Raw genomic sequence first — 72,089 nt, forward strand, 5'->3', positions numbered from 1 at the left:
TATAAAGTAGAACAGGAGAATAAAGAGGAACTGGCTTGGAATGAATGCTTGCACTGAATTGTTCTTCCTCCAACACCGTCCTTCTGTTGAATTTATTTTGAAATCTGAGCTGAATGTTTCTTCCGTCTTGCCTCTGGCCAAGTTCTCAGTTCAGAGACACCTGTATGGTCATTTTAAAACCAAGGGTGGCAACATGAGTAAGATGGCTCACACATTTCCTCCTAGATAACTCCATGCAAGACCATTACTCAAGATCATCAAGCCACCTTATAAAACTAAGAAAGCCTCTATCTTCTGCATCACTTACTTCCTGGCCCTGTTCTCATAATTGACCACAGTGCAGACAGATCCCAGAGACCTGCTCCTTGTGCTCTGCCTCTCACATTCTCTAATGAATCTTTGCCATTCCTGAAAATAACATCCACTCCCAATTCATTGTTCTGGAACTAACAGGATTTCTATATGTTCAGATCCACACTAATCATAAGATGCTACTTCCATAAGGAATGCTTTGGTTTATGTAAATTTTAAAGATACCAATTGAATACACACTTACAATAAAAGTGTTTATACAAAAAACAAAATAAATATAATAAATGATACACATTGCCTAATATGCCTAATGTGTTTTTGTTATATTTTACAATTATAAATATTATACACACATGCCCCAGTAGTATAAATATTTATATGTACTGTTTTCCCCTCTTCCTATGCAGCTCAGATCTTTATACTCCACTGAGAGGAGTGAGAACCCCTTAAAAATATGTTCATGGGAAAAGAAAATGTGTAGGTATGCATTCTTGACTCTGCATACCCATATTTTTCAATCGTTGTATTTTCATTCATTTAATTCTAGGTATTTGTGTGGGGTATGGGTGCATGCATATAAAGTCAATGATTCCTTGTACTCTTTAAAAAAAAGCATGGTAGACAAAGGGTAAGAGACAGCTGGGCATGGTGCCTTGAGCCACCAGGTGTGGGCACCATGTAAGCAGGTCTGTGAGAAGTCCCTTACTCAAAGTAATCAGCAAGGAACAGGGTCAGGAGAGAAAGTAAACAAGGACAAAAAAAACCAAACAAACGTGATGAGTGGTTGGGCAGGGAAGATGTGAGGGCAATTGTATATGAAGAAGAGGAGTTGAAATCTGATCTAGATAAGATGGGAGAACAGGAGGAGCACTGTGTTCTTAGGTACATTTCTACACCTCAGATGGAATGGAATGCTCATGTTCAGAAAGCTGCTGTCAGGACCCTGCAGAGAAGATTACTTAGAGGGAATAAGAATATCTGATAACTTACCTGAATTTGAAAACAGAACTACACTCCCCCCACACTCCCCACAAAAGAAAATCACTGACACCTACTCATTGAGGATAGTGGGTTGCCTACCTGGACACAGGCTCCTGTTTAATGATTCACTGATGTCTACTCCCTGGCACAGCACTTACACACATCAGGCTCTCAACCTGTGTGCCTGTTGAAATGAATAAAAAATTATCCTTAGAGATGATAGGTTATTCTGATCATACTGACAAAACTGACATTATGTTTAAAATCCAGTCCTCTGCGTCATGCCTTATGAATAAAGAAGAATGTCTTAAGGACACTTTCTTTTACGTCCTTGAACACTGGTTTGGTCATAGAGAAAGGAATATTCCAGTCATCCTCTCAGGAGTGTTCTAGCAGCCATCTTTGGACACAGTCTGCACTAAACTTACAGTTCATGTTTGATTTCTATAAAAGGGATATACAGGTGTGTGCTCTCAGATCACTTCTGAGTAATTCATGAACACACTTTGAAGACAGTTACTGCAGTAATTATTTTGTTTCCAATGTTTAGACATGGTCATCTCGGCAGTTAATATTGGGGAATAGCTATATTTAGGGGTGTGGATACCTGGACCTTAAGGATTAAGATCTAAGGCATTGATCTAAACAGAGCTAAAGATTTTTATATTGATGACCAGATAATTGCAATAGGCTTCTGTGTATGTATGCATGGTTTTTCCAGACAGGGTTTCTTTGTGTAGCCTTGGCTACCCTGGAACTTGCTCAGTAGACCAGGCTGGCCTCAAACTTGGAGATCCACCTACCTCTGCCTCCCAAATGCTGTGATTAAAGGCATGCACCACCACCTTGCTGAGTACCGGCTTCATTTAACAAAAAGTCACTGAAAGAATTGTATTATTGATTACATTTTAATTTTAAAAACTTCCAATGTCTTCAAGGCAGATGTAATGTCAGTGTGCCCCGTGAGCATTCCAAAAGACACGGAAAACAAAGAGATGTTTAAAGCCTTGCTGTAAAAGTTTTATTGTATAGAAGTGCTACATATACAGAATGCTAGATTAATTTTGCCAAAGTTATAGATATGTAAACACAACAGGGACACACAGTTAGCAAAAAAAATCTACAAAACACAAGACCAGGCAGATAACTGAACATTGACATCTCTGCTTAGTCTGAAAAACTCCATGGGACTCTTGAGAACTTGAACCTCAATGAGCTGTCTGCATTCAGCATGTATTAGGTCCTCCAGAAATGTCCGTCTCTTTCCTCCATTCCACATCTTAGCTTTTGAGAAACCTCAACACCAGAAAAAATGCAGCCTCTTATTTATGGTCACAACCTTCAAAAACAACCCGTTGTAGAATTCAAACATGTTTACAATTTTTCCTCTTGCATTTTAAGCTCATTTTTGCTTTTCTAATTTGTTATGAAAATCCTACAAAGGGCTTCCTCAGTACGAGAAAACCAGAGTCTCCCCTAGTTAACCTAACCCATACCAACTCTGCTCCATAATGTCTTCTGGACTCAGTTTATAAAAGGATCTTATACTTGTGTTTGTGTTGGTGAAAAAAAGTTACCCTTATAGTACAGCCATTCCCTGTAGACAGTTTCTGGGTCGTGAGAAGTCTTCAGCTTCCCCTCTTTGTTCAAGTCCCCTGCCAGGTACACCACAAGATCATCTCCCTGTGCAACAGCCACAGTTGAAGTCCAAAAATCTGCTACCTACACAAGAGTCCCTTCTTCCATCAAAATATCAAAAAGAAACTTTAAAGAATTATCTACTACTGTTTCATCTTACACATGATGAAACCAAGAGAACATTATTAACCCTCATGAAATATTTACATGTTTACTGCTCATATATAAAACATCATTCTTACTAATTAAATGAAACAGAGATATTTTGGATTTATTTCCCACAGACTATACTCATGAAAGACAGAATGGTAAATGCTGTATTTTATATGCACAGCCTTGGATCACCAAGTCTTAGATGTTCCTCCTTTTCCTCTAATTGATCCCTCATGTCTAAATCTACAGAGACAAAGCTTTGGCCATTTCTCCTGACTTGGCTGCTCTGGGGTAGCTCAGTTCTGAACTTAGAGAAATAAATGCATAATGATCGCCACTCCTGAAATCACAGGATATCTGAAGATAGACTAAGGAGGGTGACTGCATTATTTCAGAATGTGACTTAAGAGATGTAAAAGATACTGGGATATATTATATTATTATAGTCCCCAATTTAAGTGTTAGGCCCAAAGGGGTACAAATTGATATACTAAAACATTGATCTAGACAGAAACTGTACTTTAGTCAGAGGTTGAAGCAGAGGTCTTGTAAAGTGGATCTTCAGACTCAGGGTCATCCAGGCTGACAGATCCACCACTGATTAGAAAAACAAGTTGATTGAATTTCAAAAGAAATTAAAGATTGTGACCTAATATTTGTTTTTTACAATCTGAGAAATGTTTCAGGAACTAGAAAGAAGGATGTATGCTACTTGCATGTGAAGTGTCTACATAGAAGCAGAAATGAGGAGACATAATCTTACTGTGCTACTCAATCCACAGGAAGTAGATTAATAAACATTTGTGGTACTTAAGATATGTAAGTGTGCCCTGAATCTCATTGTACAAATAGGTGAGAGCTTATTATTGAATGGCATTGTACTCAACAAATACTAGTGATGGGTGTGATGTGGAGCAAACTTTTACAAATAGTTCAGCTCCTTTAATACTACTTGTGGAAAAGTTATAAATGCATATGAATGTTTATTATTATACTTTATGGATAACATCTATGTTATCCATTGCATTGCCTAGAAAGCCGCATAGACCAATCATTCCCTCAGGGTCTTACAATACTTGCATAGTCCATATGTAACACTGAACTATGACTGGAAAAAAGGCCAAAACATGATGACAGACCTCACCTAAGAATAATAGGAATACAAGAAGGAGGAGAATCCCAGCTCAAATCCTATGAAATATAGTCAACAAAATCATAGAAAAAAATATTTCCTAACAGAAAAGGACATAGCTATAAAGGTACAAGAAGCTTACAGAACACCAAATAGATTGGATGAGAAAAAAAGTTCCCATGACAGATAATAAACAAAACACTAAACATATAGAATAAAGAAAGAATTTTTAAAGTAACAAGGGAAAAAGTCCAAGTAACATGTAAAGACACACCTATTAGAGTTACATCGAATTCTCAATGGAGACTGTAAAACCCAGAAGGGCCTGGACAGATGTCTATCAGACTCTAAGAAACCATGGATGCCAATTCAGACTACTATAACCAGAAAAATTTCAATTACCATAAATGCAGAACATGAGACACTTAAAGACAATGTCAAATTTAAAGAATATCTATCAACAAATCCAGCTAACAAACACGGGTTAACAGAATAGATACAAAGCAAGATCCATCCTCTGCTGTATACAAGAAACACCTCAACACCAAAACCTAGCTCTGGGTTTGTTTTTATTTAATAAGACCTTCTAACAATTTGTGCTACAAAAGATAGACATTAACTTACAGTAAAGGGTTGAAAAGAAGATTTTCCAAGCAAATGAATGTAGGAAGCATGCTGGTGTACCTATTCTAATATTTAACACAGTAGATTTACAATCAAAATTAATCAAAAGAGAGGTCAGCACATCTTTAAAGTATACAGTCTGATTTAATTCCTCAGTTTTTTCTGTTCTCCAATGTTTCTCCTCAGCTGTCATTCCTTTTTCATTAGCATTTACAAAATCCAAAGCATTCCCCAGTAAAGCACTATGCAATCTATTTCTGGGGGTCTTTATTACCCCACTTCTGTTTGTTTACTATATCCTTTAGACTTCACTTTGATCTTTCTATGACTGCTTGCCCCGTAGGATTGTGTGTTATACCTGTAATATGTTTTATATTGTAATAAGCAAAAAACTGTTTCATTTACCAGAGATATATGCTGGGGCATTGTCGGTCTTAATTTGTCCAGGTATACACATGATGGCCATAACTTCTAGCAAATGTGTGATTACAGAATCAGCCTTTTCAGAACTCAAAGCAGTTGCCCATTAAAATACTGAATAGGTGTCAATGATGTGGTATATAAATTTTAAATTTCCATATTCTACAAAATAAAACACATCCATCTGCCAAATTTCATTCCTTTGAGTACCTTTTGGGTTACTTCCTGCAGGTAGTGGAGTTTGGTTGTATAAAGAACAACTAGAACATTTCCTTATAATTTCGTAGACTTATTGCCCAGTGATGGAAAAATCATTTTTCAAACCCTTGCTATTGATATGATTGTTTTTATGAAATTCTGAGGCTTCCAGAACATTTTCTATCAAGAGTTGATCAATTTCAACATTATCTTGTGCTAGAGGGCCTGCAGACCCATATGGGATCAGATGTTTGTTATATATGAGGGATGATTCCTATTCCTGATTATTTTTTTTTAATTTATTTTAATTTATTTTGCAATAAAAGTCAGTTCTACATATCAGTCACAGATTCCCTTGTTCTCCCCCCTCCCGTCCCCCTCACCTTCCCCCCAACGCCCCCCCCCCATTCCCATCTCCTCCAGGGTAAAGCCTTCCCCACAGACTGAGGTCAACCTGGTAGACTCAGTCCAGGTAGGTCTAGTACCCTCCTCCCAGGCCAAGCCAAACAATCCTGCATAGGCCCCAGGTTTCAAACAGCCAACTCATGCAATGAGCACAAGATCTGGTCCCACTGCCTGGATGCCTCCCAAACAGATCAAGCCAATCAACTGTCTCACCCATTCGGAGGGCCTGATCCAGTGTGGACCCCTCAGCCATTGGTTCATAGTTCATGTGTTTCCATTCATTTGGCTATTTGTCCCTGTGCTTTATCCAACCTTGGTCTCAACAATTCTCGCTCATATAAACCCTCCTCATTCTCGTTGATTGGACTCCCAGAGATCCACCCAGGGCCTAGTCATGGATCTCTGCATCCAGATCCCTCAGTAGTTGGATGAGGTTTCTAGCACAACAATTAGGGTGTTTGGCCATCCCATCACCAGAGTAGGTCAGTTCGGGCTGTCTCTCGACCATTGCCAGCAGTCTGTTGTGTGGGTATCTTTGTGGATTTCTGTGGGCCTCTCTAGCACTTTGCTTCTTCCTGTTCTCATGTGGTCTTCATTTACCATGGTCTCCTATTCCTTGTTCTCCCTCTCTGTTGTTGATCCAGCTGGGATCTCCCGCTCCCCCAAGCTCTCGTTCCCTCGACCCTCGCCTTTCATTACCCCCACTCATGTCCAGGCTGTTCATGTAGATCTCATTCCATTTCTCTGTCATTGGGCGATCCCTGTGTCTTTCTTGGGGTCCTGTTTTCCGGGTAGCCTCCCTGGTGATGTGAGTAGCAGACAATTCATCCTTGTTTCATGTCTAGTATCCTGCTATGAGTGAGTACATACCATGTTTGTCTTTCTGAGTCTGGGTTACCTCACTCAGGATGATTTTTTCTAGATCCATCCATTTGTCTGCAAACCTCATGATGCCATTGTTTTTTTCTGCTGAGTAGTATTCCATTGTGTATATGTACCACATTTTGTTTATCCATTCTTCAGTTGAAGGGCATCTGGGTTGTTTCCATGTTCTGGCTATTACAAACAATGCTGATATGAACATAGCTGAACAAGTGCTCTTATGGTGTGGTTGAGCATTTCTTGGGTATATGCCCAAGAGTGGTATAGCTGGATCTTGGGGGAGATTGATTCCCAATTTTCTAAGAAAGCGACATATTGATTTCCAAAGTGGTTGTACAAGCTTGCATTCCCACCAGCGGTGGAGGAGAGTTCCCCTAGCTCCACATCCTCTCCAGCATAAGGTGTCTTCAGTGTTTTTGATCTTAGCCATTCTGACAGGCGTAAGGTGGTATCTCAGAGTCGTTTTGATTTGCATTTCCCTGATGATTAGGGATGATGAGCAATTCCTTAAATGTCTTTCGGCCATTTGAGTTTCCTCTGTTGAGAATTCTCTGTTTAGTTCTATAGCCCATTTCTTAATTGGACTGTTGGGCATTTTGATGTCTAATTTCTTGAGTTCCTTATATATTCTGGATATCAGTCCTCTGTCAGATGTGGGGTTGGTGAATATCTTTTCCCATTCTGTAGGCTGTCGCTTTGCCTTGTTGACCGTATCCTTTGCTCTACAAAAGCTTCTCAGTTTCAAGAGGTCCCATTGATTGATTGTTTCTCTCAGAGTCTGTGCTACTGGTGTTCTATTTAGGAAGTAGTCTCCAATGCCAATGCGTTCAAGACTACTTCCTACTTTCTCTTCTAGCAGGTTCAGAGTAGCTGGATTTATGTTGAGGTCCTTGATCCACTTGGACTTAAGTTTTGTGCACGGTGATAGATATGGATCTATTTGCAGCCTTCTACATGTTGATATCCAGTTTTGCCAGCACCATTTGTTGAAGATGCTTTCTTTTTTCCATTGTGCACTTTTGGCTTCTTTGTCAAAAATTATATGTTCATAGGTGTGCGGATTAATGTCAGGGTCTTCAATTCGATTCCATTGGTCCACATGTCGGTTTCTATGCCAGTACCAAGCTGTTTTTATTACTGTAGCTCTATAGTAGAGCTTGAAGTCAGGGATCGTGATGCCTCCAGAAGTTGTGTTATTGTACAGGATTCCTTTGGCTATCCTGGGTTTTTTGTTTTTCCATATGAATTTGAGTATTATTCTTTCCAGGTCTGTGAAGAATTGTGTTGGTATTTTGATGGGGATTGCATTGAATCTGTAGATTGCTTTTGGTAAGATTGCCATTTTTACTATGTTAGTCCTGCCTATCCATGAGCATGGGAGATCTTTCCATTTTCTGACATCTTCTTCAATTTCTTTTTTCAGGGACTTAAAGTTCTTGTCATATAGGTCCTTCACTTGCTTGGTTAGTGTTACCCCAAGGTATTTTATGTCATTTGTGGCTATAGTAAAGGGTGATGTATCTCTGATTTCCTTCTCTGCTTCTTTGTCCATTGTATATAGGAGGGCTACTGATTTTTTTGAGTTGATCTTGTATCCTGCTATGTTGCTGAAGGTGTTTATAAGCTGTATCAGTTCCTTGGTGGAATCTTTGGGGTCGCTCAAGTATACTATCAGGTCATCTGCAAATAGGGAAAGCTTGACTTCTTCCTTTCCAATTTGTATCCCCTTAATCTCCTTATGTTGTCTTATTGCTCTGGCTAGAACTTCAAGTACTATATTGAATAAGTATGGGGAGAGTGGACAGCCTTGCCTCGTTCCTGATTTTAGTGGAATTGCTTTGAGTTTCTCTCCATTTAATTTGATGTTGGCTGTTGGCTTGCTGTAAATTGCCTTTATTATGTTTAGGTATGTTCCCTGTATTCCTGATCGCTCCAATACCTTTATCATGAAGGGGTGTTGGATTTTGTCAAATGCCTTTTCTGCATCCAGTGAGATGATCATATGGTTTTTTTCTTTGAGTTTGTTTATATGGTGTATTACATTGATGGACTTTCGTATGTTGAACCACCCTTGCATCCCTGGAATGAATCCTACTTGATCATGGTGGATAATTGTTTTGATGTGTTTTTGGAGTCTGTTTGCCAGTATTTTATTGAGTATTTTTGCATCAATGTTCATGAGGGAGATCGGTCTGTAGTTCTCTTTCTTTGTTGTATCCTTGTTTGGTTTAGGAATTAGGGTAATTGTAGCCTCGTAGAAGGAGTTTGGTAATGTTCCTTCTGTTTCTATTGTGTGGAACAATTTAGAGAGTATTGGTATTAACTCTTCTTTGAAGATCTGGTAGAATTCTGCGCTGAAACCATCTGGTCCTGGGCTTTTTTTGGTTGGGAGACTTTTAATGACTGTTTCTATTTCGTTAGGGGTTATTGGACTATTTAAATAGTTTATCTGGTCTTGATTTAACTTAGGTATGTGGTACCTATCCAGAAAGTTATCCATTTCTTTTAGGTTTTCCAGTTTTGTCGAATAGAGGTTTTTGAAGTATGACCTGATGATTCTCTGGATTTCCTCAATGTCTGTTGTTATGTCCCCCTTTTCATTTCTGATTTTGTTGATTTGGATGCTCTCTCTCTGTCTTTTGGTTAGTTTGGATAAGGGCTTGTCTATCTTGTTGATTTTCTCAAAGAACCAACTCTTTGTTTCATTAATTTTTTGTATTGTTCTCTTTGTTTCTATTTTATTGATTTCAGCTCTCACTTTGATAATTTCCTGGCGTCTATTTTTCCTGGGAGACTGTGCTTCTTCTTGTTCTAGAGCTTTCAGGTATGCTGTTAAGTCTCTAGCGTGAGATTTCTCCAACTTATTTATGTGGGCATTTAGTGCTATGAATTTCCCTCTTAGTACTGCTTTCATAGTGTCCCATAAATTTGGATAAGTGGTGTCTTCATTTTCATTGATCTCTAGGAAGTCTTTAATTTCTTTCTTTATTTCTTCCTTAACCCATTGGTGATTCAGTTGGGTATTATTCAGTTTCCATGAGATTGCAGGTTTTCTGTAGTTTTTGTTGTTGTTGAAATCCAACTTTAGACCATGGTGGTCTGATAGAACACAGGAGGTTATTCCAATTGTTTTGTATCTGTTTAGATTTGTTTTGTGGCCAAGTATGTGGTCAATTTTAGAGAAGGTTCCATGGGGTGCTGAGAAGAAGGTATATTCTTTTTTGTTAGGATGGAATGTTCTGTAGATATCGATTAAGTCCATTTGAGTCATGACATCAGTTAAGTCCTTTATTTCTCTGTTAAGTTTCAATTTGGGAGATCTGTCCAGTGGTGAAAGTGGGGTGTTGAGGTCTCCCACTATTAATGTGTGGGGTTTTATATGTGATTTAAGCTTTAGTAATGTTTCTTTTACATATGTGGGTGCCCTTGTGTTTGGGGCATAAATATTCAGAATTGAGACTTCATCTTGGTGGATCTTTCCTGTGATGAGTATGTAATGCCCTTCTTGATCTCTTTTGATTGATTTTAGTTTGAAGTCTATTTTGCTGGATATCAGGATGGCTACACCCGCTTGTTTCTTAAGACCGTATGATTGGAAAGTCTTTTCCCAGCCTTTTATTTTTAGGTAGTGTCTATCTTTGAATTTGAGATGTGTTTCTTGTATGCAGCAGAAAGATGGGTCCTGCTTTCGTATCCATTCTGTAAGCCTATGTCTTTTTATAGGTGAATTAAGTCCATTGATATTGAGGGAAATTAATGACCAGTGATTGTTCATTCCTGTTATTTTTTGGTGGTGATGTGTGGGTACTTCTATACGTTGGGGTTTACTGCTGTGGCTTTATCTGTTGCCTGTGTTTTCGAGGGTGTATCTGACTTCCTTAGGTTGGAATTTTCCTTCTAGTGCTTTCTGTAGGGCTGGGTTTGTGGATAAGTATTGTTTAAATCTGGCTTTGTCATGGAATGTCTTGTTCACTCCATCTATGGTGATTGAAAGTTTTGCTGGGTATATTAGTCTAGGCTGACATCCATGGTCTCTTAGTGTCTGCATTACATCTGTCCAGGTTCTTCTGGCTTTCAAAGTCTCCATTGAGAAATCGGGTGTTATTCTGATGGATTTGCCTTTATATGTCACTTGGCCTTTTTCCTTTGCTGCTCTTAATATTCTTTCTTTATTCTGTACGTTTAGTTGTTTAACTATTATGTGGCGAGGGGACTTTTTTTGGGGGTCTAGTCTGTTTGGTGTTCTATAAGCTTCTTGTATCTTCATAGGCATTTCCTTCTTTAAGTTGGGAAAGTTTTCTTCTATGATCTTGTTGAATATATTTTCTGTGCCCTTGAGTTGGTATTCTTCTCCTTCTTCGACCCCTATTATTCTTTTTTTTTTTTTTTTTTTTTTGGTTTTTCGAGACAGGGTTTCTCTGTGTAGCTTTGCGCCTTTCCTGGAACTCACTTGGTAGCCCAGGCTGGCCTCGAACTCACAGAGATCCGCCTGGCTCTGCCTCCCGAGTGCTGGGATTAAAGGCGTGCGCCACCACCGCCCGGCTACCCCTATTATTCTTAGGTTTGGTCTTTTCATGGTGTCCCAAATTTCTTGGACATTTTGGTTCATGACTTTGTTGGCTTTAGTGTTTTCTTTGACTGATGAATGTATTTCTTCTACTGTATCTTCAACGCTAGAGATCCTCTCTTCCATCTCTTGCATTCTGTTGATTATACTTGCATCTGAAGTTCCCAATCGTTTTCTCAGATTTTCTATTTCCAGCATTCCCTCTGTTTGTGTCTTCTTCATTTTTTCTATTTCCCTTTTCAGGTCTTGGACTGTTTCCTTCATTTGTTTCATTGATTTTTCTTGATTTTCTCTCAGTATTTTATTGTTTTCTTCCAGGACTTTATTGATTTCTTCTAATTTGTTTGCCCTTTCCTCTAGTTGTTTACAGCGTTCTTCACATTTTTTTGTCTTTTCCTCTACACAAGCCTCTAGCTTCTTCATGATGTCATTCATAAGGCTGTTTTCTTCTGCTTCTTCCAATTTCTGATGTTCAGGTCTAGGTGCTGGAGGAGGGCTAGGGCCTGGTGATGCTGTATTGCTATTCATTTTGTTGTATATGTTTCTGCCTTGACGTCTGCCCATCTCCTTGTGCTTCGTTACTGGCCTTATCCGCACACTTGGTTCAGCCAGACCAGTATTCCAAAAGGGAAGTCCGGAGCAAGATGGGAGCTGGGGGCCGGCCTCTAAGTCTCAGGAAGAGGCTTGGGGCTCAGGTGGATGGGAGTGGGGGCAGGGCGTGGAGACTGCAGGGCCTGCCAGGGGTCTTGGAGAAGGGGATCCTTCCCGGTGGGGCTAGCAGGGAACCTGCCCGGTGGCTAGAACCTGGGGCCAAGTTGGGCAGGTCTTCCCTGGAGTGGCTGGTGCCCAGGGATGGGGTCCGGGGCAAGGAAGGGCACTCACCAGTTTTCCAAAAGGGAAGTCCTGAGCAGGATGGGAGCTGGGGGCCGGCCTCTAAGTCTCAGGAAGAGGCTTGGGGCTCAGGCGGATGGGCGTGGGGGCAGGGCGTGGAGACTGCAGGGCCTGCCAGGGGTCTTGGAGAAGGGGATCCTTCCCGGTGGGGCTAGCAGGGAACCTGCCCGGTGGCCAGAACCTGGGGCCAAGTTGGGTAGGTCTTCCCTGGAGTGGCTGGTGCCCAGGGATGGGGTCTGGGGCAAGGAAGGGTACTCACCAGTTTTTCAAAAGGGAAGTCCGGAGCAAGATGGGAGCTGGGGGCTGGCCTCTAAGTCTCAGGAAGAGGCTTGGGGCTCAGGCGGATGGGCGTGGGGGCAGGGCGTGGAGACTGCAGGGCCTGCCAGGGGTCTTGGAGAAGGGGATCCTTCCCGGTGGGGCTAGCAGGGAACCTGCCCGGTGGCCAGAACCTGGGGCCGAGTTGGGCAGGTCTTCCCTGGAGTGGCTGGTGCCCAGGGATGGGGTCCGGGGCAAGGAAGGGCACTCACCAGTTTTCCAAAAGGGAAGTCCGGAGCAACCCTGATTATTTTTTAACTGAATAATGAGGTTAATTCTGACTCATCAGGAATAAATTCAGCAGTTTTAATGTGTAAAACAGCTCTGCATACTGAGAGTCAGTAACTATGTTAAGAATTTTGGAGATCAGCCCTCTGTCAGATGTGGGGAGGGGGAAGATCTTTTCCCATTCTGTGGGCTGCTGTTTTGTCTTATTGACCGTGTCCTTAACCTTACAGAAGCTTTGAGATTTGCTGGTGTGAGATTATCTATTGCCTGTGTTTTCATGGGTGCATCTTACTTCCTTGGGTTGGAGTTATCCTCTAGTACTTTCTGTAGGGTTGGATTTGTGGATAGGTATTGTTTAAATCTGGTTTTGTCATGGAATATCTTGTTTTATCTGTCTATGGTGACTGAAAGTTTTGCTGAGTATAGTAGTCTGAGCTGGCATCTGTTGTCTCTTAGTGTCTGCAGAGTATCTGTCCAGGACCTTCTGGCTTTCAGGATCTCCACTGAGAAGTTGAGTTTAATTCTGATAGGTCTGTCTTTATATGTTGCTTGGTCTTTTTCCTTTGCAGCTCTAAATAATCTTTCTTTATTCTGTGTGTTTAGTGTTTTGATTATTACGTGGAAAGGGACATATTGGCAGCAGTGGAGGGGGGTGTTCCATCTATTTGATGTTCTGTAAGCTTCTTGTATCTTCATAGCCATGTCCTTCTTTAGGTTCGGAATGTTTTCTTCTACAATTTTGTTGAATATATTTTCTGTGCCTTTGAACAGGAATTCTTCTTCTTCTATCCCTATTATTCTTAGGTCTGATCTTTTCATGGATACCCAAAATTCCTGAATGTTTTGTGTTTTCTCTATCATATCTTCAGTGCCTGAGATTCTCTCTTCCATCTCTTTTTTCTGTTGGTTATGCTTGCATCTATAATTCCTGTTCATTTACCCATATTTTCCATTTCCAGAATTCCCTCAGTTTGTCTTCTTTATTGCCTCTATATCAAATTTCAAGTTTTGAACTGTTTCCTTCACCTATTTGATTTTTTTTTCTTGACTTCCTTGGCTTTACTTGAGGGATTTATTGATCTCTTCCAATTTTTTGTTTGTCTTTTCCTCCATTTCTTTGAGAGATTTTTTTCATTTCCTCTTTAAGGGCCTCTATCATCTTCATAAAGTTATTTTTGTTTGTTTGTTTTTCGAGATATGGTTTCTCTGTGTAGTTTTGGTGCCTGTTGTGGATTTTGCTCTATAGAGTAGGCTGGCCTCAAACTCACAGAGATCTGCCTGGCTCTGTCTCCTGAGTGCTGGGATTAAAGATGCGCACCACCACTGCCCAGCCATAAAGTTATTTTTAAGGTTGTTACTTCTGTTTCATCTCCATTGGGATGTTCAGGTTTTGTGTTGTGGAATCACTAGTTTCTGGTGGTACCATATTGCCCTTTCTGTTGTTGAATGTATTCTTATACTGCCATTTACCCCTCTTGGTTTTGGGATAATTATCGGAACAGGTGTTGATTCTTGTGATGTCTTTGTTGGATGGGTCTTTCATTCCCTTACTGTATGTTTCCTTTATTGTCTTTTGGCCTAATTGGCCAATGGTTATAATCATTGTCTGGTTGTCAGTTGGGGTAGGGTTGTCTCAGCTGAGGTTTGTGAGGGTTTGGGTGCCTAGATCTAGTGTCCAATTCTTCTGGCTGGTGTGGGCTTTACTTGTGCCTGTGGGCTCTATTCTTCCAACTGCTATGGGTGCCTAGGCCTGGGGTCTAGTGACTGGGGTAGTTCAGCTGGGAGACCAGTCACTCATCTCTTCCTTCAAATGGTACAGAAGTGTACCCCTTTAGCCTCTAGAGACTCCTGGTTTTGTGAGGGATGATTGGCCAGGGAGACAATGATGGGTTTTGTGAGTTTGGGTGGCAGACTGGATCTTGTAGGTTATAGAACTCTTACCTGCTGGCCTGCTGATGGGCCTGAGATGCGAGGGGGAGGGAATTGGGATGTGCCTTGGGGCTTACGGCCTAGGACTTAGGGCAGTTTATCTGGGAGACCAGTCATACACCTCCTCCTACAATTGATGCAGATGTGCTTGTATCTCTAGTGGCTGCTGACTTTGCAGGGGATAGCTGCCCAAGGGGAGGATGATGGGTTCAGAGGGCTTGGGTGGCAAAGTGGGACTTATCGGTTACAGGGTCCAATGGGTGGCAGCAGTGGTGGTGTGGCCTGCCTACAGGACTCTTAACTGCTAGCTGGATATTTCATCTTGTTTTAATGATTAAAGTACAGATACAACATATTGTCCCTGATACAATGAAAAAGATAATTTTTCTGAATAATTTAAGAGGACTTTGTTGTAGCACAACTTTGAAATCTGGTAGAATTTCAAGGTAAATCTATTTGAACCTATTTTGGGCTTTTTGTTGTAGTTGTTTTGTTGGTTTTGGTTTTGTTTGTTTGCTTTTGAGGATTTTTTCATAGGAGGCATCTGATTACTATTTCAATCTCTTTTTTAGCTATGTATGCATCTGTTTTGGCTGTTGAATCCTTCTGGGTTTATGTATGATAGATAAGTTGGATCTCAAAATTCATGCACTTCATTTAGATTTTCCAACTAATAGAGTTTAGTCCAAGGCTCTGTCAATCATCTTTGTTGTCTTAAAGACTCAATGATTCTTTGTACTGTTTTCTAGTTCATTCATTTCTGATCTGATTTTTATTATTTCTTGCCATTACTGAGTTTGAGCTTAATTTGTTTTTTCTCTGGCGTGAGTTGCTTCATTACTCATTTATTTTCAATCTTTCTGAATTAAAAATGAAAGCGCTTAGAGTATAAATTTCCCTTATAAGACTGTTTTTAATGTGGTCCAGAGGTTTTCTTGTGTTGTGGTTTCCTTTTCACTTAGGTGTAGAATTATGTACTTTACTTCTGACCCTTTCATCACTCAGTAATGGGTCGTTTAATCTTGAGTCTGTGTGATTATTAGAGATTAGTTTGCTGTCAAATTTAAGTTTTATCACATCTTGATCAGATGTAACACATGGAGTTTATTCACTTTTTATGAATTTGTTAGGATTTATTTTGTTTGTTTTCAAGGATGTGGTCTATTTTAGTGAAGCTTCCATGCATATATTCTTTGATGTTTGGGCAGAATATTCTGTGGATATCTCATAGCTGATGAGTCTGTTTTATGTATAATGTCATTTAATTCTTATGTTTCTCTGTTTTTCATCCAGAGGATCTGTCCATTAAAGAAAGTGGAGTATTGAAATAGCATAATATTATTGAGCTGGTGTTAATCTGTGTCTTTAATTCCAGTAGTATGTCTTTTTATAAAATTGTGTACACCAAAATTGGGTTTATATATGGTTCAGGATTGTAATGTCCTCTTAATCGTTCCATTTACTAGAATAGAGTGATTTTCTTTGTCTCTTATGTCCAGTTTCAGTTTGGCACCTATTTTATCAGATGTTTGGATATGAATGCCTACTTGTTTCCTTGTTCCATTTGTCAGGAATACTACTATGCATTTTTCGACTCTAAGGCACTGCCTGCCTTTAAAGTTAAGATGAGTTGCTTGTACAAAACAGAAAGATGGCTTTTGTTTCCTGATCCATGTGTCTAGCCTGTATTTGTTCATTGAATTCAGAGTTAGGGCCAATAATATTAAGAATTAGTATTGAAAACTATATTGATTACGATCATTATGTTGCTGTATTTCTTCTTAGTTATGCACTTCATTTCAGTTATTATACCTTCATTTATGTTCTTCCTAAAGTATCTCAGTTATGCTTATCGCTGTCTCTATTCTATAACATTGCTTCCAGTATTCTCCATGGGTTTAGTTTGGTGAATATGAATTTTTTTAGCCTGTTTTATTATGCAAAGTTTTTCTTTCTTTCATAACAATGGCAGATAGTTTTGATGCTGCAGTAGTCCACGATGGCATCTGTGGTCTCTTAGTATGTAGAATACATTGTGGACCCTTCTAGTGTTTAAGTCATCATTAACAAAGATGTTATTCTGATGGGTTTTCTTTATATGTGACTTGTTTTTTTTTTCTTTTACAGCTTTTAATATTCTTTCTTTGTTTTTTATACTTAGGGTTTTAATTTTAGCATGCCATGGGGAGTTTCTTTATGACCTTGTCTATTTGGTGTTTTGTGTATATCTTGTATCTGTATAGATATGTGTTTCCTTCAGTTGGAAAAGTTTTCTTCTACAATATATGGTCTATATAATTGACCTGGGATTCCTTTCCCTCAGCTAATACTGTATTTAAAAAATTTGTTCTTTTCATAGTGTTCCACAATTCCTGAATGTTCCTTTCCTGTATTTTTTTAATTTTTCATATTCTGTGTTTCTATGGTCTAATGATGATCCTTTATCTATAAGACTTGATCTACTTAATGTGTTCGACTTGCATGGATTTTCCCCCCATGATATTTTGAATTAGTTTGTTAAATATTTCAATTCCAACTGCAATTCAGCTTAAGATTTCTATATCAACCTTGAATTATGTGTTGTCATCATCATTTAATTAAGCCATAGGATTTGGTTTTCTTAGGCAACACTTGAGCATTTATTACTATTCTAAGGTCATTGATATGGTTGTTTCTGTCTTCTTTAAAAACCTTGAAACTTTTGATGCTTTTTATGATTAGTATTTAAGAACTGTACTGGGTTCAGCTAGACAATTCTCACTGGAGAGCATTAATATAGGTTTCATGGGTTTATGGGGAGGCTTACTGTCTGACATTACATATTGTTTGTCTTTTGGTGATGAGTCCCAGAAATATGTACACTTTTTTATTGTGTGTCTGATATGGACTCATTATAGTTGACTGGAGCAAGGATATGGATCCTGGACAAGAGTAGATGTTGTGGAAGTATGGATGGTGATCTTCAAGCTGGGGCACGTGACTGGATATTGGGACCAGGCTCAGTCAGAGGACTAAGTTGGATACATTGGTTTAGAGTTAAAAGGGCAAAGTCACTGAGCATAGAAGCAAAGGTAGAGACGGACCAAGAGAATTTTGAATTAGACTCTAGGTCTGGAACATTCAAATCTCTGCAGAATCATTGAAATTCTGACCAATCATCCTCTTCAGGATGATCTTCTTTGTGGAAATTTTTATTCACAATAGTCATTTCTATATTTGTATTTTGTTTGTTTAGACTTTATTTTTTGTTTTTTATTTTTTGTGTGAGAGAGAACATGAAGGTGAGTAGGGTGGTGAAGAGGATCTGGGAGAAGTTAGGGAGGAAAAATATGATCAATATATACAGTATGAATTTTTTTAATTACAAAAGAGAGGAAAAATGTTTATACATATAAACACATATAAATGCCTACTTTTCAGAATATTCTTTCTAAATATTTTGTGCTGATTCCAGCCTATACATAAAAATTATAGTCAAATTCACATATATGTATATTTTACACACACACACACACACACACACACACACACACACACATATATATATATATATATATATATATATATATATATAGAGAGAGAGAGAGAGAGAGAGAGAGAGAGAGAGAGAGAGACATAGACATAGACATAGATATAGATACACTTTAGGGCTTCCATTTAACTTTTAAGTTCTCCTAGAAATAGTATGCATTGATCATTATGCTAGTAAGTTTTCTGTTGAGTATCGCTCAACCTGTCAAACAATTCTGAAGAAGGGAGTGTGGAATTTAGAAATGATAGCTATGGAATATAGATGTAGATGAAGAAAAAGACAGAGACATAGGATAGCTTGGGGGTTGTCTGAGGGGGGCCCTCTGGATCAATACCACAGATTCCTGAGTTTATTACTCACAGCCTTTATATGCCCGAAGCAAGGTGGCAAAAAGACCTCCTCCTTTCAAGGACACCACCATGGTTCAAGGTACAAAGTATAGTCAAGTGTAAACAACTCCTTAGTACTCAAGACATCTGGTGACCATGCCTTAAGGCAAAGGGTCCTGTAATTAGGCATAGAGGTATAAGAGACCTGGTAACCATGCCTTTGGCCAAAGTATTCTACTATGCAGCCTTGCAGGAGAAAACAAGCTGAACTCTCTGACCTTGAGTCAAGATGAAAACAAGTCACAAGGTGGGGTTTCTGTGGGGCCCACAGATTTACATGCTTTCTATTGAAATAACACTCTTTAGTACAAGGACAGGAAGGAAGTTACAAGGAGAAAAGTGTAAAATTCTGCATTGAGATCATAAAATTTGATTAAAAGCATAATTGCTATAGTTTGGTCTTATTTACCACGTCTTTTACCTTATAGAAGCATCTCAGTTTCAGGAGGTTCCATTTATTAATTGTTGCTCTCAGTGTCTGTGTTACTGGTGTTATATTTAGGAAGTGGTCTCCTGTGCCAATGCATTCTAAACTACTTCCTACTTTCTCTTCTATCAGGTTCAGTGTAGCTGGATTGATGTTGAGGTCTTTGATCCACTTGGACTTAAGTTTTGTACATTTGTGACAGATATGGATCTATTTGCAGTCTTTTACATGTTGATATCCAGTTATGCCAGCACCATTTGTTGAAGATGCTTTCTTTTTTTCATTGTACAGTTTTGGCTTTTTTGTTGAAAATCAGGTGTTCATAAGTGTGTGGATTAATGCCAGGGTCTTCAGTTGGTTCCATTGGTCCACTTGTTGGTTTTTATGCCAATACCAAGCTGTTTTTATTACTATAGATTGAAGTCAGGAATGGTGATGCCTCCAGAAGGTACATTATTATAAAGGATTTTTTTTTTAGCTATCCTGGGTTTTTTCTGTTTTCCATTTGATGTAGAGTATTGCTCTTTCAAGGTCTGTGAAGAATTGTGTTGAGATTTTGATGGGGATTGCATTGAATCTGTAGATTGCTTTTGATAATATTGCCATTTTACTATGTTGGTTCTACCTATCCATGAGCATGGAAAATCTTTCCATTTCCTGATATCTTCTTCAATCTCTTTCTTCAAGGACTTAAAGTTCTTCTCAAACAGGTCTTTCACCTATTTAGTTAGAGTTACCCTAAGGTATTTTATATTATTTGTGGCTACTGTAAAGGGTGATATTTCCCTGATTTATTTATTTCTCAGTCCATTTATCATTTGTATAAAGAAGGGCTACCAATTTGTTTAGTTAATTTTATATCCCACAACATTACTGAAGGTGTTTATCAGTTGTAAGAGGTCACTGGTAGAAGTTTTGGGGGTCACTTAAGTATACAATCATATCTTCTGCAAGTCATAAAACTTTGACTTCTTCCTTTCCAATTTATATTACCCTGATCTCCTTTTGTTGTCTTATCGCCCTAGCTAGAACTTTGAGTACTACACTAAATAGATATGGGGAGAGCAGACAGCCTTGTCTTGTTCCTGATTTTAATGGAATCGCTTTGAGTTTCTCTCCACTTAATTTGATGTTGTCTGTTGGTTTACTGTATATTGCCTTTATTATGTTTAGGTATGGTCATTATATTCGTGATCTCTCCAAGACCTTTATCATGAAGGAGTGCTGGATTTTGTCAAAGGCTTTTTCAGCATTTTAATGAGATGATCATGTGGTTTTTTTCTTTCAGTTTGTTTATATGATGGATTACATTGCCAGATTTTTGTATTCTGAACCATCCTTGCATCTCTGGGATAAAGCCTACTTGGTCATGGTGGATGATTTTTTATGTGTTCTTGGATTCAGTCTGCCACTATTTTATTGAGCATTTTGCATCAATGTTCATGAGGGAGATGGGTCTGTAATTCTCTTTCCTTGTTGCATCTTTGTGTGGTTTAGGTAACAGGGTAGCTGTAGCCTCATGAAAAGAGTTTGACAATGTTCCTTCTGTTTCTATTATCTGAAACAATTTGAGGAGCATTGGTATTAGCTCTTTTTTGAAATTCTTATAGAATTCTGTGCTGAAAGTATCTGATCCTGGGCTTTTTTTGGGGGGGGGGGAGATTTTTAACAACTGATTCTATTTCCATAGGTATTATAGATCTACTTAAATTGTTTATCTGGTCTTGATTTAATTTTGGTATATGGTACCTATCCAGAAAATTGTCCATTTCTCTTAAATTTTCCAATTTTGTGGAGTACAGGTGTTTGAAGTATGACCTCATAATTCTCTGAATTTCCTCCTTGTCTGTTGTTAGTCTCCCTTTTCATTTCTGATTTTGTTAATTTGGATATTCTTTCTCTGCCTTTTGGTTAGTTTGGGTAAGTGTACATCTATCTGGTTAATTTTCTCAAAAAACCCTTTGTTTCATTGATTCTTTGTATTATTCTCTTTGTTTCTATTTTATTGATTTCGGCTCTCAATTTGATTATTTCCTGGTGTCTATTCCTCCTGGGTGAATTTGCTTCTTTTTCTTTCTTCTAGAGCTTTTAAGTATGCTGTTAAGTCACTAGTGTGAGATTTCTCCAACTTCTTTATGTTGATATTTAGAGCTATGAACTTTCCTCTTAGTACTGCTTTTGTAAGGTCCCATAAGTTTGGGTATGTTTTACATTCATTTTCATTGAATTATAGGAATTTTAATTTCTTTCTATTTCTTCCTGATCGAGTGGTGACTCAGTGGAGCATTATTCAGTTTCTATGTAATTATAGGCTTTCTGTAATTTGTGTTGTTGTTGAATTCTAACTTTAAGATATGGTGATCTCATAAAATATAGGAGGTTGTTCCAAATTTTTTTATCCACTGAGATTTGCTTTGTGACCAAGTATGTCATCAATTTTAGAGAAGGTTCCATACAGTGCTAAGAAGAAAGTATATTCTTTTGTGTTTGGATGGACTGTTCTATTAAGTCCATTTGAGTCATAATGTCTGTTAGTTCCCTTGTTTCTCTGTTATGTTTCTGTCTGGCAAACCTGTCCATTGGTGAGAGTGGAGTGTTTAAGTCTCCCACTACTAGTGTGTGGAGTTCAATGTGCAATTTAAGCTTTAGTAATGTTTCTTTTACATATGTGGGTATCCTTGTATTTGAGATGTAAATGTTCAGAATTGAGACTTCATCTGGATGGATTTTTCCTGTGAGGAAAAATATGTAATGTCCTTCTTGATTTCTTTTGATTAATTTTAGTTTGAAGTCTATTTTGTTAAATATTAGGATAACTATATCAGCTTGCTTCTTGAGTCCATTTGATTGGAAAGTCTTTTCCCAATCATTTCAACTGGGGTAGTGTCTGTCTTTGAAGTTGAGATGTGTTTCTTCTATGCAGCAGAAGGATGGATCCTGTTTTCATATCCTGTTAGCCTGTGTCTTTTTATAGGCAAATTAAGTCCATTGATATTAGGGATGTTAATGACCAGTGATTGTTAATTCTTTTTTTTTGATGGTAGTGTGTATGTGTTTCCCATCTTTGGGATTTGTTGGTGTGGTATTATCTATTGCCTTATTTTCATGGGTGCATCTAACTTACTTAGGTTGGAGTTTTCCTTCTAGTGCTTTCTGTAGGGCTGGATTTGTGGATAGATATTTTTTGTCCTGGAATATCTTGTTTATAATATCTATGGTGATTGAGAGGTTTGCTGGGTATAATAGTCTGGGCTGACATCCATGGTCTCTTAGTATCTGCATAACGTCTGTCCAAGACCTTCTGGCTTTCACATTTTCCATTGAAAAGTCAGGTGTTATTCTAATGGGTCTGCCTTTATATGTTACTTGGCCTTTCTCCTTTGCAGCTCTTAATGTTCTTTCTTTATTCTGTATGTTTAGTGGTTTGATTGTTATGTGGTGGGGGGACTTTTGGGGGGGGGGTCCAGTCTATTTGGTGTTCTGTAAGCTTCTTGTACCTTCACAGGTACTTCCTTCTTTAGGATGGGAAAGTTTTCTTTATGATATTGTTAAATATATTTTCTGTGCCTTTGCACTGGTATTCATCTCCTTCTTCTACCCCTAATATTCTTATATTTGGCCTTTTCATTATGTCTCAGATTTCCTGGATGTTTTGTGTTATGACTCTGTTGACTTTAATGTTTTCTTTGACCAATGAATCTATTTCCTCTATCATATCCTTCATGCCAGAGATTCTCTCTTTCATCTCTTGCATTCTGTTGGTTATGCTTTCATCTGTAGTTCCTGTTTGTTTACTCAGGCTTATCATTTCCAGCATTCCCTCGGTTTGTGTCTTCTTTATTGCCTATATTTTAATTTTCAAGTCTTGAACTGTTTCCTTCACCTGTTTGATTGCTTTTTCTTAGTTTTCTTGACTTTCTTGAAGGGATTTATTGATTTCTTCCAATTTTTTGTTTGTCTTTTCCTCAATTTCTTTAAGGAATTAATTTCCTCTTTAAAGATTTCTATCATCTTCATAAAGTCATTTTAAGGTCGTTTTTTTCTGCTACTCCTACATTGGGCTGTTCAGGTCTCACTGTAATAGAACTACTAGGTTCTGGTGGTGCTGTATTGCTCTTTATGATGATGAATATATTCATGCACTGGCATCTACCTATCTCTTTCTCCAATCAGTGTAAATGGTGTCTGTGTCTCAGGGAGTAGCTCTTGGTCCAATTGGCACTGGCAGTGTTTGTGTGTCAGGGAGCTGCTGGGGTCTTTTGGTTCAATTGGAGCTGGTGGAGTCTATGTTCAGGGAGTAGCTGAGGTCTCAGAGGATGGGTGGGTTTGAGGGATGGAGTGGGGGCTTGTAGATTACAGGGTCTGATGGGGGTAGGGGTGAGAGTGGTCAGATCTACCTGCAGTAGTCTTGCCTGTTGGCCTGCACCTGGTGCTGTAATAGGGCCTAAGGCCTAGTGCCTGGGGTGATTGCCTATGAGAACAGTGACTCATCTCTTGGTCCAGTTGGAGCTGGTGGAGTCTATGTCTCAAGAAGCAGCTGCAGTTTCAGGGAATGGGTGGGTTTGGGAGATGGAGTGGGACTTGTAGATTACAGGTCCAATGGGGCAGGGGTCAGGCCTCCTGCAGGAGTCTTGCCTGTTGGCCTGAAACTGGAGCTGCAGTGGTTAGGGATAGGGGGCACAGATTGTGCCCCTAAACCTAGGGCTTAGAGGCTGGGGTGACTGGCTAGGAGAACAGTGACTCACCTCTTGGTCCAATCAGAGGTGGTGGAGTCTGTGTCTTAGGAAGCAGCTGTGGTCTTGGGAAATGGGTGGGTTTAGGGGATAGAGTGGGGCTTGTAGATTACAGAGTCCAATGTGGGGGTGGGGGTCAGGCCTGCCTTCAGGAGTCTTGCCTGCTAGCCTGCACCTGGGGCTATAATGGGTGGGGCTATGAGAGCACAGGTTGTGCCCCTGGGCCTAAGGCTTAGAGGCTGGGGTGGCTAGCTACCAGAACAGTAACTCACACACAGAATGGGAAAAAAATACCACATCTGACAGAGTGCTGATCTCCAAAATATATAAAGAACTCAAGAAACTAGACAGCAAAATGCCAAACAATCCAATTTAAAAAAGTGAGCTACAGATCTAAACAGAAAATTCTCAACAGAAGAATCTCAAATGGCTGAAAGACATTTAAGGAATTGCTCAATATCTCTAGTCATCAGGGAAATGCAATTTAAAATGACTCTGAAATATAATCTTACACCAGTCAGAATTGCTAAGATCAAAAACATTGATGACAATTTATGTTGGAGAGGATGTGAAGTAAGGGAACACTCCTCCACTGTTGGTGGGAGTACAAACTCATACAACCACTTTGTAAATCAATATGGCAGTTTCTCTGAACATCAGGACTAAATCTACCTCAAGACCCAGCAATATCACTCTTGGGAATATACCCAAGAAATGCTCAATCATACCACAAGGACACTTGATCAACTATGTTCATAGCAGCATTATTCATAACAGCCAGAAATTGGAAACAACCTAGATGCCCTTCAACCAAATAATGGATAAAGAAAATGTGATACATTTATACAATGGAGTACTACTCAGCAGTGAAAAACAATGACATCATGAAATTTGCAGGCAAATAAGTGAAACTAGAAAATATCATCCTGAGTGAGGTAATCCAGACTCAGAAGGACAAACATGGTACATACTCATAAGTAGATACTAGATATAAAGCAAAGGATAACCAGACTACAACCCACAGCTCCAGAGAAGCTAGCTAACAAGAGGACCCTAAGAGGGATGCATGGATTGCTCTGGAAAGGGGAAATAGATGAGATCTCCATGAGTAAACTGGGAATGGGGAGCAATGGAGGGTAGGGGATGGGGGATTGGAACATAAGGGAACAGGATGACCAAGCTGGAACAGGGATGAGTGGGAATGCAATGGAAGAGATACCATGATAGAGGGAGACATCATGGGGATAGGGAGAAACTGGGTACTAGGGAAATTCCCTTAAATCCACAAGGATGACCCTAGTTTAGACTACTAAGCAATAGTGGAGAGGGTACCTGAACTGACCTACCCTGGTAATCAGATTGGTGAATACCCAACTGTCATCATAGAGCCTTCATCCAGTAACTGATGAAAGCAGATACAGAGATCCACAACCAAGCACCAGACTGAGCTCTGGGAGTCCAATCGAAGAGAGCGAACAGGGATTATATGAGCAAGGGGGTCAAGATCATCATGGGGAAATCTACAGAGACAACTGAATCAAGCTTGTAGGAACTCATGAACTTTAGATCGACAGCTGTGGAACCTGCATGGGACCAGACTAGGATACACTTATGTATCTTGGTCTGTTGGAAGGGCCCTGGCAGTGTGATCAGGATCTATCCCTGGTGCATGAGCTGGCTTTATGGAGCCAATTATCTATGGTTGACTGCCTTGCTCATCCTTGATGCAGGGGGAAAGGGCTTGGTTCTGCATCAAATGAATGTACCAGGCTTTGGTGTCCCCCGATGGGAGGCCTTACCCTTTTGGAGGAGGGGCTGGAGGGTGGGATGAGAGGGTGATCTGTGGATGGTATGTAAAATACTATAAATAAAAAGTTATTAGGATGGATTAACTAGAAAAAAAGGCATAATTGCTTCTTTTATGACTATATCATCAAGTTTTTAAAGTTCAATTATTAGAAGAAATTTTATACTGTATTTGATGCTCTAAGTATATTTTCCAGAATATTCTTTCTAAATATTTTGTGCTATGTTTCCAGTCTATGCACAATATATCATAGCAAAATTCACAAAACAGAACTTGTGCTAAATTTTAAGTTATTTCTTTTATTTTTTAAATTGTAATATAGTTATATCATTTCCCATTCCCTTTCCTCCTTCAAAATTCTCTTACATACCCCTCCTCACTCTCTTTCAAATGCCTGACACTTTTTTCATTAATTGCTCTTACATGCTATAATGTTTTGTTCCTTTGTTTTGATTTTCTTCAAGCAAATTTTTGCTAAAGAAAATGTACTGCTTTTCCATGGTATTGCAGATAAACCAACTAATTTATAATCACATTCCCAGTGATTGTATTGACAATAGTTTCAATGTAACATATACACTTCCATAAACATTCTGGGTACTGAGAATCTTCATATAGAAAAGATGTTCAGTTATAAAATTTTGACAATAACCTACTTAAAAAGAAAGAGTAACAAATTTTTCATTAATTAAAATCAATAACATAAATAATTTACCATCATTGCAAAACATACTGAACTGCAATCACAGAGTATGAGAGTTGAAAGTTCTACCAAGTGACAAAGGTAATCAAAATAAACCAGTAAGCAGTATGAAATCAACAGAATCATGAAGCTCAAAATCCCACAATAAGGTCTTTACAAAAAAGTATATGATACAGAGGGGAATGTGTAGCACCTCCCTTGGGAGGTGTTGGGAACTACACTTAAATCTGGGTATAAAGACAAGTATTTACAATGCAGTTAGAAATGATACTGCTTTATTAAAGTAGCTTCTGTGGGATGTTTTGTTGCTGTGGGATGTTCTGTATGGCAAATGTGTTGCTAATTAGTCAATAAATAAAACACTGATTGGCCATTGGCTAGGCAGGAAGTGTAGGCGGGACAAGGAGGAGAATAAAGCTGGGAAGTGGAAGGCTGAGAGGGAGACACTGCCAGCGGCCACGATGACAAACAGCATGTGAAGATGCCGGTAAGCCACGAGCCATGTGGCAAGGTATAGATTAATGGAAATGGATTAATTTAAGCTGTAAGAACAGTTAGCAAGAAGCTTGCCACGGCCATACAGTTTGTAACCAATACAAATCTCTGTGTTTACTTGGTCGGGTTTGAGCTGCTGTGGGACTGGCAGGTGAGAGAGATTTGTCCTGACTGTGGGCCAGGCAGGAAAACTCTAGCTACATTTTGTATGCTGTGATTTGTTGCTCTGATTGGTTGATAAATAAAAAGCTGATTGGCCAGTAGCCAGGCAGGAAGCATAGGTGGGATAAACAGAAAAGAGAATTCTGGGAAGGCTGAGTCAGCAGACACCAGCCCGCCATCCAGGGAGCAGCTTGTAATGGCACACAGGTAAAGCCACAGAACACGTGACAACATATAGATTAACAGAAATGGGTTGAGTTTAAGTGTAAGAGCTAATCAGTGTTAGGCCTGAGCTAATGGCCAAGCAGTTTAATTAATAAAAGCCTCTGTGTGTTTACTTGGGTCCGAGTGGCTGCAGTCTGGGTGGGACACAGAAAAATTCAGCTACAAGTAGCTGAGGTAGGTTCTGCCCTAAGATCCATAACTTCACTATCACTAGCTTCAGGAATTTGGGTAGGTTTCCAGAACCAGGCATGATTTCCCTCCTGTTGAGCTTGTCTTAAGTCCAATTAGACAGTTCTTGGTTTCCACAAAGATGATTGCCACTACTGCACATTTAGGGATTTCTTGCCATACTGGTCTTTGTTGTGGTCCATAGGCTTCATAGCAAAGGAGGACTACTGGCTGCTTTCCATTCTTAAGTGCTCACACAACAACTTCTGATACCTTAGAAGCTAGTCCTCAGAGAGGAGGCTTTCAGGTCAGGTACAACTCAAATCCTGGGAGCCCAGGGTCTTAAGTGCATGGTGTACTCAGCAATAATAACATATCTTCTAGCCGGGCAGTGGTGGTGCACGCCTTTAATCCCAGCACTCGGGAGGCAGAGGCAGGCGGATCTCTGTGAGTTCAAGGCCAGCCTGGACTACCAAGTGAGTTCCAGGAAAGGCACAAAGCTACACAGAGAAACCCTGTCTTGAAAAACCAAAAATAATAAATAAATAAATAAATAAATAAATAAATAAATAAATAAATAAATAAATAACATATCTTCTATACCTGAAAGGCCACAAACAGTAATAGCAATAGCCTCTATTATGTAGGAAATCTCTTGCATTCCTCTGATCAAGAACTCAAAAGAGGACTTCTCATGTCTGATACTGTGATTTATATTAAATAGTCTGTGACTCTTTGAAGGAGCACTTCCCGTCCAAGCAACTGAACTTCATCTAAACTTTGTGTTTATATGGAATTACATATAATTTTATGTATTATCTGTAGTTTTCGATAAATGGGAAATAATATGATTCCTTATAATTTTTTTCAAATATCTTTAAAGTTATTTTTCCCTCTTCCCTCCTTCTCTTTCTATATTGACTTCCTCTTCTCCCCAATTAAAGACCACCATAAGTTTTGCTTGTACTTTTGATGAATGGAAAAAAAATGATTCCTTATAACTTTTTCAAATAATGTTATTTTTTTCCTCTTCCCTCTTTCTCTTCTATATTGACTTCATCATCTCCTCAGTTAAAGACTCTCTCAAATTTTCCCTATTTTCCTCTTCACTGAACTGGTATCCAACCCTCTGTAGCACTTCCCACATGGGACCTTTTTACTTTCTGTTCCTTGATTATATGTTTACTTCAGGTTATATATTCACATATGAAGATACAGAGCTAGATATCATGAATGACAGAAAACATGAGATGTTTATTCTAGGTCTGGGTTGCCTCATTCAATATAGTCTTTTCTATTTCATTCATTTACTTACAAATTTCATGATTTCAATTTTCTTTATACCCATATACTATTCTACATACATATGTAACAAATTCTTATTGTCCATTCATCAGTAAAAGGATATTTAAGTTGTTTCAATTTCCTATCTATTGTGACTAGAGTGACAATGAACATGGATGAGCAAGTAACTGTGGAATAGGATATCAAGTTCTTTGGGAAGATGCCAAGGAGTTGTTTAAGTGGGTCAAATGATAGAACATATTTTAGCCCTTTGGGAATTCTCCATACTGATTTCCAAAATGGCTACATCAGTTTGGATTTCCACCAGTAGTAGATGAGGTCTCTGCTTTCCACATTCTCCCCAAAATACTCTGGGTTGTTTTGTTTGTTTGTTTGTTTTTGACAGTTGCTATATTGAATGGATTAAGATGAAATCTCAGATTTTGGAGGGGGTATTGTTTGTTTTGAAGGTTTTGTTGACTTGTTTTACTTGCATTACGTTGACTGGTTGAATGATGAAAACTTTTTATTACATATTTCTTCTTATATTTCTTAAAATATTTTATAACCATTTTGAAATTTTTCTGTTCATATCCACAGCCAATTTTTGGATGGGTCATTTGTTTCTCAAACTCTTTCTTTTCTTTTTCCTTTCCTTTCCTTTTTGTTCTTTATATATTCTGGATGTTAATCCTCTGTTAAATGTATAATATGAAACGATCCTCTCACACTCTGTGGGCTTCCATTTCATTTGGTTATTTCCTTGGCTATGCAGAAGGTTTTGGGTTTTATAAGGTCCCACTTGTCAGTTGTTGGTCAGAATTTTTGGGGAAATGGAGTGCTATTCAGGAATTCCTTTCCTATGCACATACATATTGTAAGGTACTGCCTATATATTTTTCTACCAATTTCAATGTTTTGAGTTTCACAATGAGGTCTTTGATCCACTTAGAGTTAATTTATGTTCAAAGTGATGGATAAGTGTCTAATTTCATCCTTCTGCATGTAGACATCAACTTTTCCCAGCACCATTTGTGGAAATTTCTGTCTTTTCTACAGTGCATATTTTTGGAATCTTCATCACATATCAGATGGCTGTGCTGTTCATGATTTCAATGAGAGGATTTAAGGATTTTTAATTGATTTAGGGTGATTTTGGCTGTGGGATTGCTATGCATAGCCTTTTCTGTATCAAGGTGTGTTTGGTCTAGTCTTACTCTATGACATTCATCATGAATACATGATAAATTTTGACAAAGGCTCTTTTTGCATGTATTGAAATGATCACATGATTTTTCTTCTTTTATGTCCAATTATGTGATTTATTACATTCATTGATTTGGGAATGCTGATGCATTATCACATATTCCAAAATAAAGACAGAGCCTTGGCACAAGTAACTAAAAGATAAAAGATATCACCCAAGTGAGAATTATTAATGGAATGGGAAGCATCACAAAACACACCACTGCAATTCCATACATTGTAAGGGAATATTTTAATAACCTATATGCTGTTCAGTTGAAAAATGTAAAAGAAATGGATACATTTCAAGATGCATGGAATGTACCAAAAAGCAAACTAAGAATCAAAAGAACATGGGCATATATCAAAAGATTATCCAAAATGAACAAAACAAATTTAACATAGATTTTAAAAGGTAGATAAATCTCAAAATCTCTTGAGTGTCATTTCATTTCAGTGTTTTATGGAACAAGAAAATTACTAAGCAAATTATGTTCCTCTAGTATGGTCTTTAAAAAGACATTAGGATAAGATGGCCAGCATATGTGCTCTATATGATAAATGTTTCAGCTGAAGATAATTGTACTTATTTATGGGGTACAATGTGATATTTCATACATTTAAATGTTGTATAATGATGGATTCAGAATAATTAGCCAATTTATACTTGAAACTTTTTACTTCTTTAGCAAGAATACATTCAATATTATCTCTTTGGGATATAAGAGGCATTATATTTAACTATACTTCCCCAACTGAAGCACAACATGCCAGAACCTCTTCTGGCTAACACAGAAGGTGGTTCAGTAGATGGTGTAGGGGGAACGTCTCTCAAACTCTTCAAATTTATTCTATGCCAATTTGACCCAGTAACTAGATTGACAGATCCCAAAATTCTCTATTTTTATGTTTTTGGCTGAACGTACTCTTCCAAAGGTATGGTATTAATTTACACTTCAACAAACTGTGTATAATAGTTCTCCATACTTCTACTCACAACACCATTTGATAACCATTGTTTTTTGATAACAATCATTCTACCTGTAGTGAGGTAGTACTTTGTTGTGGTATATTTGGATGTTCTTCAAACATTTCAAGAATCTGAGATTGCTCTATGTAAGGATTGGTGATATGAAATGGCAAAGTCCAAACTGTAATGTATCATAAATATTCAATATATATAGGCCTTTAATAATGAAAATAATGAAGGCAAAATATTTGAACAAAACAATTAATTCATGTTAATTTTATAGAAACAACATGTCAATATCAGCATAAGCAGTATCATATTACAGTAAAAACATAAAGTATATCTCATGTTGTGTTGGTATAGCAATTTATTGTCTAATATATGTAATTAAAATCCTTAACTGTAAGGTTATGAATTAAACATGGGAATTGTCTAATATCTTTAATTAAAATAATTAACTGTTAGATTATGAATTAAACATGTGAATAATTATACTAGCATGCAACATTAAACATACTATTTAATCTTAATTAGTAATGAATCACCAGAAAGGTATGACATGTGTGTGGCACATATTATGTTTCCAATACACAGTACTGCTTCTATAAAATTCTCCATGGAAATTAAGATATGAGTAGAGAGGAATTGATCAATGTTTAGTAGAATAGAATGCCCCAAAAACTCTTGTCATGGCACCCAGGACCTCCTTATTCCTCAGGCTGTAGATGATGGGGTTGAGCATAGGGGTGAGGATACCATAAATGACAGCCAGAGTCTTATCTTCTGTCGGGGAACGGAGACTCCTAGGTCGAAGATCAGTATACACAAAAGGTGCATAGTAAAACGTCACCACAGTTAAGTGAGTTGAACATGTGGTAAAGGCCTTTTTCTTTCCCTCTTTTGAGCGCATATGGAAGACAGCAAAAAGGACCCGTCCATAGGAAGCTGTGATGCCAAGGAAAGGAATTAGGAGAAACAGGATTGTGCTCACAAATACCATGTACTCATAAACCCAAGTGTCCATACAGGCCAGAGGTAACATGGCAGGGACATCACAGAAGAAATGGTTAATGGATCTAGAATGGCAGTAAGGAATATGAAGAGCATAGACTGTATGTGCTAAAGAGTTGATTGAGCCCAATATCCAGGATCCTAAGATCATCTTCAGACACATCATTTTGCTCATGCGAGTGGGATAATGAAGAGGGTGGCAGATGGCCACAAAACGGTCATAGGCCATGGAGGCCAGGAGCAAGCCCTCAGAACCTGCCATGGTCAGAAAGAAAAAGGATTGCACTCCACAGCCCAGTAAGGTAATGCTTTTCTGGCCAGAGAGGAAGTTGAATGCCATCTTGGGAACAGTGGAAGAAATATACATCATGTCCATGAGAGAGAGCTGACTGAGGAGAAAGTACATGGGGGTATGGAGCCTGGGATCCACACGAATGAGGTGGATCATTGTTGAGTTGCCAAGCAAGGCCACAGAGAATATGCAGATGATAAGCAGCAAAAGCAGAAGGCCTGTTTGGTTTTGTGGAAACAACCCTAACAAAAAGAAATCACTTGAACTCTGATTCCATTTCTCCATGAAGACGTATTGCTTTATCCTTCTTGAAAAGGAAACTCAGAAGCAACATACACCTACCATAGGAAATAGAATGAGAGAATAAAGAGAAACTGGCTTGTCATGAATGCTTGCACTGAATAGTTCTTCCTCAGCACCGTTCTGCTGACCTGATTTTGAAATCCGAGCTGAATGTTTCTTCAACCTTGCCTCTGGCCAAGTTCTCAGTTCAGAAATACCTGTATGGTCATTTTAAAACCAAGCGTGGCAACATGAGTAAGATAGCTCACACATTTCCTCCTAGATAACTCCATGCAAGACTATTACTCAAGATCATCAAGCCACCTTATAAAACTAAGAATGCCTCTATATTCTGCATCACTTACTCTCTGGCCCTGTTCCCATAATTGACCACAGTGCAGGCAGATCCCAGAGACCTGCTCTTTGTGCTCTGCCTATCAAACTCTCTAAGGAATCTTTACCTTTCCTGAAAATAACATCCACTCCCAACTCACTGTTCTGGAACTAATGGATTTTGTGTGTGTTCAGGTCCACACTAATCATCAGATGCTGTTTGTGTGTCCTCACATCCATAAAGGATGCTTTGGTTTGTGCAAATTTTACAGCTATCAACTGAATACACACTCACAATAAAATATTTTATACAATAAAACATAACAAATGTTACACTTTCCCTAACATATATTTTTGTTATATTTTACAATTGTAAATGTTATACAAATATATTCAAATAGTATAAATGTTGGCGGTATGCATTGCTTTCTCCTTTTCCTCTAAAGTTCTGGTTTTTGAACTTCATTGGAAAAATCAAAAAGCTCTTAAAAATCTGCTCATTTGGGAAGAAAGGTAGAGGTTGCATTATTTACTCTGCTCATTAATATTTTAAAATTGTTATATTTTCATTCATTTATTTTTATGTCTTGTGTGGAAGATAGACTACCAGGGAGAGAGTCAATTTCCTTCCTCTTTCTGGAGTAGCAAACTCAGATTACCAAGTTGGAGGCAAGTGTCTTTACTTGCTGAGCCGTCTCAGCAACCCAAATAACAAAGGAATGTGTTGCTCTTATTTATTAATTTTTATGTCACATATATTTTACTTACACACTTTAGACTCATTCGACTAGGGAAAATAAAACAAAATAATTAGCCATATTCAGAACAGATAAACTAAAACAAGAATAAAATTAATAATTGTTGCTGCATATGTGTATGTGCATATTTGCATATTCCTAAATATGTAGCTACAACATCTTAGTCTGTATAATGTTACAGATATGCATGTTTTCAAGAATGATCATTTGGCATTGCATAACATTGAATTTGCAAGAGAGCAAGAAGAGTACATGGTAGAGCCTGGATAGAGGAAATGAAAAAAATGGATCTGATAGGACTATATTATGCCAAAAATTAAAAATACTATCTAAAAAGCAAAATGAATGAATATTCTGCCAGGATAATGTTTCCTACTTTCCTATGGCCAGTCTTAATCACAAGTTTGCCTCAGTAATGGTGTCTCCTACTGCTCAGTTCTATTTCACCTGATTTTCTCCATTCACTCTCAAGCATGCAAAACTCACAGTGATGATTTATTTTCTCTCCAACACACATTGTCTTTCTTCTTACCTGTCCTCAGTATAGGAGTTCGTGCTTTACATGTGTGTGCCTTTGTATCTGAGAGAGATACCAAAGACATTGACCAAGTCTAATGTTGGATTACTGATAATTTTCAAAACTAAGAACAGCAAATGATCCCTTGTGAAAATTATCCACATGGAGCAACAAATTATTTAGCGTTTCATATGTCTGTGGTGAGCACAAAAACAATGTAAAACAGAGCTTGTCACATAGAATGGGAATACAACTTTATAGTTATCAGATCAAGAGATACTGACAATGAGGAAAACATAGACAAGAACATGGCAGCTGCACAGGACCACTTGGCAGAATATGAGACCAGAAGAATCCTGTGCTTCCTTATTACCTTTCAAATATAAATGCTTATAAACTGACTGAAAAACATGAAATATAAGTAAAAACACAATCACCAACTTTATTGTATACCTTCAAAAATACCTTCCCTGTTTCTAGACACTTGAGTGCTCTGTTATTAACTTAAGCAAGATCATGCACGTTGTAGCAAAAATTAAGAAGGGGACTACAAGAATAGGCCAATCAACTCAAGCATATGACTCGATGCCCACTAAGTCCTCCCACAAGAAAAACATGGTACACAAAGTAAAAGAGACAGCTTGATTGGAACCTGCCCCAAGCCACTAGTTGTAGGCTCCAAGTAAGCATGTCTTTGTGACATCCACTTCTCTAAGTGATGACAAGGAACACAGCTGGAAGGGAAAGTCAATGAGAACAAAAACAATGAGACTATTGATTGTGAAGGGCAGGTGCCAGGGCAATTGTATAGGGGAAAAGGACTTGGGATCTGATCTGGATGAGATGCTAGAACAGAGAGAGTGATGTGCTCTTAGATTCCGAGACATCATACCAGATGCTCTTGTTCAGAAGGGAGTTGTTGTGAGTACCGTACAGAGAAGACTAGCTAGAGAAAATACGTTATCTGGTGACTTATTTGGATTTAAAAACAGAGCCACACAGGCTGGAGAAGTGGCTTAGCAGTTAAGAGCACTGGTTGTTCTTCCTAGAGGACCTGGATTCAATTCCCAATACCCACATGGCAGCTCACAGCTGTCTGTAACTCCAGTTGTAGAGTGTCTGACACCTTCACACCAATACAAATAAAATAAAGTTAAATAAATACGTTAAATAAAACAGAGCCACACATCACACAAAACCACTGATGCCTGGGTACATTAGAACAGTAGGATGCCTACCTGGACCACAGGCCCCTATCTGATGATTCACTGATGTCTACTCCCTGGCACAGCACTTACAGCAGGCTCTCAATCTGTGTGCCTGTTGAAATTAATGAAACATCATCCTTAGAGATGATAAATTACAATTGTTCATATTGACAACATTATTTTTAAAAATCAGTCTTCTGCATCATGACTTGTGAATAAAGAGGAACCTCTTAGTGGCACTTTTTTTTACATCCTTTATCACATATTTAGCTAGTGAGGAAGGAACATTCTGCCATCCCATGAGGAGGGTGCTTTGGCCACAGTCTGCACTAAACTCACATTTCACGTTTGATTTCTTAAAAGGAATGCACAAGTATGTGCTCTCAGATCACTCCCCAATGGTTCATAAACACACTTTGAGGACAGTTACAGCAGTAATTATTTTGTTTCCAATGTTTTGAAACTATCACTTTAGCAGGAAAAATTATAGAACAGCTACTTTCAGGAGGCCAGACACCTGTAACTTAAGGTTTAAGACCCAAGATATTGAGTCAGAGCTAAAACTCTGCACATTGGTGACAAGATAATTTCAATATTGGGTGTGGCCTTTATGCAGAGTCACAGATGGATTTTATTATTTATTTCATTGTAACTTTAAATATCCTCCAGTGGCTGCAAGGCAAATATAATGTTAGTGTGCCCCTTGATCATTCCAAAAGATACAAAACTCAAAGGGCTACTTAAAGCTGTCATGAAGACATCTATTATACAGGAATGCTACAAATTCAGGATGCTCGATTAATTTTGACAAAGTTACAGGTATGTAAACACAACAGAGACACGTAGCAAGAAATCTACAGAGCACAAGACCAGGCAGGTAATTGAACATCAGTGTCTCTGCTTAGTCTTAAAAACTGCATGGGAGTCTGGAGAACAAGAAACTCATTGAGCTGTCTACATTCCACTCTATCCAGTCCTCCAGAAGTGCTCATTTCTTTCATCCAATTCCACATCTTAGCTTTTGAGAAACCTCAACACCAGAAAAATGCACAACCTTTAAAAACAGCACATTGTAAAATTCAAGTACGTTTACAGTGATTCTTTTGTATTTTAAACTAATATGAAAATTATACCTCTAGAATCTCCCCAAGTTATTTAAACCCAAACCCCACTATGCTCAATAATGTCTTCTGGACTCAGCTTATACAAGGATCTTATACTTGTGTTTGTATTGACGGAAAAAGATACCTTTACAGTACAGCCATTCCCTGTAGACAGTCCGCGGGTCTTGAGAAGTCTTCAGCTTCCCTTCTTTGTTCAAGTCCCCTGCCAGGTACAGGGGATGCCACAAAACCATCACCCTGTGCAGCAGCCCCAGTTGAAGGCTGAAAATCTGCTTCTTACCTAAGAGCCCCTTCTGCCACTTAAGTACTAGGAAAGAAATTTTCAGGCATTACCTACTATCATCTTATTCACGATGAAACTAAGAGAACATCATTAAGCCCTTCTGAACTATTTACACGCTCCTTGGCCAGGTAAAACATCATTTCTTGCTAATTATTTTTAAATAAAACGCAAGAGACATTTTAGATTTGTTTCTCACAGACTATATTGGTGAAAGACAGAATGACTAGTGCTGTATTTTATATGCACAGCTGTCTTAAATGTTCCTCCTTTTCCTCTAATTGATCCCTCATGTCTAAATCTACAGAGACAAAGCCTTGGCCATTTCTCCTGACTTAGCTGCTCTGGGTAGCTCAGTTTTGAACTTAGAGAAATAAATGCATGATGATCGCCACTCCTGCAATCACAAGATGCCTGAAGATAGACTAAGGAGTAAGACTGCATTATTTCAGAAGGTCACTTGAGAGATATAAAGGATACTGGGCTATATTATATTATTATAGTCCCTATTTTAAATGTTGGGCCCAAAGGTGTACAAATTGATATACTGAAACATAGATTGAGACAGAAATTCTACTTTAATAGTGGGTTGTTGCAGAGGTCTTGTTATAAAGTGGATCTTCAGACTCAGGATCATCCAGGTTGACAGATCCACCACTGATTAGAAAAACAATACCAAACTTCAGAACGAATGAAAAATTGTGACCTAATCTTTAAATTTTCTAGCCAGGAAGAGGTGGCACATGCCTTTACTCCCAGCACTCAGGAGGCAGACCCAGGTGGATCTCTGTGAGTTTGAGGCCAGCCTGGGCTACCGAGTGAGTTCCAGAAAAGGCACCAAAACTACACAGAGAAACCCTGTCTCGAAAAACCAATATAAAATACAACAAAAAAATAAAGTACCTGAGTGAGAGCTTCAGTGAAATTCTGGTAGGATTTTTCTGTGCATCTGTCTGGTCCTGGGGGGGGGTTGTTGGGAGGAGGATGGGGGGGGTGTGGAGGGCGGGAGAAGGGAGGACAGGGGAATCTGTGGCTGATAAGTAAAATTAAATTAAATTAAAAAATAAAAACTTAAATATTAGGCCACAATCTTTAATTTCTTTTGAAATTCAATCAACTTCTCTTTCTAATCAGTGGTGGATCTGTCAGCCTGGATAACCCTGAGTCTGAAGATCCACTTTACAAGACCTCTGTATTAACCTGTGACTAAAGGAGAGTTTCTGTCTAGATCAATGTTTTAGTATATCAATTTGTACCCCTTTGGGCCTAACACTTAAATTGGGGACTATAATAATATAATATATCCCAGTATCTTTTACATCTCTTAAGTCACATTCTGAAATAATGCAGTCATCCTCCTTAGTCTATCCAGCCCACCCCCCATTCCCATCTCCTCCAGGGCAAAGACTCCCTGGGATTGAGTTCAACCTGGTAGATTCAGTTCAGGCAGGTCCAGTCCCCTCCTCCCAGGCTGAGCTAAGTGTCCCTGCATAAGCCCCAGGTTCCAAACAGCCAGCTCATGCACTGAGGACAGGTCCCGGTCCCACTGCCTGGATGCCTCCCAAACAGTTCAAGCTAATCAACTGTCTCACTTATTCAGAGGGCCTGATCCAGTTGGGGGCTCCTCAGCTATTGGCTCATAGTTCATGTGTTTCCATTCATTTGGCTATTTGTCTGTGTGTTTTTTCCAATCTTGGTCTCAACAATTCTGCTCATACAAACCCTCCCTTTCTCGCGAGTTGGACTCCTGGAGCTCCACCTGGGGCCTGGCCGTGGATCTCTGCATCTGGATGAGAAAAAAAAGTTCCCATGACAGATAATAAACAAAACACTAAACATATAGAGTAAAGAAAGAATTTTTAAAGTGACAAGGGAAAAAGTCCAAGTAGCATGTAAAGACAGACCTATTAGAGTTACATCGAATTCTCAATGGAGACTGTAAAAACCAGAAGGGCCTGGACAGATGTCTAACAGACTCTGAGAAACCATGGATGACAACTCAGACTACTATAACCAGAAAAAATTTCAGTTACCATAAATGGAAAACATAAGATACTTTACGACAAAGTCAAATTTAAAGAATATCTATCAAAAAATCCAGCTAATGAACACGTTAACAAAATAGATATAGAACATGATCCATCCTCTGCTGTATACAAGAAACACCTCAACACCAAAACCTAGCTCCGGGTTTGTTTTTATTTAATAAGACCTTCTAACAATTTGTGCTATGAAAGATAGATATTACCTTACAATAAAGGGTTGAAAAAAAGATTTTCCAAGCAAATGAATGTAGGAAGCATGCTGGTGTACCTATTCTAATATTTAACACAGTAGATTTACAATCAAAATTAATCAAAAGAGAGGTCAGCACATCTTTAAAGTATACAGTCTGATTTAATTCCTCAGTTTTTTCTGTTCTCCAATGTTTCTCCTCAGCTGTCATTCCTTTTTCATTAGCATTTACAAAATCCAAAGCATTCCCCAGTAAAGCACTATGCAATCTATTTCTGGGGGTCTTTATTACCCCACTTCTGTTTGTTTACTATATCCTTTAGACTTCACTTTGATCTGTCTATGACTGCTTGCCCCGTAGGATTGTGTGCAATACCTGTAATATGCTTTATATTGTAATAAGCAAAAAACTGTTTCATTTACCAGAGACATATGCTGGGGCACTGTTGGTCTTAATTTGTCCAGGTATACACATGATGGTCATAACTTCTAGCAAATGTGTGATTACAGAATCAGCCTTTTCAGAACTCAAAGCAGTTGCCCATTAAAATACTGAATAGGTGTCAATGATGTGGTGTATAAATTTTAATTTTCCAAATTCTACAAAATAAAACACATCATCTGCCAAATGTCATTCCTTTGAGTACCTTTTGGGTTACTTCCTGCAGGTAGTAGAGTTTGGTTGTATAAAGAACATGTAGAACATTTCCTTATAATTTCCTTGGCTTATTGCCCAGTGATGGAAAAATCATTTTTCAAACCCTTGCTATTGATATGATTGTTTTTATGAAATTCTGAAGCCTCCAGAACATTTCCTACCAATAGTTGATCAATTCCAACATTATCTTGTGCTAGAGGGCCTGCAGACCCATATGGGATCAGATGTTTGTTATATATGAGGGATGATTCCTATTCCTGATTATTTTTTTAACTGAATAATGAGGTTAATTCTGACTCATCAGGAATAAATTCAGCAGTTTTAATGTGTAAAACAGCTCTGCATACTGAGAGTCAGTAACTATGTTAAGAATTTTGGAGATCAGCCCTCTGTCAGATGTGGGGAGGGGGAAGATCTTTTCCCATTCTGTGGGCTGCTGTTTTGTCTTATTGACCGTGTCCTTAACCTTACAGAAGCTTTGAGATTTGCTGGTGTGAGATTATCTATTGCCTGTGTTTTCATGGGTGCATCTTACTTCCTTGGGTTGGAGTTATCCTCTAGTACTTTCTGTAGGGTTGGATTTGTGGATAGGTATTGTTTAAATCTGGTTTTGTCATGGAATATCTTGTTTTATCTGTCTATGGTGACTGAAAGTTTTGCTGAGTATAGTAGTCTGAGCTGGCATCTGTTGTCTCTTAGTGTCTGCAGAGTATCTGTCCAGGACCTTCTGGCTTTCAGGATCTCCACTGAGAAGTTGAGTTTAATTCTGATAGGTCTGTCTTTATATGTTGCTTGGTCTTTTTCCTTTGCAGCTCTAAATAATCTTTCTTTATTCTGTGTGTTTAGTGTTTTGATTATTACGTGGAAAGGGACATATTGGCAGCAGTGGAGGGGGGTGTTCCATCTATTTGATGTTCTGTAAGCTTCTTGTATCTTCATAGCCATGTCCTTCTTTAGGTTCGGAATGTTTTCTTCTACAATTTTGTTGAATATATTTTCTGTGCCTTTGAACAGGAATTCTTCTTCTTCTATCCCTATTATTCTTAGGTCTGATCTTTTCATGGATACCCAAAATTCCTGAATGTTTTGTGTTTTCTCTATCATATCTTCAGTGCCTGAGATTCTCTCTTCCATCTCTTTTTTCTGTTGGTTATGCTTGCATCTATAATTCCTGTTCATTTACCCATATTTTCCATTTCCAGAATTCCCTCAGTTTGTCTTCTTTATTGCCTCTATATCAAATTTCAAGTTTTGAACTGTTTCCTTCACCTATTTGATTTTTTTTTCTTGACTTCCTTGGCTTTACTTGAGGGATTTATTGATCTCTTCCAATTTTTTGTTTGTCTTTTCCTCCATTTCTTTGAGAGATTTTTTTCATTTCCTCTTTAAGGGCCTCTATCATCTTCATAAAGTTATTTTTGTTTGTTTGTTTTTCGAGATATGGTTTCTCTGTGTAGTTTTGGTGCCTGTTGTGGATTTTGCTCTATAGAGTAGGCTGGCCTCAAACTCACAGAGATCTGCCTGGCTCTGTCTCCTGAGTGCTGGGATTAAAGATGCGCACCACCACTGCCCAGCCATAAAGTTATTTTTAAGGTTGTTACTTCTGTTTCATCTCCATTGGGATGTTCAGGTTTTGCTGTTGTGGAATCACTAGTTTCTGGTGGTACCATATTGCCCTTTCTGTTGTTGAATGTATTCTTATACTGCCATTTACCCCTCTTGGTTTTGGGATAATTATCGGAACAGGTGTTGATTCTTGTGATGTCTTTGTTGGATGGGTCTTTCATTCCCTTACTGTATGTTTCCTTTATTGTCTTTTGGCCTAATTGGCCAATGGTTATAATCATTGTCTGGTTGTCAGTTGGGGTAGGGTTGTCTCAGCTGAGGTTTGTGAGGGTTTGGGTGCCTAGATCTAGTGTCCAATTCTTCTGGCTGGTGTGGGCTTTACTTGTGCCTGTGGGCTCTATTCTTCCAACTGCTATGGGTGCCTAGGCCTGGGGTCTAGTGACTGGGGTAGTTCAGCTGGGAGACCAGTCACTCATCTCTTCCTTCAAATGGTACAGAAGTGTACCCCTTTAGCCTCTAGAGACTCCTGGTTTTGTGAGGGATGATTGGCCAGGGAGACAATGATGGGTTTTGTGAGTTTGGGTGGCAGACTGGATCTTGTAGGTTATAGAACTCTTACCTGCTGGCCTGCTGATGGGCCTGAGATGCGAGGGGGAGGGAATTGGGATGTGCCTTGGGGCTTACGGCCTAGGACTTAGGGCAGTTTATCTGGGAGACCAGTCATACACCTCCTCCTACAATTGATGCAGATGTGCTTGTATCTCTAGTGGCTGCTGACTTTGCAGGGGATAGCTGCCCAAGGGGAGGATGATGGGTTCAGAGGGCTTGGGTGGCAAAGTGGGACTTATCGGTTACAGGGTCCAATGGGTGGCAGCAGTGGTGGTGTGGCCTGCCTACAGGACTCTTAACTGCTAGCTGGATATTTCATCTTGTTTTAATGATTAAAGTACAGATACAACATATTGTCCCTGATACAATGAAAAAGATAATTTTTCTGAATAATTTAAGAGGACTTTGTTGTAGCACAACTTTGAAATCTGGTAGAATTTCAAGGTAAATCTATTTGAACCTATTTTGGGCTTTTTGTTGTAGTTGTTTTGTTGGTTTTGGTTTTGTTTGTTTGCTTTTGAGGATTTTTTCATAGGAGGCATCTGATTACTATTTCAATCTCTTTTTTAGCTATGTATGCATCTGTTTTGGCTGTTGAATCCTTCTGGGTTTATGTATGATAGATAAGTTGGATCTCAAAATTCATGCACTTCATTTAGATTTTCCAACTAATAGAGTTTAGTCCAAGGCTCTGTCAATCATCTTTGTTGTCTTAAAGACTCAATGATTCTTTGTACTGTTTTCTAGTTCATTCATTTCTGATCTGATTTTTATTATTTCTTGCCATTACTGAGTTTGAGCTTAATTTGTTTTTTCTCTGGCGTGAGTTGCTTCATTACTCATTTATTTTCAATCTTTCTGAATTAAAAATGAAAGCGCTTAGAGTATAAATTTCCCTTATAAGACTGTTTTTAATGTGGTCCAGAGGTTTTCTTGTGTTGTGGTTTCCTTTTCACTTAGGTGTAGAATTATGTACTTTACTTCTGACCCTTTCATCACTCAGTAATGGGTCGTTTAATCTTGAGTCTGTGTGATTATTAGAGATTAGTTTGCTGTCAAATTTAAGTTTTATCACATCTTGATCAGATGTAACACATGGAGTTTATTCACTTTTTATGAATTTGTTAGGATTTATTTTGTTTGTTTTCAAGGATGTGGTCTATTTTAGTGAAGCTTCCATGCATATATTCTTTGATGTTTGGGCAGAATATTCTGTGGATATCTCATAGCTGATGAGTCTGTTTTATGTATAATGTCATTTAATTCTTATGTTTCTCTGTTTTTCATCCAGAGGATCTGTCCATTAAAGAAAGTGGAGTATTGAAATAGCATAATATTATTGAGCTGGTGTTAATCTGTGTCTTTAATTCCAGTAGTATGTCTTTTTATAAAATTGTGTACACCAAAATTGGGTTTATATATGGTTCAGGATTGTAATGTCCTCTTAATCGTTCCATTTACTAGAATAGAGTGATTTTCTTTGTCTCTTATGTCCAGTTTCAGTTTGGCACCTATTTTATCAGATGTTTGGATATGAATGCCTACTTGTTTCCTTGTTCCATTTGTCAGGAATACTACTATGCATTTTTCGACTCTAAGGCACTGCCTGCCTTTAAAGTTAAGATGAGTTGCTTGTACAAAACAGAAAGATGGCTTTTGTTTCCTGATCCATGTGTCTAGCCTGTGTCTGTTCATTGAATTCAGAGTTAGGGCCAATAATATTAAGAATTAGTATTGAAAACTATATTGATTACGATCATTATGTTGCTGTATTTCTTCTTAGTTATGCACTTCATTTCAGTTATTATACCTTCATTTATGTTCTTCCTAAAGTATCTCAGTTATGCTTATCGCTGTCTCTATTCTATAACATTGCTTCCAGTATTCTCCATGGGTTTAGTTTGGTGAATATGAATTCTTTTAGCCTGTTTTATTATGCAAAGTTTTTCTTTCTTTCATAACAATGGCAGATAGTTTTGATGCTGCAGTAGTCCACGATGGCATCTGTGGTCTCTTAGTATGTAGAATACATTGTGGACCCTTCTAGTGTTTAAGTCATCATTAACAAAGATGTTATTCTGATGGGTTTTCTTTATATGTGACTTGTTTTTTTTTTTCTTTTACAGCTTTTAATATTCTTTCTTTGTTTTTTATACTTAGGGTTTTAATTTTAGCATGCCATGGGGAGTTTCTTTATGACCTTGTCTATTTGGTGTTTTGTGTATATCTTGTATCTGTATAGATATGTGTTTCCTTCAGTTGGAAAAGTTTTCTACAATATATGGTCTATATAATTGACCTGGGATTCCTTTCCCTCAGCTAATACTGTATTTAAAAAATTTGTTCTTTTCATAGTGTTCCACAATTCCTGAATGTTCCTTTCCTGTATTTTTTCAATTTTTCATATTCTGTGTTTCTGTGGTCTAATGATGATACTTTATCTATAAGACCTGATCTACTTAATGTGTTCTACTTATATGGATTTTTCCCCTGTGACATTTTGAATTTGTTTGTTGAGTATTTCAATTCCATATGCAATTCAGCTTTAGTTTTCTATATCAATCTTGAATTATGTGTTGTCATCATCATTTAATTAAGCTTTAGGATTTTGTTTTCTTAGGCAACATGGGCATTTATTACTATTCTAAGATTATCAAAATGTTTGTTTTGGCCTTTAAAAACCTTGAAACTTTTGATGTTTTTTATGATTGGTATTTAAAAACTGTGCTGGGTTCCATCAGACAATTCTCATTGGAGAGCATTGATATAGAATTTGTGGGTTTATGGGGAAGCTTACTATTTGGCATTTCATATTGTTTGTCTTTTGGTGATGAGTCCTGGAAATATGTACACTTTTTTATTTTGTGTCTGATATGGAGCAAGGATACAGATCCTGGACAAGACTAGATGTTTTGGAAGTATGGTCTCTTAGTGTCTGCATAATGTCTGTCCATGACCTTCTGGCTCTCACAGTCTCCATTGATATTTGGCCAGGTGTTATTCTGTTGGGTCTGCCTTTACATGTTACTTGGCCTTCTTCCTTTGCAGTCCTTAATATTCTTTCTTTATTTTGTATGTTTGATTATTATGTGGCAAGGGACCTTTTTGGGGGGGTCCAGTCTATTTGGTTTTCTGTAAGCTTCTAATAGCTTACTGGTATCTGTACATCTTGCTTCTCATGACAGCAACTGGCAGCATCTTCTGACTCAGCCTTCCACCCCTGAGAATTCTCTCTCCTTATCCTGCCTACATTATACTTCCTGCCTGGCTACTGGCCAATCATTTTTTTAATTTATAAATCAATCAGAGCAACATATTCACAGCATCACAAGCACTTCCCTTTTCTTTTTTTCAAAAGGGAAAGTTTTAACTTTAACGTAGTAAAATTACATATAACAGAACAATTGTCGAGCAAGAATTACAGTTACAATATCTAGTCTATTTATAATATCTAGTCTATTTGTATTTGGCAAAATTAAAGAAGATATTTTATCTATCCTATATTTGTGAGACTAATGTTTTATATCTAACTTATCTTTTATCATGACTAAGGAAATTTTAACTATTGAGTCTTTAACTACATCAAAGAACTCAGAAGGATATAATATTACCTGAGAAATGGGAGAAGGATGCAAGCAACTTTCAGGAGTCTTGTGAGAGTAGACAGAGACAGTTGGCAGCCTGGACAGTCATCCAAAGTTCCTCTGTAAAGTTGGGGCATCTGTCCTCAGCCCACAGGCCTACAGTCTCTCAGTCACTTCTCTCTGTGTCCTGTAGAATGTCTGGCAGTTTCCTCTGCAAAGCAGGAACCTAAAGGACCATTTTGCCAAGCAAAGTTCAGTGGTCACCTTCCTAGGGTTCCTACATGTCCAGTTGATTCATTTTTTCAAGTAGTCCAAGCAAGAACAGTTTCTTGCCCAAATGGCTATTTTTGTCAAGAAGAAGATAAACTCCAAACAGAGTGTCTTCAATGCCCACCCTCCTCTCTGAAGTAAATCAGTGATGCCAGGAGCAAACATGTCTCACTGTCCAGAAAGTTTAAATTTTTAAAACATTTTAAATGCAATATTCTGTAGGTCTTTGAAGTGTTTGAAGATTATCTACCTAATTGAATTATATCTGTGTATACCTAGAAAACTTAACATGACTATAAGTTTGACTATCATAGAAGACTAATTATTAATCTGGTACTTTTAAATTATCCATTACAATCCAAATGAGTTACATAAACATAATACCTTAAACAAGAGTAGAAACATATATACAGTATAACAAAATTAAATTTAAACTTGTATCAATAAACTAAAATCTATACCAATGTAAAACATTTTAAACAAGTTGCTCTTTAAAAGTAGGTTCAACAGTCTACCCTTTTATCCTACCATATCTATATCCTATATTTTATATCATATCCCCCTTTCTTCTTTTCGAAAGATATAGACTATGACCAACAGCAATTTGTAACCAACAACCTAAACAAAGACAAACATCCATAATCTAATTTTTGGGAATGTGGTTGTAGTTTTCTAGGTTACTTCCTGCTGGATGAGGGCACTGTATTCTTATGGGGACATAAAGAAAATTTTAGGATTATGGAGTAGTCCATGAGGCTGTATTGTCTGAGCCAGTTGCCTTGAAACTGTTCTGGATGTTGGATCATCTGGGCCATGGTGTCATCAGAGACCTTTTAGGGGGTTTTGGCTGGTGAAACCTTATGTATCTTAATCTGAAACAAATTCATAGCCTCTTGCTTTCTGTGGAAACAAAAGCAGAGCCTCCTTTCCAAAGCAACATATCTTTAAATCCAAAATTTGGAAATCAAGATACCATTAAAATATACATATTGGTTAAACTGAGCAGTCTTTACAATCAAATGTCTTTTTGCAGTTAAAAATCCCAAAGACAACACAATCCAAGGTTTTTGTGTGATATCCATCTTTATGTGGCTTATTTTTTATATTACTTTTACTTTCTCTTTAAAGACTTTATTTTTTAAAACTATTTCTTTATATAACTGTATAGATTTCTTTTTGTTTCTCTTGCAAGCCTACATAAATTTTTACACATATTGTCAATTATTCCATCTGAATCTGTCTTATTGTGAACCTCTTTCTTTAACTGCAACATTACTAAGCCTGAATGGCAGCAGTGGCTGCTGGCCCCGCCCACCTCAGCTTTCCAACATGGCAGAACTATGCTTACTGCCAGCTTCGGAGGAACCATGCTCACCACTGACTCTGGGAAGAAGTGGGTCTATGCCTCTATCAAAGCAGCGTGTAGCTCAGAAACCTCTTTTTTTTTTTTCAGCAGCAAAACCTATATTCACCACGCATCATGTTGTGCAGCTTACAGAAACCTCTGTGTAACTCGGCGGGAATGTACCATGCTGTAGGTCAAGCCCACATGCTGTGAACCCACCATAGAGTAGCTCAAGCCCCCATGTTGCTGTGTCTCACCACCTGCATGGAACCTGTGTTTGGCTGCATTTAGAATTGTTTATTAAGTATTCACAGGTTTTGGGTGGAAACTTGAGCCATTGGGTGCCATTTGTAGCTGGAGTTATCTCCAGTCCCACCCGGGCTCACAGCCACTCAGACCCAAATAAACACATAGACACTTTATATTACTTATAAACTGTATGACCATGGCAGGCTTCTTGATAGCTAGATCTTACATCTTAAATTAACCCATTTCTATTAATCTATAAGTTGCCATGTGGCTTGTGGCTTACTGGTATCTGTACATCTTGCTTCTCATGACAGCAACTGGCAGCATCTCCTGACTCAGCCTTCCACCCCTGAGAATTCTCCTCTCTCTTTATCCCACCTATACTATACTTCCTGCCTGTCTACTGGCCAATCAGTTTTTTATTTATAAATCAATCAGAGCAACACATTCACAGTATCTCCAGAACTGGTATTCTTCTCCTTCTTCTACCCCTATTATTCTTAGGTTTGGTCTTTTCATGGTGTCCCAGATTTCCTGGGTGTTTTGTGTTATGACTCTGTTGGCTTTAATGTTTTCTTTGACCAATGAATCTATTTCCTCTATCATATCCTCCATGCCAAAGATTCTCTCTCCCATCTCTTGCATTCTGTTGGTTATGCTTGCATCTGTAGTTCCTGTTTGTTTACTCAGGTTTATCATTTCCAGCATTCCCTCTGTTTGTGTCTTCTTTATTGCCTCTATTTTAATTTTCAAGTCTTCAACTATTTCCTTCACCTGTTTGATTGCTTTTTCTTGGTTTTCTTGACTTTCTTGAAGGGATTTATTGATTTCTTCCAATTTTTTGTTTGTCTTTTCCTCAATTTCTTTAAGGAATTAATTTCCTCTTTAAAGATTTCTATCATCTTCATAAAGTCATTTTAAGGTCGTTTTCTTCTGCTACTCCTACATTGGGATTTTCAGGTCTTGCTGTAGTAGAACTACTAGGTTCTGGTGGTGCTGTATTGCTCTTTATGATGTTGAATATATTCATCCACTGGCATCTACCTATCTCTCCAATCAGTGCAAATGGTGTCTGTGTCTCAGAGAGCACCTCTTGGTCCAATTGGCACTAGTAGTGTTTGTGTGTCAGGGAGCTGCTGGGGTCTCTTGGTCCAATTGGAGCTGGTGGAGTCTACATTCAGGGAGAAGCTGAGGTCTCAAGAGATGGGTGGGTTTGAGGGATGGAGTGGGGGCTTGTAGATTACATGATCTGATTGGAATGGGGGTGGTCAGGTCTACCTGCAGGAGTCTTGCCTGTTGGCCTGAAACTGGGGTTGAAATGGGTGAGGGTATGGGGGCACAGGTTGTACCCCTGAACCTAGGGCCTAGAGGCTGGGATGACTGGCTAGGAGAACAGTGACTCACCTCTTGGTCCAATCAGAGGTGGTGGAGTCTGTGTCTCAGGGATCAGCTATAGTCTTGGGGAATGGGTGGGTTTGGGGGATGAAGTGGGGCTTGTAGATTACAGGGTTCAATGGAGGTATGGGGGTCAGGCCTGACTTCAGGAGTCTTGCATGCAGGCCTGCACCTGGGGCTACAATGGGTGGGGGTATGAGGGCACAGGTTGTGCCCTTGGGCCTAAGGCCTAGAGGCTGGGGTGACTAGCTGGCAGAACAGTAACTCACCTACAGAATGGGAAAGTGTCTTCACAAACCCCACATCTGATGGAGGGATGATCACCAAAATATATAAAGAACCCAAGAAACTAAACAGCAAAATACCATACAATCCAATTTTAAAAAATAAGCTACACATCTAAACAGAGAATTCTCAACAGAAGAATTCAAATGGCTGAAAGGCATTTACACAGTTGCTCAGTATCCCTTGTCATCAGGGAAGTTCAAATCAAAATGACTCTGAGATATCATCTTACACCTGTCAGAATGTCTAAGATCAAAATCATTGATGACAATTTATGTTGAAGAGGATGTGGAGCAATGGGAACACTCCTCCACTGCTGGTGGGAGTGCAAACTTGTACAGACACTTTGCAAATCAATATGGCAGTTTCTCAGAACATTGGGAATCAATATACCTCAAGACCCAGCAATACCACTCTTGGGAATATACCCAAGGAATACTCAATCATACTACAAGGACACTTGGTCAACTATGTTCATAGCAGCATTATTCATAATAGACAGAAACTGGAAACATCCTAGATGTCCCTCAACCATAGAATAGATCAAGAAAATGTAGTACATTTACACAATGGAGTACTACTCAGCAGTGAAAAATGATGACATCATGAAATTTGCAGGCAAATGGATGGAACTAGAAAATATCACCCTAAGTGAGGTAACCCGGACTCAGAAAGACAAACATAGTATGTACTCACTCATGAGTGGATACTAGATGTAAAGCAAAGAATAATCAGACTACAATCCACAGCTCCAGAGAAGCTAGGAAATAAGGAGGACCCTAAGAGAGATGCATGGATCACCATGAGAAGGGGAAACAGATGAGATCTCCATGAATAAACTGGGGATGGGGGGGGGAATAGAGGGGAGGAGATGGAGGATGAGAACATGAGGGATCAGGATGGTTGAGCTTGGGGAGAGACGAAGTGGGAGAGCAATGAAAGAGATATCTTGGTAGAGTGAGACATCATGGGGATAGGGAGAAATCTGGTGCTAGGGAAATTCCCAGGAATCTATAAGGAAGACTCTAGCTTAGACTACTAGCAATAGTGGAGAGGGTGCCTGAACTGGCTTAACCCAGTAATCAGATTGGTGAATACCCTAGCTGATGTCATAGAGCCTCCATCCAGTAACTGATGGAAGCAGATACAGAGATCCACAGCCGAGCACCAGACTGAGCTCTGGGGGTCAAGATCATGATGGAGAAATCTACAGAGATAACTGAATCAAGCTAGTAGGAACTCATGGACTTTAGATCAACAGCTGTGGAACCTGCATGGGACCAGACTAGGCCCTCTGCAGATGGGAGACACTTATGCAGCTTGGTCGCTTTGAAGGGTCCCTGGCAGTGTGATCAGGATCTATCCCTGATGCATGGGCTTCCTTTTTGAAGCCCATTACCTATGGTGGGATGCCTTGCTCATCCTTGATGCAGGGGTGAGGGGCTTGGTCCTGCCTCAAATGAATGTACCAGGCTTTGCTGACTCCCCATGGAAGGCCTTACCCTTTTGGAGAAGGTGATGGAAGGTGGACGAGGGGGGGGAGGGGCGGAGGGGCAGCTGGAGGGGAGCTGGAGGAGGGATGAGAGGGGAATCTGTGGATGGTATGCAAAATATTAAAATATTATAAATAAAAAGTTATTAGGACTGATTAACTAGAAAAAGGCATAATTGCTTCTTTTATGTCTATATCATCAAGTTTTTGAAGTTGAATTATTAGAACAAATTTTATACTGCATTTGATTTTCTAAGTATATTTTCCAGAATATTCTTTCTAAATATTTTGTGCTGTTTCCAGTCCATGCACAATATATCATAATAAAATTCACAAAACAGAACTTGTGCTAAATTTTAAGGTTTTTTATTTTTAAATTGTAATATAGTTATATCATTTCCCATTCCCTGTCCTCCTTCAAAATTCTCTTACATACCCTTCCTCACTCTCTTTCAAATGCCTGACACTTTTTTCATTAATTGCTCTTACATGCTATAATGTTCTGTTCCTTTGTTTTGATTTTTTTTCAAGAAAATTGTTACTAATGAAAATGTACTGTTTTCCCAGGGGTATTGCAGATAAACCAACTTATTTATAATCACATTCCGAGTGATTGTATTGACAATAGTTTCACTGTAACATATATGCTTCCATAAACATTCTGGGTACTGAGAATTTTCATATGGAAAGATGTTCAGTTATAAAATTCTGACAATAACCTACTTAAAAAGAAAGAATAACAAATTTTTCATTAATTAAAATCAATAGCATAAATAATTTACCATCATTGCAAAACATATTGAACTGCAATCACAGAGTATGAGAGTTGAAAGTTCTACCAACTGACAAAGGTAATCAAAATAAACCAGTAAGCGGTATGAACTCAATAGAATCATGAAGCTCAAAATCCCCCATTAAGGTCTTTACAAAAAAGTATATGATACAGAGGGGAATGTACAGCACCCATCAATAAGGACCACTCCCAGCCTACAGTAGAACTGTAACATGCTAAGATGTATTATGGTCATTGGAGAAGATGATACCACAAAAGACAAATTAGGGCATTTCCATCAATTATAATTTTGTATGATGTCTTCTTTTAAATTACTTTTTGTATGTTATTCATACCACAGCAGTAATTTAAAATAATGGATGTGATATGATTAAAATTTTCCCCAATAAAATATTGCTTTCTACTCTGTTGCTACTAGTAAAGTATATTAATCAGTTTTAGTAGGAATATGTGTTCCTTTGCATTGTTTTGGAGAAATGCTAGAATAGATTGTGCACATAATTCTACAATATGTATAGAATATATAAATACATTGAAAATTTTTTCAGGGTCTTCTTAGGTAATACTTTTTTGTTGCCTTAGCACAGCATAGCATGACTTTACCATGGGGCACCTGAATATGCATATAGATATGTCTGTGTACAATTACACATTATTCCCAAGTAAATGTGTGAACCAAGCTAAGAAAGTGAGTTTAGAAAACACAAAAAAAAATTCAGGCATTTTTCTACTTATTTTTTATTCAGAAAATTATTTTGGATGATGTTTTTCACAGCCATGAGGACATCTTTATTCCTAAAGCTGTAGATTATGGGGTTTAGGGTGGGTGTCAAGATGGTGTAGAATATCGCCAGGAACTTGTCCTGGCCTGGAGTGTGGTATGAGCGAGGTCTCATATATGTGAAAATGAATGGCCCATAGTACATTATGACCACAACCATGTGGAAGGAGCAGGTGGATAAGGACTTCTGCCGGGCCCCCGATGACTGCATTTGGAAGACAGTGAGGAGAATTTGCACATAAGATATGGAGATCACGGAAAATGGGATCAGCAGGAAAATAATGCCACTCACATAAACTCCTCGTTCATAGTGTGATGTGTCTACACAGGACAACTTCAACATGGCCGGGACTTCACAAAAAAAGTGATCAATGGCCCTTGAGTGACAGAAGGGAAAGTGGAGTGCAAGAGATGTGTGGACTATGGAGTTAAGGATCCCTACAAGCCAGGCACCTGCAGCCAGGAGCCCACTGGTGTTGTCCCTCATTAGCACAGGGTAACGGAGTGGGTGGCAGATGGCCACATATCTATCATAGGACATGGCTGCCAGGAGAAGGCACTCACCACCTAGCAAGGTGAGGGATAGAAATATCTGGAAGCCACAGCCTGCAAAGGAAATAATTCTGCTGCCTGACAAATAGTCAGCGATCATTTTAGGCACAATGTTGGAAATGTGCAAGATATCCATGAAGGAGAGATGGCTGAGCAGGAAGTACATTGGCGTGTGGAGTCGAGACTCACTGTGGATTAGGAGGATCATAAGGGCATTTTCTGTTATAGTCATAATAAAAATGAAAAATATAAATGAGAAAAGCACCTGACTTGTTTGTGAAGAAGAGAACAGTCCCAAAAGGATGAAGTCACTGCTAAAAGTGTGGTTCTCATGTCCCATCTTGTCTTCTCCTACTTTACCTGCAAAGAGATGGTTATTTAATGAGAAAAAAATACTAAAACCTTATGCTCACTTATATATGTTTACATAATAAAATGAGTTGATATACAATTTGTATTTACCATTAAGTGCCTCATAGAGGGTCTCAGAGTGGGTATATAAGGCAAAGTATATGTTTATTTGTTCTAACTAATTATAATATTTAGTGTGGAATAGACCTTTTATATTATAGATCTCATATGCAATTACTTGAGTCCAGTCATTACTCAATTATACCTTTTTTATCTGCACACCACATGTAAGCTCCACTGGGGATTCCTGTGGGTGGGGTTCTCTACTGGAGCTCTCCCTAGAACCTGGACACTGTAAAACCATTAATTAATTAACTGAGACCCAGACTGTCCTGCTCTTTTGCATTCTGCTCCATCCTAACATCTTAGATAAAAATAGTGGTCTCCAGTTATGAAAGAAAAGGAACAAAGAATTACATCAGCATGAATTGTGTCGGTGATTTTGTGCTGGGTTTAGCACAATGAAGGAAATTGTCCGTGATTAGTTTTCCAATCAATTCAATACTTCTTTCAAATGGCTCTGTGATTAGACATCAGTGTGTGTGTGTGTGTGTGTGTGTGTGTGTGTGTGTGTGTGTGTGTGTGTGTGTCTGTGTGTGTGTGTGTATGAGAGAGAGAGAGTGAAAGAGAGAGAAAAAAACAGAATTAGAGACAAGATTCTCTATATCTATAAAGTTCTTTTTCATGAAATGTTATTTAAGATATTTAACTATGTAGTCCACTATTAACACAGAGAGCTTGTGCAGGTGGTTTAGCTGATTTCTACATGGGAAGCCACATATATGATTCATTGTCCTTACACACTTGGTGATTCAGGCTGTACATAGCTCATTACTGAGCAAAGTGCTACTAAACTCACTTTGAGGAAAAAGGTAGACAGTGGGAAACCTTTGGAGACTATGAATGAAGATCACAAGATGTAATGCAGCCAAGATAACCTAAACAACATTATCACTCCCTGTATAGATAGGGGAGTTGTGAGATCCCTAGAAGAGAAAGAATTCTATATGTTGGGTGGGAATATCTGAACAGCATCTCACTAAAATATACTCATGAATGGATACTTGGGAAAGCAAAATGGCACTCCTGAGGCAGCCAATGAACTGTTCACAAATTCATTTTGCAACAACTGTTTGTGTGTATGAGTGTGTGTCCTTTTAACACTCTAGTAGCTAGAGTCTAGCTACATGCAATCACTGCAGAGTTATCATGTATCTGCAGTTTTTATTGTCAGCCAGATTTAATGGAATCATACATCTCAAGGTGTCATCAAATTCGTAATGGCAGATACTGAGTTATTACACTAAATCCCCTCCAATAGCCTCCTCCCAACAATGTCATAAATGGGCATTTATAACTCCAGAGCTCATGGACATAATGGTGCCCTTTTGTGCAGTTGGAAAAGCTCCAAAATCTCTTTACTTCTGTCTTCTAATATACACCTATACACAAATCACACTTCTACAAGCTCTGCCTCTATAAACAGTGTTCATGTAGTATGTCTTCTCAGATCCTATGACCTGTGTGTAGAAATGATGGTTCTAAAGATGCATTCTTCCCCTTTCTTTCACTTGAACAAGATTTATGTATATTCAGCACCACATATATAATCCTGTGCTTCTCATTCTTCCTGAACCCAGTAGAACGTGACTAATTGACACTGTTCTCCAGTTATAGTCCAGGAGGGTGGGAACTAAAATAGCCTACCTTTCTCACTCCCCTTATATTAAAATTCAGCACTTTATTATGAACAGATTCAAATGGAAGGATTACAGGAGCAGAAAGCTGAGTCCATTCACCATACAATGAGTACATTCTCAATCACAGGACCTGCTCCAGGTTGCCAGCAGCAGCACCTATTTCCTTTGGAAAAAAATAAAAAATCTTGTCTTATATTAATTACTTGCCTGTCTCACTGATGACCAAATCTATTTCTATTGTATTATATAACTTCAAGTTACAGTATCTTTAAAGTATTTCTTCATACAGTAAGCTTGGCTGAAAGGAAAGAAGAAAAAGATTCTGAGAACCTAGAGAAATGACTTTATAGTTTCTTGGCTCCATTATCTACTCTGCCACAAGAACAAAGGCTGCAGCAAGTGTGGTTTTGTTGCTATTTTCAATATGGGTAACGTACAAAATAGATCATATACTTGGATTATTAGCAAATTCCAGCAAGTTTGAGTGACATAAAGTCAGGCTAGAGTGAGCAGAGGTAAGGAAATAGGTTTTTCTGCATGTATTTCACACATGGAAGGATATTACACAAGTCTTGTGACTAAGAGCCTGGGAAGTATGAAGATCTTAGTGAGATCTGTGCTTACATGGGAGAACATATAAGGACTAGATCTAGAGAGTCTGCATATAAGAAGAGCCCTAGTTCCTACCTTCCCAAGCACTGTGCCTTGAGCACTCTCCTGCAGAGAAAGCTTTACTGAAAGGTATCAAGCTAAGTTTCTTACTCTTCAAACTTATCATAATATACCTTCAATGCAACCTACATTTTACGATTTTTTTTAATACAAGAGATTAAAATCCCCTTGACAGCACATTAGAATGATGTTATTTCAGATGGAGAAGGTGAAGGGTCCATGGGGTTTGATGTACAGCTGCCAGGAGATAGGTCTGGCTGTCATCACTCTAAACTCTAAATGGTAAGTACTCCCCTGAAGTAGCAGTGGCAGAAATGTGGCCACACAGTCTGTGAACTCACTAGTCTCCAAAGGTCAGATGGGTAGTAAGGAGTATGGACAAAGAAAAGAACTCAAAGTCAAGGGCAGCATCAAAGTAATATCATCATATGGACATCAGAGTTTTTCAAAGATGCAGATGAGCTATTGAGTTTCACCATGACAACCAAGATCTTCACTGTGACTGTCCATCAAGAATCTGTAAATAATTGCTTTTAAGTGTAGCAGTCTTTGACTGGAATAATAACACTTTCATTAACCTTTGCCTTTCTAGTTCTGTTTACTTCTCACTGTTTGTAAGTTAACATAGTAAGATTGTATCTCATTTTTGTAGAGTTAAAGCAAATATGTTTAAAGTCCACATGTGCATATTTCTTCTAAGTTACCTCAAATAATTTTATTGGAGTTTGCATTTGTCTAAATAAAATAATTGCATTTAATCAACTTTAGAAAATCCAGATGATCTATGAAAATATTATAAATTAGTTTTAAAATAGGTATAGTATACTTTATATATATATAGTTATGACAGAAGAGTATACATTTGTGCACAGAATTAATAGTAATAAAATATTAATAAGAAAAATCACAAAATTAGATTCAAAAGATCTGGTAGAAAAACAGCTACCAGCACTGATTGTAATTGCTTCCTCCTCTGAACACTTGCATTGGTGCGTAAACTTGGGGAGTCTTTGGCCTGATGTCATTCTAGTCTATTGTATTCAGACCATGCAATTTTCTTTTTGCATAACATAGAAATTAAAGATATTGTGTTATACAATGAATTTAATGCCTGTGGATTCTTCAGATGTTTAGTACTAAAAGTCAACACTTACTTCTTCTTTCGAGTATGCAAATGTGTTTTGTTACATCCCATAATTTAAAAAACAGTCATGAAGTCTCTGATCTTTATTTACTATTTATGGTAAGTTATTTGCATTTACACAATTTAATATATTTTCTGTATTCCCATAATTTTGTTACTTACCCAGAAACTGTTTACCCTAATAATGCCAAAGGTTTCAAGGTTTTCCTCTAACCAATTATACATTTGAAATCTCTCTTACCACAGAGATTCATGCTTTCTGCAGAGATGACTCTGTTCCATTCAGAAGCAGCCAACTTCCCCAGGGCATGATACTCAGGCTGTAGGTGAGATGTTTACAAGTGTTCATTACTGCTACAGTCCAGGACTAGGGCTTAACACAGTGTATTCCAGCACATGGTGGAATACACCCACACAGTTCTGCAGGACCCAGCCCTCCCTCCTGTCTTCACTACTCATCACATCAGACCATACCTGATTTACTCCTCACAGCATACTTTATCCTGTAGGTTAGGCAGTATAAGGAGCATCCTCACTCAGGATACTGAGCACTTACTTTTTTTTTATTAACAATACCTCTATATAAATGATGGAAGATACCTCAGTTCCAGAAACCCCTTCAGATTAGCTTGAACTGAACAATGCTTGCTGGATGCAAGGTGCAAAAATTTGGAAGACATCTACTCTCCTTGAAGTTCTTGGCGTGTAGCTTCTGGGATAGAAAGAAGCTGTCTTTTGATTGGGGAGCATTGGGAATTGGATGCCCTGAGAGTAGGCTGGCCATGCAGAAGTGGCTTATGTGGGGAAAATGGGTACACTGTAGCATTCCCTATGGTAAAACAGAGGCATCTGGGCATCATGTCATCACAAAATAAATTAAATATATAAATGAATGTAGAATTCTGGTAATATCATTGATTTACTCACAATAGCTATGACCAACCTTTGTTCAGCATGTTAGAATTTCAAGCAAGATTTTAAACAACTCTTGTTTATTAAAGTCTTACAGGATTTGTTGTTGTTATGAGTAAGGTAGCCCAAGATTACCTAGAACACACTTTTTCCAACTGACATGCCATCTAGATAAATAATTAACTGAGAAACAAAATAATTAAATGCAAACTACACTGAATGGACCTAAGTGATGAATAAAGCTTATTCCATCCAAACACCAAAGAATAGACATTACATTTAGCAGCCTGTTGAAATTTCTCTAAAATATAAGAACATATGCACACAAAAAAAGTCACAATAACTACAAAAAATTTAAATAACTCCTTGTCCATAATGCAACAAAACTGGAAATCAACAGCAAAAGAATCTTTATGAATTAGACAGACTGATGGAGTCTAAAGAAGACACCACTGATAAATGAATCGAAGAAATCAAAATGGAAATCCTAAAAACAAATGCTAGAATTAAATAACAATGAAAAGACAATATATCAAAACCTCTAAGACACATTTTTTTTGTTTTTCAAAACAGGGTTTCTTTGTGTAGGCCTAGCAGTCCTGGAACTTTCTTTGTAGACCAGGCTGATCTCAAACTCACAAAGACCTACCTGCCTCTGCCTTCCAAGTGCTGGGATGAAAGGCATGTGCCACCACCACCTGGCTTAAAAGCAGTCTTAATAGAGAAATTTATACCTCTAAGTGCATATATTTAAAAAAAATCAGAAAAAGTTAAATGACCTAATGATGTGACTTAAGAGTTTTGAAAATCAAGGTCAAACCAAATCCACACTCAGTATATAGAAAGAAATAATAAAAATCATGGCAACATTAATAGAACAACAAAAAAGTTCAAGTTATTAATAAATCTAAGAGCTGGTTCTGAAAAAATGTAAAGAAATTTGACAGACACATCACTAAATTAACCAAAAGAAAGAAAGGGTTGACACAAATTAATAAAATCAGATATGAATGGGAAAACATTACAATAAAAAAAATCCAGAGTATTATAAGTAAATACTATAAAAACTTGAACTCTAATTGTTGTGCCCAGATCGTGACCCCCAGAGAGACCACCAAAGACGAGCATGCCAGAATGCAAAAGCAAGGTTTAATTCTGGATATCCAATACAAGCCTAGGCAGGGACTTCGTCCAATACATCCAACGCAGTGGAGGCTGGAGGAAGTCCCCGCCTGTCTGCAAGCTCAGTTTTTAAAAGGAAAAATCACAAGGTTACATCATTTAGGGGTGCTAGTACAGGTACAATTCTGATTGGCTCACTTCTAGGGGCTTTCTAGAAATCATGGCTTAATCTTACTTCTAAGGGAGTGGTTACCTGCCACCATTTCTCATTGGTTGCCCTCTGGTGGGGGCATTTTTATGGTCAGTTACCCTGGAAACCAGGAAGAGGACATTCCATAGTCCGGCAGGCATTACCTTGTGACTACCTTGTGACTCTGCACTTCTACACTTCCTGGTTTCTGGAATCTAAACTGACTGGTTTCAGTAACTAATGGCCTATTCCTAAAAGGAGAAATCTTAGGCCTCAATTTTAGGGTGACAGCATTTTGGTCTTATTTTTAAGATGGCTCATTTTGGTCTCACATAATGAGTTAGAAAACCTAAAGGAAATGGATTAACTTCTAGATTCATCCAAAACCAAAAAGTCAATGAAAAAGAGACAAACAACTTAAGTTGACATAACAAATAAGGCAATTGAAACAGTAGCAGATTAATATCCAGAATATACAAAGAACTTAGGAAACAGAATCAACCAAACAAAGCCTACTCCCCCCAAAAAAAACTTTGAGAAAACAAATGAGCCAACTAAAAACTGGGCTATGGATCTGAACAGAGAGTTGGCAAAAGAAGAAATAAAAATGACTAGGAAATAACTTTTAAAATTATTCCACACCTTTAACCACTGGGGAAATGAGAATTCTAACCACATCATGTTTTCATCTTACCCCTGTGAGAATGGCTAAGATTAAAAAAAAATTTATCTTGATAAATGCTGATATGGATGTAGGGGAAGGAGCACTTAATCATTGCTGCTAAGAGTACAGAGTAGTGTTTCTACTATGGAAATCACTGTGGAGAAGTCTCAAAAACCTGAAAAGTGATCTACCATAAGTCTATACTTCTCCTTGGAATATATCCAAAGGACTCCATATCCTACACCATACATACTTTCTCTGCCATGTTTATTACAATCCTATTCACTATAGCTAGGAAATAGAAGCAGCCTAGATGTCCTTCAACTGATGAACAGATAATGAAAATGTGGTTTGTATACAGTAGAATTCTATTTAGCAGTAAGAAAACAACAAAATTTGGAGATAAATGGATGGAACTAGAAAATATAATACTTAGTGAAATAACCCAGACCCAGAAGGATAAAAGTCTCCATCATTTGTTTCGAATCTTCAGATTTGAGAATATATCTTGAAATAACTCCAGATGCCAAGAAAGTAGAAAGGAAGCATGCATGATAGGAGGGGAGAGTGGGAGCTACAGAGAGCAGATAGTACAACAAAGGGGAAATGGAAAAATAGGGGAGAGCTTAACTAAGGAGTAGGGGGATGAAGTTAACACAGAGGATATGGAAAAGGTAGAGACAAATAACATGAAGGAAATTTGAAAAAGTCACATATACACATTATATTGTATGTTTACTTAAAAATTTACATTTAAGCCCCAACCCCAGCGGACTTCCATGGCTAAGGTGTAAGCCACAACAGTAAAAGAGGTGAGTGACCTGCCTGCCAGCTGAACTGCCCCACTCCCTAAATTCTATTCCCAAATACTCATTCCATCATCTACCACTCCCACCTCATCACAAGACTCAAGGTCTGGCCATGTCTTTAGCCCCAGGGGCCTTCCACTGCTCAGGTACAAGCCACACCAATCAGAAGAACAGAGATACCCTGCTGCACCAAGGTCAAGTTAACTGCCAGAAGACCAGTTCCCAACTTGGACAGATACTCCCTCATAGGTCAGAAATCATGCCAACTGCAGAAATCAAGGCAATAAAGACTAGAAGACCAAAGAAGAAACAGATACCAAGGAACAAAACACCTATTTAACAAAGAAAAACTAAGAAATCAGGACACATACCTACACTCATTCTAAATCCAAATGCCTAAACACCAGTGTAAGAAGACAATCAACAACAGCCAGTACAATATGCTACCACAAGAGCCTAGCTAGCCTATGACCAAGACCTAGATATTCCAGTGCAGCAGAACCATAAGAAAATGGCCTTAAAAACAACTTTGTGAAGCTTGTAGAGGTCCTTAAAGGGGAAATGAGAAACTGCCTTTTAAAAAATCAAGGAGGGCTGGAGCAATGGCTCAGTGGTTAAGAGCACCGACTGCTCTTCCAGAGGTCCTGAATTCAATTCCCAGCATCCACATGGTGGCTCACAACCACTTGTAATGAGACCTGGTGCCTTCTTCTGGCCTGCAGGGACACATGCAGGCAGAATACTGTATACATAAAAAAAATCAAGGAAAAGACAACCAAAAAAATGGAAAAAAAATCAATAAATCCATTAAAGAAAACCAAGAAAAAAAATGGGTAAAGAAATATATTCAAGACTTAAAAATTGAAATAGAAGCAATAAAGAATACACAAACTGAGGGAATTTTGGAAATGAAAAATCTGGATAAACAAACAAAAACAACAGACACAAGCATCACCAACAATGTGCAACATATGGAAGACAGAATCTCAGGCACTGAAGACACAATAGAAGAAATAGATTCATCTGTCAAAGAAAATGTTAAATCAAAAAATCTCCTAAGACTAAACATCCAGGAAATCTGGACACTGTGAAAAGAGCAAATCTAAGAAAAATGGGAATAGAAGAAGGAAAGGAATCCCAGCTCAAAAAATCCTGAAAATATATTTAATAAAATCATAGAAGAAGAATTTCCTAACCCTAAGAAGAGAATGCCTATAAAGGTACAAGAAGCTAACAGAACCCCAAATAGATTGGAGCAGTAAGGATGTCCCATCGCAACGTAAAATCAAAACACTAAATATACAAAACAAATAAAGAATATTAAAAGCTGTCAAGGAAAAGGCCAGGTAAAACATAAAGGCAGACCTACTAGAATTACACCCAACTTCTCAACGGAAACTCTAAAAACCAGAAGGACCTGGACAGGTGTCATGCAGACTCTATGAGACCATGAATATCAGCCCAGACTACTACACCCAGCAAAATTTTCAATTGCCATACATGGAGAAAACAAGATAGTTCATTAAAAAAAAGTCAAATTTAAACAATATCTATCAACAAACCCTGCCCTACAGAAGGCACTAGAAAGAAAACTCCAACCCAAGGAAGTTAACTACACCCAAAAAACACAGGCAATAAATAATCTCACACCAGTAAAACCAAAAGAATAGAAATGCACACACACACACACAAAAAAAACACACCACTACCACCAAAACCAGAAAATAACAAGAATTAGCAATCATTGGTCATTAATATTATAATTATCAATGGACTCAAAATTGTATTAAAAAGACACAAGCTAACAGGATGGATATGAAAACAGGATCCATCCTTCTGCTGCATACAAGAAACACATCTCAACATTAAAGATAGGCATTACCTTAAAGGGTTGGAAAAACATTTTCCAAGCAAATGGACCTAAGAAGCAAGCTGGTATGGCTATCCTAATACTTAACAAAATAGAATCCCAACCAAAATTACTCAAAAGAGATGGGATAGGACATTTAATACTCATCAAAGAAAAATTCATCAAGATGACATTTTGATTCTTAATATCTATACCCCAAACACAAGGTAACCCATGTTTGTAAAAGAAACATTAGTGAAGTTTAAATCACACATCAAACCTTACAGATTAATAGTGGAAGACTTCAATCCCCTGCTCTCAGCAAATGACAGGTCATCCAGACAAAAATTAAACAGAGAAACAATGGAACTAACAGATATTATGAGTCAAATGGACATAACAGATACCTACAGAACATTTCATTCAAACATAAAAGAATATACCTTCTTCTCAGCACCTAATAGAATGTTCTCCAAAACTGACTGCATACTTGGCCACAAAACAAGTCTCAACAGATACAGGAAAATTAAAATAACCCACTGTATCATATTAGACCACCCAGGATTAGAGCTGGACATCAACAACAGAAAGCCTATAAACTCATGGAAACTGAACAACTCCATACTGAATGACTACTGAGTCAAGGAGGAAATTAAGGAAGAAATTAAACACTTCCTAGAATTCAGTGAAAATGAATGTGCAACACAGACAAACTTATCGGACACAATATGCAGGGTGAAAGGGCCAGCCAAAAAAACACCCTGACCCTGAGACCAGAGCCAATTAATGGACCCTGAAACCAGAGACAAAACCTTAAAAAGGACTAGTGAAAAAAACACACCTTGGCTCTGAAACCAGAGCCAAAAGATTAAAAAGGGTCAGTGAAAGAAATATACTTTGACCCTAAAATCAGAGCCAAAGAAACACACTCTGCCTCTGACCAACTCAGCACAAAAACCACCAATCCTTGAGCGTGAAAACCAACCAATCCATAAGCATGAAATCCAACCAATTTCTGAGTTTATCCAAGATCAGGGATTGAAAACTGACCAAGTACCACCCTGAAAATCTTTACCCTGGAAAAACTCCAACCCCTAAGAAGCCCTATATAAGCCATGTACCTGTTCAGTTTGAAATCCTCTTTTCTACCTTGGCAGAGGCAGTCACTCTCCTGGATTCCTCCCTCCCAATAAATCTCTTGAATAAGGTTTGGGAAACAACCTTTGTTTACCAGAGTGGAGTAGGGCAGAGAAATAGTAACGTTCACCAGAGCTGGATAAGAGCTGCTATATTTCTGTAGAGAAACTCCCTCAGCAAAGCAGAGCTGTAAGGGCTCTCTCAGAGAGGAGCAGAACTGCTACATTACTGTGGGGAAACAATCCCCCACCAGAATAGAGCTGTTGGTATTGCCTGCCTTCTGACAACCAGGATACTTTTCTCTTCAGAGCTGTAACACCTACAGGTATAAGCTGGCTTCTGACAGGCAGGATACCTTTCCCTTCAAAGCTACAACACTTACAGATATAGGCATTCAATAGCCTACCTTTCCTTTCAGAGCTGTAACGATTACATAATGAAAGTAGTGCTAAGATGTAAGCCCATAGCACTAAGTGCCTTCATAAACAAACTGCAGAGATTTCATACAAGCAACTTAACAGCATACCTAAATGCTCTAGAACAAAAAGAGTCAAACATACCCAACAGGGGTAGAGGGCAGGAAATAATCAAACTGAAGGCTGAAATCAATAAAATAGAAACAAAGGGAACAATACAAAGAATTAATAAAACAAAGAGGTAGTTCTTCCAGAAAATCAACAATATAGACAAAGCCTAAGCCAAACTAACTAAAAGACAGAGGGATAATATCCAAATTTAAAAATCAGAAACAAAAACGAGGAGATAATAATAGACACCTAGGGAATCTAAAGAATCACTAGTACATATGTCAAAAATCTGTACTCTGCAGAATTGAGAAATCAAAAAGAAATGTACAACTTTCTTGATAGATACCACTTACCAAAGTTAAATCAAGATCAGATAAACAATTTAAATATACATATAACCCCTAAGAAAATATAAGCAGCCATGAAAATCTCTCAATTAAAAAAGCTCTGGACTAGGTAGTTTTAGTGCAGAATTCTACCAGACATTCAAAGAAGAGCTAATATTGATGCTCCTCAAATTTTTCCACAAAACAGAAACAGAAGGAATATTGTCAAATTCATTGTATGAGGCCACTGTCACCCTGGTACCAAAACCATACAAAGATCCAACAAAGAAATAGAATTACAATTAAATTTCCTCATGAACATTGATACTAAAATACTAAATAAAATACTTGCAAATGGAATTCAAGAACACATCAAAAAGATAATCCACCATGATCAAGAAGGCTTCATCCTAGAGATGCAGGGATAGTTCAACATATGAAATCTGTCAATGTAACCCATCATTTGAACAAAATGAAAGAAAAAGAAACATGATCATCTCATTAGATGTTGAAAAATCTTTTAACAAAATCCAACACCCCTTCATAATAAAGGTCTTGAATAGATCAGAAATACAAGGATAATACCTAAACAGAATAAAAGCAATATACAGCCAGCATCAAGTTAAATGGAGAGAAACTCAAAGTGATTCCACTAAAATCAGGAAGAAGACAAGGCTGTCTATTCTGTCCATACTCATTCAAAATAGTACTTGAAGTTCTAGCTAGAGCCATAAGACAAAAAAAAGGAAATACAAACTGGAAAAGAGGAAATCAAAGTAACATTATTTGCCAATGATATAATAGTATATATAAGCCACACAAAAAAATTCTACCAGGGAACTTCTACAGCTGATAGTCACCTTAAGTAAAGTGGCTGGATACAAGATGAACTTAAAAAAAATCAGTAGTCCTCCTGAATACAAATGACAAATAGGCCAAGAAAGAAAACAGGTCAACAATACACTTCACAATAGCCACAAATAATATAAAATATCTTGGCATGACTCTAACTAAGCAAATGAAAGACTTGTATGATAAAAACTTCAAGTCTTTGAAGGAGAAAATTGAAGAAGATATCAAAAGATGGAAAGATCTCCCTTGCTCATGCATCAGTAGGATTAACATAGCAAAAATGGGCAATCTTACCAAAAGCGATCTACATATTCAATGCAATCCCAATCACAATGCCAACACAATTTTTTCCAGAACTTGAAAGATCAATATTCAAGTTCATATGAAAAAACAGGATAGCTAAAACATTCCTGTTTAATAAAAGAACTTCTTGAGATATCAACATCCCTGATTTCAAGCTGTATTACAGAGCTACAGTAATAAAAACTGCATGGGACATAAAAACAGATACATTGATCATTAGAATCAGATGGGAGACCCAGACATAAGTACACACACCTATTGACACTTGATTTTTAATAAAGAAGCCAGAAATATACAATGTAAAAAAGAAAGCCTCTTCAGCAAATGGTGCTGAATGTCTGCATGTAGAAGAGTACAAATAAATCTGTTCTTATCACTCTGCACAAAACTCAAGTCCAAGTGGATCAAAGAACTCAACATAAAACCAGGTACACTGAACCTGATAGAAGAGAAATGGAGAATAGCCTAAAACACATTGACACAGGAGACAACTTCTCAAACAGAATACTGTTAGCTCAAGCACTAAGATCAACATTAATAAACAGGAATTCATGAAACTGAAAAGCTTTCATATGGCAAAGGGCACCATCAAATCTGACAAGGTAACAGCCTACAGAATGGGAAAAGATCTTCACCAACCCAACATCTGACAAAGGACTGGTCTCCAAAATACATAAAGAGTTCAAGAAACTTGATATCAAAAACCAAATATCCCAATTAAAAATGAGTTACAGATCTATACAGAATTCTCAATAAAGGAAATTCAAATGGCTGAGAAACACTTAAAGAAATGTTCAACATTCTTAGCCATTAGAGAAAGGCAAATTAAAATGACTTTGAGATTCCATCTTAAACCTGTCAGAATGGCTAATACCAAAAACACAAGTGACAACTTATGCTGGAGAGGATATGGAGCAAGGAGGACACTTCTCAACTGCTGGTGGTAGTGCAAACTTGCACAGCCACTTTGGAAATCAATATGGTGGTTTCTCAGTATATTGGGAATCAATCTACACAAGACCCAACTAGACCACTCTTGGAAATATACCCAAAGGAGGCTCCATCCTACCACAAGGACATTTGCTCAACTATGTTCATATCAGCATTATTCATAATAGCCAGAACCTAGAAAAAAACTACATGCCCCTCAGCTGAAGAATGGATAAAGAAAATGTGGTACATATATACAATGGAATATTACTAAGCTGTTAAAAACAATGACATCAGGAAATCTGAAAAAAAATGGATGGAACTAGAAAAATTCATGCTAAGTGAGGTAACCCAGACCCAGAAAGACAAACATGGTGTGTACTCAATTGTAATACTAGTTGTAAATACTAGTTGTGAATACCAGTTGTAAAGTAAAGGACAACAATGCTATAATCCACAGCCTCAGAGTGACTAGCAAACATAGAAGACCAAAAGGAGAATGGGGATGCAAGGATTTTCCTGGGAAAGGAAATAGATATCTTGGGTAGACTGAGGGCCAGGTGGAGATGCAAACATGAGGGATTGAACTAGGGAGGAGGCAATGGAGGGGAAGAGTAATAAAAGAGGCATCTTGATGCAGGGGCACACATTTTGGGGTCACATAGAAATCTTGTGCAAGGGGAACTCCTATGAATCTATAAGGGTAACCCCAGCTAAGAGTCCTAACAATAGTGGATAGGTAGCCTGAACTGACCATTTTCTGTGTTCAGATTGATAACTACCACAATTATCATCAGAGAGCCTTTATACAATGACTGATGGAAACAGGTACAGAGATCCATAGTCAAGCCCTGGGCTAAGCTCTGGGAATCTTGTCAAAGTGAGAGATGAGCTGGGGGAGGTGGATAAGGGATGGAGGTGTCAAGATTATCACAAGGGAACCCACAGAAACAACTAACCTGGGCTCATAGGAGCTCACAGACTCTGGAACAATAGCTGAGAGCCTGCATGGGACTGACCTAGGCCCTCTACATATGTGTGACAGTTCTGTAGCTTGATCTACTTATGGGACTCCTAGTAGTGGGAAAAGGGCCTGTCCCTAATAATTTGGCTAGCTTTCAGGAACCTGTTCCTCACAGTGGATTACTTTGTCTAGCCTTAATACAAGGGGAGAAGCTTAGTCCTACCTCAATTTGATATGCCATGCATTGTTGACACCCATGGGAGGCCTTCCCCTTACTGAACAGAAGCAGAGGAGGAGTGGATGGGAGGGGTAATGAGGAGGAAGGGAATGTGAGGATAGAAGAGCGGGGAAACTGTGGTCATGATGTAAAAATACATGAATAAATTTAATTAATAATAATAATAAAAAGAAAAAATTTAAAAGCTCCCATAGTCTATCACAATCTCAACAATGTTTAAAAGTCCAAACTTCAAAGTCTCTTCTAAGATTCATGCTATTTCTTAACTGCAATCACCTGTAAAAATCAAAATAAAAAAGCAGATCACATATTTCCAACATATAACGGCACAGAATATATATCACCATTCTAAAACACAGAGGGCATATTAAGAAAATACTGGACCAAAGCAAGACCAAAAAAACAGCTGGGCAAACTCCAAACTCTGCATCTCCATGTCTGATATCAAAATGTTCTTCAGATTTCCAACACCTTTCAGCTTTGTTGATTGCAACACACTTCTTTCTGTTAGACTGGCTCTACTCCTGGTTAGCAGCTCTCCTAGGACAGGCATGCCAGAATTCTGGCATCACCAACATCTTGGGGTCTCCAAGGCAATTCAGGCTTCACCTTCACAGTTTCACACAATGGCCATTCTAGGCCACTATTCAGGGACACCTCTGACACACGCCTGGCCTCAGAGGCTTTCTTTAGTCATGGAGAGAGATTCTATAATTCCTTTCTTCTATCCTTAACTCTAAAGCCACAACCATGCAACCAAAGCTGCCAAGTTCTGCTGCTTACTGGGGCTGGAATATGGCCCCCTTATTCAATTACATCTTCATCAGCTTTCTGTCTTTCACTGCCTAAGTTTAGCTGTCCTAAAATTTGCTCTGTAGATCAGGCTGGCCTAAACTGAGACATCTGCCAGTCTCTGCCTTCCCAATGAAAGGGGTTAAAGGTGTACCACACCATATCTGGCTCTAAGCCTGTCTTTAGTTTCTTTTCACAAGTTGGAAATTTAGCTGGGTGGGATCTTGCCCTGAGTTCACCACACCCTTTATTCCATTTCTTAATCTGTTTATCTCCTTGAACACAGGACTTAGTTCCATCTGCTTTCTGGTGGATCTTTTTCTCCTCAAAATTTACATTTTGTAATTTACCCTTCTCAGCTTGGTCCTTTTCATTAGAAATCTTCATTAGAGTTAACACTAATAACCAAACAACAGAGTCTATACTAGGCTGTTTTGAGATTTCCTCTCCCAACAGAATTAGTCCAAAATTCTTCATTTTAGCCTCGGGTAGACTCTTCAGACAAATGCAAAAGGCAGCCACTTTCTTCACCAAAATATCACAAGAATTATTTCGAGGCAACATACTAAAATTCTTCTCCTCTGAAACCTCTTGAGTGAGCCCCTAACAGTTCAAATAATTCTTAGCACCTCTGTCTTCCATGCTCCTATGAGTATGGGCCATTAAGCAGCACTTAAAGCATTTCACTGCTTTTGTAACTCAAAGTACCAAAGTCCAGTTCCTCCAAACAAACAAATGGTCTATCCTAGCACAACAACATCCCAGTCCCTAGTACTAACTTCTATCTTAGGGATTTTATTGCTGTGAAGGGACAACATGGCCATAGAAACTCTTAAAGGAAAACATTGAATTGAGAGGCTTGCTTACAGTTTCAGAGGTTCATTCTATTATCATCAGGGCAGGGAGGATGGTGGCATGCAGGTGGAGAAGTAGCTATGAGTCCTACATCTTGAAGGCAATGGGAAGTTGACTGAGACAATGGACAGTATCCTGAGAATAGAAACCTCAAAGCCTTCTCCCACAGAGACACACTTCCTCCAACAAGGCCATAACCACTCCAACAAAGCCATACTTCCTAATAGTGTCAATCCCTATGAGATTATGGGGACCAATTACATTCAAACTACCACATCAAAAGCTGTCTAATTGGAATTAAGTACCACTCAGTAGGAGAAAACTCATGCCTGGTGCTATAAGCCTGGCCAAATATGCTAGAGCAAGCATAGATGCTAGATGGGAACACACTACTGCCTTCTTATTAAATCAAAGAAGCATCTTTTGCAGCAGAGAGAGGCTACTACAGAGATCTACAACTGGTCAAAATGCAGAGGATAAGTGACTGTGTAGTGTCCAGTCCCAACAGGCACACATAAAACACAACTCATACCTAAGGCTCAGAAAACATTGTTGAAGAGGGAAGAGAAATATATTAAGAGCTAGAGAACATGGATGCTTGCTGTAAGACAGCATCTTCTAGACATGACAGAGATTGATGAAATCTCAACAATGTGGTTGCCTAAACAAAATTAGCATAATGACATCACCAAGTGGCATGCCAATATAGATGTAGACAATTCCACAAGGTCCAATACCTAGATTGCCAACCCCAGGCATTCAATGATGACTGATAGAAAAAAATCAGTTTTCTTTGAGGACATTTCCCTTGATAGGTTATCAAATCTAATCTCAAGTGATTATCTCTAAACACATGTGTATAAGAACAACACAAAATGGAGTCAGCAGTATATGTATGTATTTACAGATGATAGAGAGTTTAGATATAGATAGATAGAAAGATAGATAGATAGATAGATCAATGATAGATAGATGATAAATGATGATAGATAAATAGATTGAAAGATGGTAGGTAGATAGATAGACAGATAGATAGATGATAGATAGATAGATAGATAGATAGATAGATAGATAGATAGATAGATTAGATTGATTAGATAGATGAAAAGATACATAGATACATAGATAAAAATAATAGTTATAGAAGAAGTCTTAAATTCCAAAGAGAGTGGGAACTTGGAAGGAGTTGGAAGGAGAATGAGGAGTATTATTGATACAAATACAGCATATACATCAATAAAATTCTCAAAAGTCCCTCTGTGTGTATATGTGTTCCAGATTGTATGATTGCACATTATACACATTCAGGATCCCAAAGAGGACAGAGAGTTGTGGTTCTCCTGGACCTGAAGTTACAGACAGTAGTGTGCCACCTATCATGGATGTTAGAACTCAATTCATGACCTCTCTAAAAATGGCAAGTGCTCTTAAGCAATGAGGCATCTCTCTAGCCCATCAAAAATAATTTTTTAACATTTTAATTAAAATATTATTGAATCATTTTCTTTCATTCCTGTTTCTTCTACACATTTCCCCCATCCCCCAATTATTCCTTGCTAATTAATCTTCTATTCCCCTCTCTAATCATTATTCTTGAATGTAATGATGTATTTACTATATATATGTATGCATGTATATGTATGTATGACCTGGTGAATACCTTCAGCTTGCATATACATAATTTCAGAACTGACCCCCTGGTATTGAATAATGAATTGGCTGGCTCCTCCAGGTAGGAAGACCATTGTTCCTGTTTGCTGCATCCCTTAGCTGCCTATAGTTATTGTTTCTCTAGGGGTGGAGGTCCATGTGTATTCTCCCTTTCATGTTAGCATGTCTACTGCTGATATCCCTGTTCAGATCTTGTTTAGGCAGCCATATTGCTGAGGTGTCATAGCTGAAGCTTCTCTGTCACTTCTAGGATACACAGTTTCACAGATTTCCTGGTACTCTGACACTTATAGTCATTCTACTCGCTCTTCTGTTTTGCCCTGAGTCTTATGCTCAGGAGTTCTGCTGTTGATGTATCCACTGGGGCTCGGCATACCACTACCAGGTGATCTCTGCATTTGGACCACTTGTGGTTTTCTTTAAGGGTCTCTCCTGCATAGAAAAACTCCCTTGGGAGGTGTTGGGAACAAAACTTAAATCTGGGTATAAAGACAAGTATTTACAATGCAGTTAGAAATGATACTGGTTTATTAAAGTAGCTGCTGTGGGATGTTATGTATGCTGTGAATGTGTTGCTCTGATTGGTTGATAAATAAAAAGCTGATTGGCCAGTAGCCAGGCAGGAAGTATAGGTGGGATAAACAGAAAGGAGAATTCTGGGAAGGCTGAGTCAGCAGACACCAGCCCGCCATCCAGGGAGCAGCTTGTAATGGCACACAGGTAAAGCCACAGAACACGTGACAACATATAGATTAACAGAAATGGGCTGAGTTTAAGTGTAAGAGCTAATCAGTGTTAGGCCTGAGCTAATGGCCAAGCAGTTTAATTAATAAAAGCCTCTGTGTGTTTGCTTGGGTCTGAGTGGCTACAGACTGGGTGGGACACAGAAAATTCAGCTACAAGTAGCTGAGGTAGGTTCTGCCCTAAGATCCATAACTTCACTATCACTAGCTTCAGGAATTTGGGTAGATTTCCAGAACCAGGCATGATTTCCCTCCTGTTGAACTTGTCTTAAGTCCAATTAGACAGTTCTTGGTTTCCACAAAGATGATTGCCACTACTGCACATTTAGGGATTTCTTGCCATACTGGTCTTTGTTGTGGTTCATAGGCTTCACAGCAAGGGAGGACTACTGGCTGCTTTCCATCCTTAAGTGCTCACACAACAACTGGTTCCTTAGAAGCTAGTCCTCAGAGAGGAGGCTTTCAGGTCAGGTACAACTCAAATCCTGGGAGTCCAGTGTCTTAAGTGCATAGTGTACTCAGCAATAATAACATATCTTCTATACCTGAAAGGGCACAAACAGTAATAGCAGTTGCCTGTATTATGTAGGAAATCTCTTGCATTCCCCTGATCAACAACTCAAAAGAGGATTTCTCATGTTGATACTGTGATTTATATTAAATAGTCTATGGCTCTTTGAAGGAGCATTTTTAGCCCAAGTAACTGAACTTCATCTAAACTTTGTGTTTATATGGAATTACATATAATTTTATGTATTATCTGTAGTTTTGGATAAATGGGAAATAATATGATTCCTTATAATTTTTTCAAATATCTTTAAAGTTATTTTCCCCTCTTCCCTCC

The 72,089-nt window shown here is 38.3% G+C and overlaps 2 protein-coding genes across 2 annotated transcripts; both read right to left on the minus strand.

Annotated features, from left to right (window-relative positions):
• Positions 1–31,464: 31,464 nt before the first annotated feature.
• LOC128111665 (olfactory receptor 2L13-like) lies at positions 31,465–32,403 on the minus strand. Its single transcript, XM_052739892.1, has one exon. It carries the CDS (start codon positions 32,401–32,403, stop codon positions 31,465–31,467), a length of 939 nt encoding a protein of 312 aa, XP_052595852.1.
• A 19,429-nt stretch (positions 32,404–51,832) lies between these two features.
• Positions 51,833–52,774, minus strand: LOC128111478 (olfactory receptor 2AJ1). The gene has a single exon (XM_052739737.1). The coding sequence runs from the start codon at positions 52,772–52,774 to the stop codon at positions 51,833–51,835; it is 942 nt and encodes a 313-aa protein (XP_052595697.1).
• Between the last annotated feature and the right edge of the window lie 19,315 nt (positions 52,775–72,089).

This window comes from Peromyscus californicus, unplaced genomic scaffold (genome assembly GCF_007827085.1).
Source record: "Peromyscus californicus insignis strain IS unplaced genomic scaffold, ASM782708v3 Scaffold_16__1_contigs__length_79575227, whole genome shotgun sequence".
NCBI lineage: Eukaryota > Metazoa > Chordata > Mammalia > Rodentia > Cricetidae > Peromyscus > Peromyscus californicus.

Excerpts from the sequence above, each read along its gene's own strand:
- LOC128111665 (XM_052739892.1), bottom strand. The coding sequence starts at position 32,403 with ATGGAGAAATGGAATCAGAGTTCAAGTGATTTCTTTTTGTTAGGGTTG.
- LOC128111478 (XM_052739737.1), bottom strand. The coding sequence starts at position 52,774 with ATGGGACATGAGAACCACACTTTTAGCAGTGACTTCATCCTTTTGGGA.